The sequence below is a fragment of the Papaver somniferum genome, chromosome 1, assembly GCF_003573695.1.
Source record: "Papaver somniferum cultivar HN1 chromosome 1, ASM357369v1, whole genome shotgun sequence".
NCBI classification, from domain to species: Eukaryota; Viridiplantae; Streptophyta; class Magnoliopsida; order Ranunculales; family Papaveraceae; genus Papaver; species Papaver somniferum.
Genome location: NC_039358.1, coordinates 162,032,507 through 162,103,680, shown reverse-complemented (window position 1 = coordinate 162,103,680; position 71,174 = coordinate 162,032,507). Strand labels below are relative to the sequence as shown.

Here is a 71,174-nt window from a genome sequence, read left to right as displayed (position 1 = left end):
AATGGCTCTATAGGTTGACAGATTAGCGACGTATTTCTATTTATGTTATGTGATTTATCTCCTAATCCACATTAGGTTTTGTCGCTTTACAAAAGATAAATTCAAGTCACAAATGTCATCACGACAAATGTATATGGATTCTACTGCACGACGAATGGTCATCTTCATCTAGCATATAGTGTTGTTTTGCAATTGGGTTTATGATAATGCTTTCGACCTAATCGTCGTGTTTTGTCAACGTTATCATAATACGTGTAATCCTATCATTGGATTTATTAAAGACTTAATACTGATTGCTTGATACAAACGCTAGCATCTATATTTTCCTTTTCACACTATTAAAATTCAATCTAAACTGCATCCTACAATTGACGGGTTAATTAAGGACCAATGACAACCCTTTAATCCTATTTCTCTCACTAATCTCATGCAAGTATTGTGGCAATTTGGTTCTAAATTCAATCCTGTTTTCTCCTAACACGAATTTTAATTTTTTTCTGAAGATATTTCAGAGTATATGTCATTATCATGGGATGGATTGATAGGACCTAACATAGTATATTCCATGACCTAGAGATCACACAAGTAGACAACAAAGTTAACATCACGAACATTGTCATTTGTGACAATTGGGACCCAAAATATATCTCTCAGAAGGAATCCCATCTAAAGCTACATATACAAACTCATTACCACTAATAACTTTCCTTATCAGAGAAAGTGAACAGAAAGACTTTACATGAATCCATTAACAATATCAAGTACTAAACCTTTTGGAATATAGAGATAATATGGGTTATGAAAAGTACTATTATCTTCATCTTAGATTCAGAAAAACCCTTAAATTTTACCTAGAAACGTCAAGCCAAATATGTACACACAAATATGGGTCCATCCCATTTAACTTGTCTGTTTGAATACAAAAGTCTCTTGTCTTGTTAAACTAGCAATGTCAAAGTGTCTTAATTTTGCTTTCACTCATTTGATTCCTATCTTATCTTCTTGAATATTTTCGAGCAAGTTTAAAAAATTAGAGCTCGGGTCTAAATCCTTGTATATTTATTTTCAATTATAGGGTCACCAATATTGGACTAATAATGGACTTTCAGTTATATATATCAAGCTTCACCCAGGAGAAGCTGACAAAAATGTCCTGAACCCTTCGTTCTTTACGTGTTAATTATTTTGGGAAATTCATATTGTTTCATGATGTGTTTTACTTTCCTTGTCATTTTAGGAGTAAGTTTATGTACGACATAGTAGTACTACAAGTATGAGCAGTTCCATTTGTGAAATGAAAGTGTCCTCGATGATCATTAATGGCCATCTTTTGAGTATTCATACATAATAATTTCACTTTAATGTGATTCTAATGTTTTCCTAACTCTAATTAATACTTTCGCCTTGTCATTGTTCAGCGTTCTCTATAACTTTTTCTTTCTAGATCTTTGTTTGCCATTTTCACAACATTAACTTGAGACAAACATATCTACCGCTTAGAATCTTAACATATTTTGGTATAAAGTAAGGATGGGTTTGCGTTACATATATTTTACTAGAAAAAGGTTTAAATCAAAGAAAACTCTAAATTTACTCAGAGACATTTAAGCAAACAATTCAAGAGCAGTGTTATACTATGTTCCTAATCATAAAAGACAATGGCTTCTAACAAGTTAAGATACGGGTATAGTGGTATACATACCTTTTAATGCTTTAATCTGTCCAGGGAGCTTTCGAAGTAACAAGTGATTCGCTGTTAGTAAATTTGGTGAAAAAGCTGTATCTGTGAAAAAAAAACAATTTCTGTAACTGGATGAATTCGAAATGAAATTTCGGACCAAACTCCTCTTTCACTGCCCACGTAATCGTATACGAATGTAATGATTTAAGCTGAAACTACTCCGTGGCTGGAGCTTAATGGCCCCATAAAATTAGATGACCGCTACCACTGTAGGGACCTAGAGGGGCGACGAAGATATCAGTTTGATTACATCCTACACCCTGCAAGGCCACAACCACCAAATGAAACCACATGGTGAGAGCAAAGAACAAAAGGTGCAATCAAAGAACATCAAGTGTGTCGCTGAAAAAATAGTTTACCACTCCGGGCAAGAAGTAAGATAGACAGCTACGAAGCTAAATTGGCTGTCCCGCCCTGCTCATCCAGTTCCGTCTTATATTCCCAACAATAAATTCTAATTTTGGCCCTATCAATACGAATGATCATCTCCGGTGAGAGTCGATGATCAATACGAATGATCATCTCCCAACAATAAATTCTAATTTTTCGTCCTTATCGTGGATTGGGCCGGAACCGTAGACTAGCTTCCACTTATAGGCAGGTCCAAAAGCCAAGGGATTCTTCTTTTTCACTACCAATTGGGCTCAAAAATGTGTTTAAAGTTGAACGATTTGTTAGGGATCATGGTTTTTTTGAGGGGACCATGATTTTATTAGGCCACCTTCCTATAGTTATAAGGGGTGTCCTAAAACATCGAAATGACTAACCTACCCTTAACCTAATTTAATTTAAAACCAACCCATAACCACCTATATATATATAACCACCACCTCCTCCCACCATTGACGATTACCACCACCACCACCTCCGATTATCACCACCACCAACCACCGATTACCACCACCACCAACCAACATCGCCGATTACCACCACCACCACCTCCGATTACCACCACCACAACCACCGATTACCACCACCGCCAACCACCACCACCACTATATATATATATATAGCTTAATTTAAAACATTCACAAAGATATTCTCACAAACCCATTACTTGTCATTCGTTTTTGGTTGAATAAATGAGAAGTAATCATTAAAATGAGTTGAAAATGGAAGTTGCAGAGAGGTTTAGTGGAGGGGTTTCTTTTCAGAGAAAAGTTCGGTTATCACGAATTAATTTTTTCTTAACCGAACTCAGAGTTCGGTTGATTCGCAAAAAAATACATTTAACCGAACTCCTTGTATTAGAACAACACAAGTCCATAAGTTCGGTTCCTTCGCAAAATAAGGATATCACCGAACTTTAGTTTACGAAAATAATGAGAAGTCCACAAGTTCGGTTCGTTCACAAAAATATTAAGTTTTCTTTGTAACCGAACTCTACCTTTGAAACTTCGTAACCGAACTCTACCTAATTCGCCAAGAAATAAATTTCGTAGTAACCGAACGTTTGCCTAATTGCATATATGCATATATAAGCCCAGTTCGGTTGATTCGCAAAATGTGTTGAAGTTTGCGAACCAACCGAACTTCTAACACTAGGTTACTTTTAACCTGCAGTTCGGTTGGAAACTTGGTTGCGTTGAAGTTTGCGAACTAACCGAACACACAATATGTACCCAAATAAATTGTTAAGTTCAAAGTTCGGTTACCTACCATTTTATCCTAGGTAACCGAACATTACACTGTACGACCACAACCTCCATTAACGAGCGAGTTCGGTAACCTGCGTGTTTGGAAAACGTAACCGAACTACACTTTCAGGTGTGTCGGTTACATGTTCTTGACATATGGTAACCGAACTGGTCCAAATCTACATAAAAAATTTCATTTTTTTTTTGAATGTTTGGAGCAATTCAACCAACATTATCTAAGTTTGAAGCATACCTGGGTACCCAAATACCCTTCCTTCGGTTGTGGTTGGTAAAATCCATCGTTTTTCATGTTTTCCTTCTTCATCTTCTCTAACTTTACTCTCTCAATAATTCTACTTCTTTTAAAAAAAAATCCATCTGATTTTTTAATCTCACTAATTATATTTAACTTAATCATCTCACTAATCATTACACTAACTATTATTAACACTAACTAATCATCACCCAAAATTAATCAGGAGGGTAATTTAGGTATTAATATAAATATCTAGATAAGGGGTGACCTAGATTTACTTCTAATGTCTTTACCCAAAATAAAACCATTGTCCCCCAAAAAAACCATGGTCCCCAAAAAATCGTTCTTAAAGTTTAGTCATAAGCTCCGTGCAAAAAAAAACTAGTCAAGTCCATTTCATACAGTAATTTTGGTTGCGTCATTGATTATGGATTCTGACACTCAACTACGATGATATATTCCTAGTTTAAACTTTAAACTTACTGGTGTGTAACCCGTGCTACGCACCAGGGCATCGCCCCGCCCCGTAGCCCAGATGTCTTTGAAACATTTAAAAAATTTCTTGATTAATATATTATTTTTTAATTTACCCTTGGATATTCAATATATTGTGGAGATATTAAATTTATGTATGTAATATAATATAATAATAAAAATAAATGCTCTCATTATGATTACACTTGTGCGGTAAAAAATAGTAAACCTTCTCATTCATAGTAAACTATGAAAGAACAAAGCAAATCAAAAATGCTAATTTTACAGTAAAATTTGAGTTTTAAATCACGGGCACACAAAAATCATTGCGAATATGATTTTTAAAATTACGGTTTTCTAAAAATAAATTATATCTTGTTATGCAATTGAATATGATTTATAAAATTTTACGGTTTTCTGCATCATTTTTCCCACTAACTAATACTATGCAAAAGTACATTTGTGCAAGAAAATAACGAATAAATATTTATTGTCAGATGCCCAACCAAAACAATTAAAACATCATATAATCATTAGTTTGTTACGTATATTTAAAAAAAATGAATCCAACATCAAAGATATTTAACAAATAAGCAACCAACCAAAACCCGAATAACCTAAACATGATTTCAAATGATAAAATTAGCGGATGATTGATTTGGCCTTTTATTATTATTTTCTCGGGACTTAGCATTTTGTTCAACCTCTTTTTTAAGGGGCACGTGGAGCCATTTGTTCAGTATCTTTAATTGCACTTCTTTTACACTCCTTTTTGGATAGCCCCACTTTTAAGTTTCCCAGAAGCATTCCATAGACCTACAATAACTCGAAATTATCTGATTAATATGTTATGTTGCGTTCTAAAATCAATAGCTTAATTACGAATGTCTAGTTCACAAATTAAACACTTTCGTAGCTCTATCCGGGTCGTTCATATGTGGAGTAAATTATGTAATCAATGGACGTAAGTTCCACAACGCTAAAAAATGAAAAATCGTTAAATGGTGAATGATTTTCTTAAATATATGTTTAATTACAAATTATTCCTTGATTTCGTGCATTATGAGGTGAGAGTTGGGTACTCGTATATGATAAGTAAATACTTAAACTTCATTTCATTTAGTTAATTTATGGGCTCCATGAATTTTAAAATGAGATCGTGCATGTTATAGCCAGTCACATATCATATACCCGCATCATTATATTGGACAACATGTGCCACTTGAAAAATGTCTAAGAGTAAGAGGAAGATGTAATCTGTTATGTGCAAATCATCACGGAAACAAATTCTCCTTTCAAGGAATCGATGATTTATAGGGTATGGTTTTGTGAGACATTTTAACCAAGAACAATCCATAAAACATTAGCTTGACCCCTATTTATTTTTACGAACTTCGCAACGTATTATATGTCGGTTGAAAAATCATTGAATGTGAATTCTTCCAATATCAGCTGATTCGTTCCTTGGTTCTTGGCCACATGATCTACCTCAACACGTATAGAATATCTAACACTTATATGGCATGATATTTTCCTTTGGCTGATTACTAAGTTGGGTCTTGCACTCCTGTATAAAAAAAATTCTTCTATTCGTTATTTTTCATCCACCGATGCAGAAATTGCTCCAGTTTGCCATTCTAAAATCAAATCAGAAATTCCTTTTGTCTCATACTACTCTCTCGATACGGAATCTCATGTTATAAAAGAACAATGATCGTTATGAACATAAAGTCCCAAAGTATGGAACCCCAGAAAAAGGCTGACCCAACTTAAATGGGATTTGATAGCTTCTTTATGGTCTAACATTCTTGCCAATACATTATCTTCATTCTGCTCAGGATTGTAATCTCTAATGAAGAATATCGCTCCATGAGCAAACGCCCCTGTCATTATAAACCCTGCGATGTATTGGTGATGAGTATATAACGTAGCTTGATTGGGGCTTTGCCCGACGTATCCGTATCATTAGCATTGGGCTCCCCGTTCCTTGAAATGGCTCCGAGACGAAGGCAATGTTCTCCAACTTGTTAGGTTGTTGGTTCCGCTTTTTGGCTAGGCTAAAGCCGACCCAGACCCCTATCCAAATCCATCTGGTAGGACTGGTCCTACTGCCAGACCCAACCCCACCAAACTCCTCTATACAACTAATTTAAATACAAACCTTTACAGTGAGGGATTGAACCCCTGACTCCTCCTTACTTGAGTTGATGGAATACCACTGAGGTATTCCCTTGGACCCGAATCACGTATGTTTAAATATGTATCCATCGCAACTCCTTCATAGGCTCCTCCACAAAAAAATGCAGACCTCCCTCGTATTTGTGCATTTCCAAGGTTTGTTTTAGAAAGTGGTTATTATGCAGGGTATATTTCATGGATTGATCAATGGGTTTGGTGCTAATCTATATCAGAACATAGACCCCGCGTTCCAAAATTGGAATTGCAAGGGGCAGATTTTTGAAACATGCATTTCAACTTCCAAGGTATTTAACAGTAAATAAGATATTAATTGAATTTTCTAAAAAAATACAGTCTGAAGGCCATATTATTAATGTTGTACATTTTATTATTTTCTCTAATAATCCACGTGATATTACTTAAAATCCTTAAAAGACAACTATAAACATAGAGAATTGAAAAGAAAAGAGACAAATGTTTAAACATAAACTATAAATACAGTCATGTGCATACTTCAAAAATCCATTTACCTCCGCAACAAAGAAGAGATTATCAAAACAGGGAAATCGTTCCGTTGTACTTTATATATAAGATCCACAAATGAAATTTATTATATAGAAATCTCTTTATCAATCAATCAGTGTTTATGTTTTAATCCTTTCTTATGATGCTTTTTTAAAAAATAAAAATATATGAAAAGTATTCGAAGTTAATATGAAAAGTATTCGAAGTTAAAAATGTTAATACCTTAAAAATCGGTTTGCCAGTTTTAGGTGCAGCTAACTGCTAACGTGAGTTGAACAGGTAACCTTCTGACATGGAGTCAGATGCATGCGCTACCATTTGCGCCACAGATCCATGGTTTTAAAGACTTGTCTAAGTATTTTGTAGAAGCTGGATTTACTTTCATTACTAGTCTTTTCAATGGATATACTTTAGGTAGTCGCAGTTGTATTGCATTCTTGTGTTTCATTATAATCACCAATCTCTATGAATAAGAAAATCTACAAAGAAACCGTTTAACCACAAAAAGAACAGATAAACTAAAGAGATCACCTTAAACCAATTTGTTTCTCAGCAATAATGCGGAAATAGCCGTTCATGCACATTATCCAAGCACAAATAAAAGTAAAATATAGATTAAAATTACCACACAGCTGCATGTCAAAGGACCTTAATGGACCTTGATCTTGCCTAAATTCTTATTGTACAGACGTATATAAGATGGAGAATATTATAACTAGATGGTAAGCAGCATTTTGTAATAGGATTCTTATTGGGCCAAAGTTTATAAGATGGAGGTAAGTAGCATTTTAGGCATCTCATCATGACAAACATCTCCAGATACCCCTAAGCTCTTGTCAGCAAAACGAAAACTTAAATCACGAAAATCGTCTGCACTCCACTACTTCATTAGGCCTCCAATAGTACAAAATCATTTCCCTAATTAACACAAAGTAAATATAAACAATAATGAAATCATAAACTGTAATTTCAAATTGGCTTATATATATTAATACGATATATTGACGATAAATTTTTGTGGAAACTATGAAATTTATCTGACACATACTTTTCTTTAACCAAGAAGTTTGGTTGGATGTAATCTGCAATCTAATACGTCGTAACCTTGGTTTTCTACTTTAAACTTGCACCACCATTACTAAACAGAGCCTCTTGGGCCCTAGAATAAAATCACTAAATGATAAATTTCGTCTAAACTAATTTAAGAACTAAACAGAGCCTCTTGATCCCTAGAATAAAATCACTAAACGATAAATCCCGAGTGAACTAAACATAGTCTTTTGTAAAAGTTAAATCTCGGGTAGATCTCCAACAAATTCTCTATCCCCAGCAATAGAACATAGAAAGATAAGAAACAGTTTATTTAAGAAAACTGAGAAATTATGAGCCAAAACTGAGACTGAAAGTAAACAGGGATTACCCTTCTGAAGTTAGCATACGGGCAACTGAAAAGATGGCATATAAATAAGTTACAACTGGTTAAGGTTAATTTAATTTATATTTAGGAGTTTTCAACTCCATCAATTTAAACATGTAGATTTTTTCTTTTGAGATATGTCCCTGAGTTGGTAATACGAAATATCAAATTTTCCAATATATAATCAGCTGCCTGCATAGAAGAAATTCAATCATATAAACTTCCCCAGGATTTCCTTACTAAAATGCGTTCTTTATCAAATTAGAATATCGAAATTTCATTACCTTTAACAGCTTATTATATACCACCATTACTATGTACACTATATATGACGGAGTGGGTCAACTTACGAACACTTTATCATCATCCCATGTCTAACTTATCATTATGTTGACAACACTGTGACTACTAATCCAACTTTCCCCATAAACCATGCTGCCAAGAAGGAAAAAAACGAATCCTCCACTGGCTCGATTTGAATCACACATTTGAACTGTGAAACGCATAAACACATAACTTATATGAACATGGATAAAAAAACAGATAAATTACTTTCAAACAAACACCCTATCTGTCAACCCAAAATAAATGAAACACTAAGATTGTAAAGAAGGATCTCATTAATATCTTCCCGTACCGTCCAAATAGCAAAGAACACGACCAGCATACCCCTTTTAGCGTTATGTCGACAATGTACAAAACAAACAAACCCAAAAAAAATAATTAGAATACATATTAACAAAACTATAAAATTATTGTATAACTCTGTCGTGATAATCAATACGGGAAACTATTAACTATACCTCTGTAATTGAGTATATGCAACGACCACATTCATCACAAACCGTTTCTTCAGCAAAGTAAGGAAGAAGATTTTCCCTTTTCTCGTCACAATCCATATTTTATGTTCTAAAAACATATAACTTTGAACTAAGAGAAGGTTACCTATACTTGCATGCTCACCCAGATGCACTACTGTGAATTTTTCACAAAGGTTCTACTTGAAGTGAGCCAAATTACGCAATTAGTGATAAGAGTCATCTTGAAATTTACTTGAAGCTAGCGAAGCAGCAATGTAAACTTGGAGAGTAGTATTAGTTTTCCTTGCTTGAATTGGGTTAGCATAAATACATCTAACATGGTATGTTTTACAACATAGTGAATATTATCGATTTACAAATTCTAACCAAGTTCAGTTGGGAGCAACATTCTCTCTTTCTGTAGCATGGAGAGTAGGGCTGTCAACGGCACTTAACGTAACAAATAATGGCTCTGCCGCTACCGTTGTCATTAAAATTAGCGGTTAACCGATATCCGTTAAGTGCCGACGGAATTATGAAATTCAAAATCATTACCATTACGTTGGACTTATCGGATAACGGATAATTTTCCGATAATTTCCGTTAAAAAACCTAACAGCTACACCACCATCTTCACTGAGTACCAGTGCCGTCTCAGATCATCAACACTTCCATTTCACAGAACTACATCTGCAATCAACACAAACAATACCACATAATCATTCATCTCACATCACCAGACCCATTTGAATCATCCTTGCTATTAATTAACCACAACAGCAGAACCATCCTCTCTGTGAAATTGATCCATATTTGATTCCAACCCAAACTCATCCATCCAATTTATTGTCTTTTCTTGGCTCAATTTGTTGTTGTAAAATCAAATTGGATACAAACCCATCCCTGATTTCTACTCAACCTCGTCATATATTCATCAATCAAACCCATATGAACAGCAACAGTAGCAGCTTGTTCTTCTTGCTTTATTCAAAATCAATTTCAATAATTCAAAATCTGTATTCTCGTAAACAAAATCAAACCAAACTCTTCACTAAATCAAACTAAACTCTCCATCAAATTCTAATTTTATAAATCACTTCTGAAACCCTAAATTAAATTTTAAAATCAAAATTGAACTCAAAATATAATTTAAGAAAAACCTTAGAAAAGAGATGAAGAGATGATGTTGGTAACTAAGAGTCTCGGACGAACTAATGAGCAGAAGAATAAGATTCATAAGAGATGAGGAGAAGACATGAACGAGGACTGGATAGGTAAGGTGTTTTCTTAGTTTCTCTTCGATGTGAATGAAAATATGTATAGGCTAAAGGCTAAATGGATGAATGGGTATATATGTTAGCGGGTAACGGAAATAAGGCTAACGAAAACGCCTAAACCGGTGCCGTTACGTTAACACAAAAATATCCGTTAAGTTATCGGTTACGGCTAACGGATATAACGGAACTAAACCTAACGGAAACCGGATAATCGGATACGGCTAACGGATATCCATTGACAGGCCTAATGGAGAGTAGGGCACGAATGAATGCCAAATCTAATCTAGCGAATTTCCTCAACTTCACAAACTGCAAACATTTACGTACACGGACAGATCAATTTAAGAATTTAAAATATGTTAACCGATTGCTTAATTAGTGTAACGAATAGAAAATATTGGTCTTCGGGAAGACAGACGCAATGTGTATTGTCCTCCCTAGCGTTGCCATCACAACATATAGACTTGTAAACCCGTGTAGATAACCCGTCACTGTAACGCTAGGGACGAAGGCTTTAGAAAAAGCAAAAATTATGAAAATGTAAAGGAGGAAAAACTATATAATCAAATATAACAAAAAAAAGTCAATAGTACCAATACTGAAGATAAGAGTCCACAATTAGTGTGTTAGTCTGATTTTATGAAATTACAATAACTGAGCGAACTCCATAAACCAAGATGTGGAGACACCCACCACCACAATTCCAAATTAACAATACCCATGGACCTCGTACACGTAAACCATTGGAGAAGTTTGCCGTTGGCAATACCTCCCGGTGTGTATCAAGAAATCATCCACTGCTTGTGACCTTCATCACTATTCATGTTGAAAAATCAACTGAAATCACATAAGTTATCTTAACAATAACAAAAACTTGAAATCTAAAACATATCAAAATAACAGCATATTTAAATAAAAGCTTACAAATCAAAAAAGAAATTCTGATTTCCCTCCCCAGCCATTGAAAGTGCGAGTTTGATAGCTTGGTATCCTGTACCCAGCTGTAGCTTGGTATCCTATATGCGGAAGTACGTGACTGAATGAGCAGCCAAGAACCCCTGTACCATTTTATATACTATATAGCTCCATAACTTGGTTTCTAAGAAAATTATCTGATTTTTTCTTTAAATTTGGCATAAATTTGTCGGCGATCAACCTCTATATTTGGAGTAATAATCTAAATACAGATATGAACACATACTTTTTCCAGCAGTTCCTAGATTTGTTAACAAAGATCCTGGCACCTATTACAGGCAAAACAACTTCTCTTAAAAAGAATCGCATATATTCCTGTTTAAAAATTGACAAAAATAACAAAAGTAGACATATATTTCCATTTTAAAAAAAAATCGCATATATTCCCGTTTAAAAATCGCATATATTTCCATTTTCAAAATCGCATAAATAATAAAAAAATACGGAAATATGTATGCTGACGCACAACTTCCAGACCTTAATTTGAGAGAACGGTGAGACGGTGGTCATCAAGATTTGTCAAGAGATCTTTCGACCACTGGGACTTGGATTTGTAAGAAAACAATCCATAAGCATGACGGTACCTGAGTCATAGACTTTAAGGTGGCCCCTAACTACTCTCATCCTACTGGCATGATGTATCATAGCATCTCGATATTGCTCATACAGTACAGCACAACATCTCGATAATTCTCGTACAGTATATCACAGTAGAAAACACGCAATTATATAGTTTTAACAAACTTATTCAAATAAAAAACCGTAAAAAAAACACGGTGCTTGGAAACACCGTACCCTTCTATCCATCCGTAAGCAAAAGTGGAGAAGCTAATGTCCTTCTTGAAGATGCAAGCCAGTGTAAATGCAACTAACGAAAACAAATGTAAAAACATGGTGATTGAAACAAAATCCAAATCGGAAAAAGGAATTAGAAAGAAAGCGTGGAAACAGACCTTAGAGGAGCATAGAGGAGCACAATCAGTACAGTTTGGAGGTTTCTAAGACTTGGGTTTAAAAGCAGCAGTAGATAGAACATAATCTGATGAAAGTACATAATACCTTCAATTTAAAGGGTGCCGCCTTTGTTCAGAGAACCGGTAATCACCAAAGTGACCAAAGTGAGAATGTAGAACACCTAAAAAGACCAGAGAAACAAACAGCTAAAACATAGTTAATTACATGTGAGCTATCTGATAAACAAACAGATAACCGATAATCAGCAATGTAATTAGCTATCTTAACACTTAGTCATCATTAATCATAAAAGACCAAAATCAAAATTTAAACAACCCAAAGGCTCCATGAAAGAAACATCAAGGACAGCTACGCAAAGGCTCTCTAAAAAACAACGATGTTGTCACAATTTACAAAACCGCTTAATATATTAGATACATGTAATTAGCTATCTAAAAATGTTGACCTAAATTGCTTTTTCCTTGTCATCAGATGTCTGATAGTTCGAATACTTCTACCACCTGGTCCACAATTTAAAAGGTAGTATGAGAAAAAGAATTAGGCGCATTGCAGAGAAACGATTAACTAAAAATGGAGATAATAAAGATTTGCAAAGATTAGACTATTCAAGAAAGAATAACCTTTATGTCATCTATAATTGTCATCTATAATAGAGGTGTCAAGGAAACAATGTTAGATGTACATTTGAGAAACAAAAGCTAATACAAAAGCTAATTAACTATTTTTCGGAGGCACCTCACCATTCACCATGTACCCAATTTCTCCATCTAACCAATGTAGTTCAAATATTCTTTGGCACCTGAAAGATACAACGGCATAAAATGTTACATCCTAAATGACTTTTGTCTTTTTGAATGAAGCATCGGAGCACAATAGATTGCACACTTTGGACAGTGAGGCTTAACCAGACAGAGTATTCAGAAGGGAAAGAATCCTGGATCCTCAACTTATTTAATGCACACGCAACAATAATATACCGATGAAGAGCAATAAAAAGGGTAATTAGCTCCCATGACATCAAAATAATGCTGCTAAAAGTTCCATTGTTAAGAAACCCAAAAAGTAAAGTAATTAAGAAAACCAAAAAAAAAAAAAAAATCAAAAATCAAGACATGACTTTGGGAGTTTCACCTGGTTTACTTTGCTTTCTTAAGTGCCAACCTATAAACACAACAAAGGTAAATTATAAACCACGTCTGAGAATTAGTTCAAACATAATACAGTATAGTTAAGAAACAAAAAAAATACTCGCTTGTTGACAGTATTACCAGTCATTCATTTATCTCTTCTTATCTCTATGGAGGGAGCTGAGTTACCCATGACAGCTCCTTACTCATGCACCATCACAGGCTCACAGCAAGATCGTTGAAAATGTCATTTACCTCACCAACTGGTTCTGTATCTCTTGGATTCTCCTTGTTCTCTTTCTTCAATGATTGCATTACTGAAAAAATCTTAAAATCTCATTGTCCAGTAGCAATTCACTTCCTTTCCTGGTTTGCAGCTCTTAACAGAGATTTCTAGAGGATTAAACACATGAAAAAATTACCACTTTCCGTCGAGGAAAAAACTACAGGCACGACTGGACATAAGAATAAGATGGTTAGTGTTTGTAAGTTAAAAATAAAAGTTTGAGGAGAAGGATACTGTCCAAATTCTGTGTATTATTCAATTGAAAAACATTGAATTGTTACCGACAATTCCTACTTTTTGCAGGAAAATCTAAAAAAAGAAAACCAAAAAATCCATGGAGGAAAATTCATAGTTACTTCCTACCTAATAAGTTCTTAAGATAAGTGTCAATCATGTCTTCGAAGTTTACGAGGGAACAATTCTTAGGATGGTGTATACGGAACGTACAAATTAAAAATGAACACAACAATGGCTACCTTATAAATGACTGACCAAAATACAAATCAAGCAAATGGTGCAAGAAATTGACAAATAAGCTAAAAGTGATGCTCTGGATGATTTACTATATTTAACTATATCAAAATAGTAAATTACTAACCAAGTCGTAATGCTGTAATTTACGTGGACCTGTGATCCAAATTTTGGCTTTTAGCATCTCCATCCATTTAAATATTATTAAAACTGCACTGACAAATTATTATCAGATAAAAATTTGATTGTCATAACCAACATAAATAACATAAAATGATGAACCTTGAGATCAATAATTTGTTATTTCGGTTGTTAAAAAAAAAAAATTGTTATTTGGCAGGAATGTAAGATGTTAAGTAATTACCTTCGTACTTCAAAGCGATCCCTCCTATGCTCAGAACATCACAATAGATCCCCATTCCCCTACTTTTAGAAATAAAACTCCAAAATACTATTGCAGCATGCTATTCTGTACACTATACATGATAAATAAAAAAAAATCCATAAAGCAAAAGCAAACAAAGAAAAGGAGCAAAAAAAAACATGACTTAGGAGATGATTATGATACAAATCATATTAAAGAGTTTAGGGTTTTGTATTGCGACTCACCCAATGGTTTGTGTTCTGACTCCCCAACGACCACTCTGCAACTCTAACCTTTATAGCCTCATTAAGCTGTTTTACCTGCCCGCACAAAATTGCTATTGCATGTTAAAAACCCATTTCCTCTCAAACTGATCTTGCAATTTTCGGTGTTCTCATGATTTTGCAGAGATGATAATCTTCCTTTTGATTTGCTCCAGATTCTTGATCAACCTATTGTTATTGACATTGACAATATAAAAGGAAAAAGAAAAAGAAAAATCAAAGAGGTCAAAAGGATCCAGAGAAAAGAGAAGAAGAGAGGCGATTAGGTATTTATAGAGAAGGAAAAAAGAAAGGCGCAAAAAAAGTGTAAACATATACCGAAATTAAGGTGCTAACTATGTATAGGAGTACAAACATATACCGTAATTAAGGTGCTAAATATGTATAGGAGTATTTCTTTTTTTTAGCAATTCTTAGATTTGATATTTAAGTGTTTATTAAGAAAAAATTAGATGAAAAGGTTGAAGTTATACTTAAAGAAAAAAATATTCATAGAAATATTGTAAAATATACTATAATTTTGGCAATTCTTAGATTTGTTAGCAAAATTTTCATTTTTTTCTTAAAAAAATTTTCCGGTGTTAATTTTTTTGTTTTAGTCGTGTTATATTTTTAGCAATTCACTTGTTAAATCCGAGGGTTTAGATTTTATTAAAATAATGTAAACGTGGTGTAAGAAAATCTCAACACTACCGACCAATATAGAGCATCAGATCGTATCAATCCTATTAAAAATTAACGGTCACGAAATGTAGGGGGTATAAGTTATTTTTCGACCAATCCGGAGCGAGGATTTTGTTCACCGGCCAATGAAAAGGAAGGTTACCGCAGCTCTCGACGTGGAGTGAGAGATAGCGTGGGATTTTTGGGTTGTTGATTCTTGTCCCATGTTTAACATTCACGTGCCTATTTGAGTGTTCGTTTAAAGAGACACAATTTAGTTTAAGTGGTTCTCTATTAGACACATTATATATATCAAGTGATGATGTAAATGATGATACCATCTAAGATATGATTATATGGGATGTCCTAGTCGTGATGAAGTTACTAGGTTACACTTCAACTAAATTAAAAACCTAAACTAAAACTAATCAAAATCAGTTCAATATTTCTTCTTCTCATCTCCCGCAGCCGAACTCTTCCCTGCATAAACGTTAAAAATTCTTTTTGTCGCCGATTAACCATACAATCAAGCAAGTTCACAAAAAAGTGAAAAACTAATCCAATTGAGCGTCGTTGGAAGGCGAAATCCAAATCTTCGTTACTCTCCAATGTATATTAAAAGGTATTTCCTACAAACCCATCTTTTTTTCATTGTTTTTACTTTGTTTGATCGATAAAATATGATTTCTTAGATGAAATTAGTGTTTTCAAAAGGGGTTCGGCTGCAAAATTATAGCCGAACCTAGCTTTGTTCTTCTTTTTTTTATTTTTCAGAAGATCAGTGGCCGATCTGGGAATATCAATTTTGAGCCAAACATAAGTTATAGTTTAGGGAAACATTATGTTCGGCTGATTCATGTATGTTAAAAGGTATTTCCTACAAACCCATCTTGTTATTCATTGTTTTTACTTTGTTTGATCGATAAAATAGGATTTCTTAGATGAAATTAGTGTTTTCAGAAGGGGTTTGACTGCAAAAATAGAGTCGAACCTAGTTTTGTTGTTCTTTTTTTGTTTTTCAGAAAATCAGTTCGGCCGATCTGGGAATATCAATTTTGAGCCGAACATAAGTTATAGTTTAAGGAAACATTATGTTCGGTTGATTCGACTTTGCTAGGTTTTCAGCCGAACCTTTCTGAATTCATTGAAGCTCGGCTGATTCGACTTCGCTATGTGTTCCGCCGAACCTTCTGATAACTTTAGTTTTTTTGGAAGTTGCACTACAAGGTTTGGCTGAACATAAGTTAGCTGAACATTTCTCTGTAAGTCGCCAATTTCAATAAACCAGAAGGTTCGACTGAAATCTATAGTAGTACGAATCAGCTGAACCACCCATATATTTACAAAACCCTAAGGTTCAACTCTAAACTAGGAGTCGAACCGTTCTTCGCGCGCAAATTTCTGCTACCAAAATAACAGTCGAACCTAATGTTGTACTCCGAAAAAATTCAATTTGTTTGAAGAATAGAAGCTAAAAAAATAAATACTCCTTCATCATTTGGAATGACCCATTTTGAATGACAATAATTTCAAAAACCTAGTTTTTCATTTTGAAAAAGCGGGGGTCTAACAACCACACCCAATATTTCGTTTTGCAATCTGAATAGACAAACTACAATATACTTTCAAGAGAATCAACTAGACAGTCCGACTCAATCTAGAGAAAAGTATATCAAAGTGTTTTATATCTCTATCTCTCAATTCAATCTGCAATCAGCAAATAGGAATTTGCGAGCCCGGTTGAATATAAGAGAAGTAACTTGAACGACACCAAAGACCAATGTTCAAGGATCAATCAATTTCAATTAACAACCAAAGGTTGGATTTCCAATTGATCGATTCAACGCACAACCTCTGATATTTCAATTATATAACAAAATATAATGCCGAAAAGAAATAACACAGACACCAGAATTTTGTTAACGAGGAAAACCGCAAATGCAGAAAAACCCCGGGACCTAATCCAGCTTTGAACACCATACTGTATTAAGCCGCTACAGACACTAGCCTACTACCAATGAACTTCATACTGGAATGTAGTTTAACCCTAATCAATCTCACACTGATTCAAGGTACAGTTGCGCTCCTTACGTCGCTGATCCCAGCAGGATACTACGCACTTGGTCCCCTTAGATGATCTCACCCACAACCAAGAGTTGCTACGACCCAAAGTCGAAGACTTGATAAACAAATATGTCTCCCACATAAATACTTACGAGTTTTGTTCCGTCTTTTGATAAATCAAGGTGCACAGGAACCAATTGATAAACCAGACTTATATTCCCGAAGAACAGCCTGGTATTATCAATCACCTCACAATAATCTTAATCGTATGGTAGCGAAACAAGATATTGTGGAATCACAAACGATGAGACGAAGATGTTTGTGACTACTTTTAATCTTACCTACCGGAGATAAATCTCAATCAAATCTTAGCAAAGATAATACTCAATCACGATAATAAAAGTAAGATCAGAACACGCAACTACAGAGAAAATAGTTGGGCCTGGCTTCACAATCCTAATGAAGTCTTCAAGTCGTTAACCTACAGGGTCTCGTGAAAAACCTAAGGTTAAAGGAGAATCGACTTTAGCTTATACAACTAGTATCACACATGAGGTGTGGGGATTAGGTTTCCCAGTTACTAGATTTCTCCTTTATATAGTTTTCAAATCAGGGTTTGCAATCAATTTTACCTTGGTAACAAAGCATTCAATATTCACCGTTAGATGAAAACCTGATTAGATTCAATCTAATATCTTTCAACCGTTAGATCAAACTTATCTTGTTATACACAAATGAAATGTACCCTCATTTAGGTTTATGTAAATGTACCTAAACGTGTACACCATGTTGGCTCAACAGTAGTTAACCGAGGTTATCTATATGAACACTCTCATATCAACCTTATTCATCTTAACCATAACTAGTTCAAATGACTCAGATGAAACTAGTTAAAGAGTTGTTCAATTGCTATATTCTAATAGAAGTATACAAGAACACAATTGAAGCAAAATCAGTTTGATTCACAAGAATCAATTCATGGATATTATAGCCACGGTTCGCAAAGAATGCATTCCTCAATATATAAATGCATTAGTTCATGAACAAACCGATTTTAGAACTTTAGTCACTCAAGTATGCGAACGGGTACGCATACCTTAGTACACTTCCAAAACCCAGCAGAAATTCCTGGACCTATACCTTACACAAGTATGCGTACCGGTATGTGTACTTGGTACACGGAATATCACAACTACAAGTAAGCATACGGGTATGCATACTATAGTTCCGGTCATGGATCACATACATGGAAGAATGCAAACTATGTTCATAATCCAATAGTTTAAACTCTATATCAATCATTGAAACTTTCTTAGAGGATGACAATAGTCGTTTTCACACACTATTATCATCAAAGAAATTTTCAAGTTATTGAAATAATCATAACGAAACATTCAAAGTCTACACCAAATGATTGTATCACACAAACCATGTAAGGTGTTACTCGGCGATTTTTACATGATCATCTTGTTAGAGCACTGCTCGGTCGAACTCGCATACGTTGCTATCTCAAGCATGTTTGTCAATGTTAGTGATCAAAACTATAAGTCTTGATTTCTAGTCTACTTATAGATGTCTCGGACTAGGACATATATTGTGAAGTTGAGCCTTAGACTTCACGTTTTTCATCATTTGAAGATGAAGAACTACTAAGGAGAGCTTGTGGAACTTCATCAACAAAAGGTATATGGAGACCGAAACTCATCTATCACTTGGAAAGTCTATTTCTACTTTATCTCCTATATTGAGACATAAGTCGTATTACGATATAGTTTTCTATTATACACATTTGAGATTTCGAGCTGAGTTTAACTCGCTTACATATTTCTTGAAATATGTGTTGGAAAAGATTTCGCTTCGACCAAGTTCATCTTACAATCTTGACGCAAATCAAAAGATGATCGTGTGAAAATTGCCGAGTAACATCTTACATGGTTTGTGTGATACAATCATTTGGTGTAGAATTGGAATGTTTCGTTATGATTATTTCAATAACTTGAAAATTGCTTTGATGTTAATAGTGTGTGAAAATGGCTATTGTCATCCTCTAACAAAGTCTCAATGATTTAAATAAGAGTTTAGAACACTTAACCAGTATTGGGTATGTCATGTTGTGTACTCTGGCACATATGTAATCCATGTCCGTGAACCATAGTATGTGTACCCGTACACGTACCTGTTGGCTTAAGAAATCCGGGAACCCAAGTATGCGCACCCATTCGCGTACTGGCGTAAGGTTCATGTCCGAATATTTTTGCTGGGATTGGAAGTACGCGTACCCGTTTGCGTACTTGCGAAACCCAATCTTGGTTCGGGTATTTCAAGTATGCGTACTTGTTTGCATACTTGAAGGTTAAAGTTCTAAAATCGGTTATGTTCATGAACATAAACATTTATAAAATAAGGAATGCAATCTTTGCAAACCGTAGCTATAATGTTCATGATTGATTCGAGTGAATCAAACCAATTTTGCTTCAATTGTGTTCTTGTATAATTCTATGGGAATATAGCAATTGAACAACTCTTTAACTACTTTCATTTGAACTATGTTTGGTTAAGATGTACAAGGTTGATATGAGAGTAATCATATGGCTAATCTCGGTTAACTATTATTGAACCAACATGGTAGTGTTAGAGCACTGCTCGGTCGAACTCGCATGCTTTGCTATCTCAAGCATGTTTGTCAATGTTAGTGATCAAAACTATAAGTCTTGATTTCTAGTCTACTATAGCTAAGTCTCGGACTAGGATAGTAAGTTTAGTTGAGCTCAAGAACTCCGTGGCAATCATCATACAAGACGAAGAACTACTTAAGGAACTGGTGGAACTTCATCGACTAAAAGGTATGCGGAGACTTTAACTTATGTATCACTCAAAAGTATATCTACTCTATCTCCTATCTTGAGACAAAAGTCGTTTTGCTATATAGACTTTGATTATACACATTTGTTATTTCGAGCCGAGTTTATCTCGCTTATTTATTTCTCGAAATACGTTTTGGTAAGCTTTCGCTTTGGCCAAGTTCATCTTTACCTAGTGACGAAAGTCATGTTATGTTTTAATCACTTTGAAAATTTCTTTGACGAAAAATGGTTGTGAATAACAACTATATAACGTCCTCTAAGAATGTTTCAATGATTGAAATGAGAGTTTATATTATATAACCATTGTTGGATATAAGCATTGTGTGGCAATACATATATGTATAAGTCTTTATTCCTTGAACCAAGTATGCGTACTTTGTTGATCAGGAAAACCGGAACAAGAGCTGTGAACTCAGTCTGCGAACTGGCGGAGGTTCTCATCCCAAGAAAATTTGATGGAGTTTGAGAACTCCTTCCGGGAACTTAAGTTCGTGTACTTGAGTTGGTTATATCTAAATACAATTATCGATTCGAGTGAATCAAATCGTTTTTGCTTCAATTGTGTCTTGTATACTTCTATAAGATTTATACAATTGAACAACTCTCTAACTAGTTCATTTGAGTCATTTGAACTAGTTATGGTGAAGAAGAATATGGTTGATATGAAAGTGCTCATATGGATAACCACTTGGTTAACTATTGTCGAACCAACAAATGTACATGTTTGGGTACGGTTACACAAACCTAAAATCGTGCATTTCATTTGTGTGTACACAAGCTAAGTTTTCGATCCAACGGTTGAAAGATATTAGCTTGAATCTAATCAGGTTTTCATCTAACGGTGAATATTGAATGCTTTGTTACTAAGATATTGATTGTAAACCCTGATTTGAAATACTATATAAGGGAGAACTCTAGCAACTGGGAAACCTAATCCCCACACCTCATGTGTGATACTAGTTGTATAAGCTAGAGTCGATTCTACTTTAACCTTAGGTTTCTTATCGAGACCCTGTAGGTGAACGACTTGAAGACTTCATTGGGATTGTAAATCCAGATCGATACTACTTTCTTGTAGTTGTGTGATCTGATCTTGCTGATTCTATCGTGTTGAGTACAATAGTAACGATTGGCTTGAGATTAATATCTCCGATAGGCAAGATATAAAAGTAGTCACAAACATCTTCGTCTCATCGTTTGTGATTCCACGAAATATTTTGTTGCCGCGTCGATTAAGATTATTGTGAGGTGATTGATAATACTAGGTTGTTCTTCGGGAATATAAGTCTGTCTTATCAATTGGTTCATGTTCACCTTGATTTATCAAAAGACGGAACAAAACTCGTAGGTATTTCTGTGGGAGACATATTTGTCTATTATCGTAGACTTTTCTGTATGATACAGATTTGTTTATTAAAGTCTTCGACTTTGGGTCGTAGCAACTTTTAGTTGTGGGTGAGATCAGCTAAGGGAATCAAGTGCGTAGTATCCTGCTGGGATCAGAGACGTAAGGAGCGCAACTGTACCTTGGATCAGTGTGAGGTTGATTGGGGTTCAACTACAGTCCAAGCCGAAGTTAGTTTGTAGTAGGCTAGTGTCTGTAGCGGCTTAATACAGTGTGTGTTCAACCTGGACTAGGTCCCGGGGTTTTTCTGCATTTGCGGTTTCTTCGTTAACAAAATTCTGGTGTCTGTGTTATTTCTTTTCCGCATTATATTTTGTTATATAATTGAAATATCACAGGTTGTGCGTTAAGATCAGTCAATTAGAATATCCAACCTTTGGTTGTTGATTTACATTGATTGACACTTGAACATTGGTCTTTGGTATTGTTTAAGTTATTTCATATAATAATCAGACTCACGGATTTCTATCTGTTCGATTTTCTGATTACATTGTGAAATAGAGATATTAGAACTCCTTGATTACTTTATTAAGATTGAATCTAGTTGATTCTCTTGAAAATATATTGGAGTTTGTCCATACAGATTGTTAATCGAAATATTAGGTGAGGTTGTTGTACCCCCGCTTTTTCATTTAGGTACGGTTACATAAACCTAAATGAGGGTACATTTCATTTGTGTGTAACAAGATAAGTTCGATCTAACGGTTGAAAGATATTAGTTTGGTTGAATCAGGTTTTTCATCTAACGGTGAATATTGAATGCTTTGTTACCAAGGTAACTTGGATTGCAAACCCTGATTTGAAAACTATATAAAGGAGAACTCTAGCAACTGGGAAACCTAATCCACACACTTCTGTGTGTTACTAGTTGCATAAACTAGAGTCGATTCTCCTTTAACCTTAAGTTTCTCTCGAGATCATGTAGGTTAACAACTTGAAGACTTCATTTGGATTGTGAAGCCAGACCCAATTATTTTCTCTGTAGTTGTGTGATCTGATTTTGCTGTTTCTATCGTGTTGAGTACAATTGAAATAATTGGCTCGAGATTAATATCTCTAATAGGCAAGATAAAAAGTAATCACAAACATCTTCGTCTCATCGTTTGTGATTCCACAATATCTTGTTTCGCTAGTTGATTAAGATTATTGTGAGGTGATTGATAATACTAGGCTGTTCATCGGGAATATAAGACCGGTTTATCAATTGGTTCCTGTTCACCTTGATTTATCAAAAAACGGAACAAAAACTCTTGGTTATTTCTGTGGGAGACAGATTTATTCATTCTATAGACTTTTCTGTGTGAGACAGATTTGTTTATCAAGTTTTCGACTTTGGGTCATAGCAACTCTTGGTTGTGGGTGGGATCAGCTAAGGGAATCAAGTGTGTAGTATCCTGCTGGGATCAGACACGTAAGGAATGCAACTGTACCTTGAATCAGTGTGAGATTGATTAGGATTCAACTACAGTCCAGTCCGAAGTTCATTGGTAGTAGGCTCGTGTCTGTAGCGGCTTAATACAGTGTGGTGTTCAAATCTGGAGTAGGTCCCGGGGGTTTTCTGTATTTGCGGTTTTCCTCGTTAACAGAATTATGGTGTCTATGTTATTTCTTTTCCGCATTATATTTTTTTATATAATTGAAATATCACAGGTTGTGCGTTGTATCGATCAATTAGGAAATCCAACCTTTGGTTGTTGACTGAAATTGATTGATCCTTGAATATTGGTCTTTGGTACCGTTCAAGTTTGAGACGTACAAGTATTACTTTAAATACCTGAAGAATGTGAAGAAGTAACCACTGCAACGAAGACATCATACTTCTACTTGAGGTTAGTAATACTTACTTGACTTATTATCATTCCTAACGTATTTTCAAGCAGTATTATATTGAAAACATAACATGCGAAGTTATATTTATGACACTCTAGTGATTAGACTTGGTCATATCATTATGATCAAAGTATCAAGGAATTATATTACGAATTATAACGGTTATCTTCTGAACTTCGTAAATACACATCAACATAATCTATGTATTTAGTAACTTGATTATGTGTAGGATATAGGTGTGATTTCATCCTAGAAAACTATGGACTATTACATTGGTTTAAGGAAGTAGATGTACGAACTTGTTTTATAATCGAAAGGGAAATCAAGAGTGTGTTGGTCCGGTTCTTTATTGAATATCATTTGGATGACCAATACAAGATGACAAGGTAGAACCTATCTTGACTTATGTTGAGAATCAAGGTATAACAGGTCATATCCTATAGCGTGTAGCAAGTTGTAACCAGTCACAAGCTAATATTGTAAGCAAGGTGTAACCGTCACAAGCTACATTGGGCAGTTAGTTGTAATCTTTCACAAGCTACATTGGGAAGCAAGGTGTAATCGGTCACAGGCTACTTTGGTGTAACTGATCACAAGCTACATTGGGAAGCATGGTGTAACCGCTCACATCCTATCTTGGGAAGCGTGGTATAACCGATCACAACTTATATTGTGAGTCATAGTATAACCGGTCACAAGAGCAAAACCGAGTTTCCAAAGTTCACACATTTCTTCATGTTGTGTGTAAATTAAGAATTAGGGTTTGCTAAGATGAGAAACTTCTAGATGTCGACATTATTTGAACATGTGTACAACTTTTATCGTTTATTGTTCAAAGATATTCATTGATGCTCAAGGTGATCCCAAACTGAAATATTGAAAAACATTTAATTATGATTTTCAAATATATATGTTTTAATTACCAGCAATTAAAGTATATCCTATTGAAAAGGTTTATTAGTTAATGTGCTAAACAATGAGCTTCTTCAATGGAATGTATGTGAAGGTAAATGTCTAAATCCGCATAAGATAAGACACTCATTTTTTTCCAAAATTCTTCTCCAACCCCAACTTCTTAAATAAATGTGAAGATGACATGGCTTAGTTTTTGTTAGACATTGTCAAGGTAAATGTCTAGTTTTAGAGATTCACCTTGAGGATGTCAAGCTATCCAAATAAGCTTTTACTTAACTAAAATTAATTCCAATATAATAAATAACCATTTTTAGCTCTAATAAAATCTTAAAATTACTAAAAATAAAATTTACATTTAATAAAAAATGATCACAAACAACACCATTAGAGATGAATAACTTTTTTCACCTAGACTTAAGGAAAAATTGGAATGAGGATGTCTTATTTGTGTTGCCACCTAGGAAATACACACGTCATCCATTGGAGAAACTCTAATAATAGAAATTTTATAAGAGAGATTTCGAAAACAGGAAAACCGAATTTAGGTACTTTAATGAATATCTTGAGAATATTTTCGGTTTTGGAATTTCCTTTTTGTCCAAACAACCTTGGTCTATAAATACTTGAGTTTGCATTTTTTGTAAACTATCCTAAGAGTCGGGCAAACTTCATTCGTGTTGTTTCTGGTGGAGACGTCTATCCGGAGAGGAAAGTACCCTAATTAGGCAAAATCTCTTACGACCACTCGTTTAAAGACTTATGTGGGATCAAGAAGCTCTACAAGTACCTTTGGTGGGAAACTAGATAATCGCATTGTTATTTTAGTTTTCGATTATTGATTTGATTGACTAACGGTTGTCGAAACTTTGATTGCACCTAGTTTGATTATTCTTGAGAGCCTTCTCTTCTGACATAAGGGTCACTCAAACTAGATCAAAGTATCGACGGGATATTTAGAACTATTGTTGGATCTAAAGACATCTTGTGATAATCCATTGTTAACAGACTTCGTTTTGTGTGTGATTGATCACAAGAGGATTCAAGTTTATGCTGTGCAGGTTATTGAGAAGGTAAATGAAGATTTGAAGACGAATAAGATTTTCTTATTAGTTTTTTTATATTGTGAATTTGTGCACACATCTTGATCGGATGGGATCTGTCTAAGATTAGATTTATCTTTGATAGATTTGGTCATATAGTCGTATTGATCGGCAACTATCATTTGGTGGCTTTCTATGATTCAATAATTATGAATATATATTTGAAGTTTCGGATTTGGATTAATCATACCTGACAAAGGAGTTTATTAGATTAAACGAAAGATCCTTTGTTGGCTACTCAACATATCTTTTATAGGTAAAGATAATTGAAGTGGTTATCAAACAGTTTATTCTTTTACTGTTTGGATTACTATCTAAAGGAGTTGAGTACATAAAGACTTTACTGGGTAAAGCAACTTGAGATAGTGATTTCTGTGTTGAGATGCACGTGCGTGACCAAAAGGTCGAAGATGCAGGGATAATAAGGAAACTAAGTAGTTAGGGGTAGTCTACTTGGTTTGAACTATACGAAGTTGGCATTATATTTTTTATAACGACTTAATTATAAGAGTATTCAAAACTGGACTAGGTCCCGTTTTTTTTTTTTTTTTTGCATTTGTGGTTTCCTCGTTAACAAAATCTTGTGTTGTGTTATTTACTTTACTCTGCATTATAATTGTTTTATATTATAATAAAGTAAATACACTTGTGCATTAATCCTAATCACTTTATATTGATCCTATAGTAAAAATTGGTTTCAGATTGTAACTATTATCAAATGAATATAAGTTGTTGTATTGTCTCGACTTTGTCCATAGACGATCACACTTGGTACCAGACTTATAAGTTGATATTTAAAAGATTGTGGTGTATTTGGGTACCCTCATCTTTTCACTAAACATTACATAATCTAATGTTAACGCCAGTTACGAATAAAATGATATTTTAATCCGTATGACTCAACATAGGAGTTGATATTGCGGTAATTACACAAAAGTGCGACCACGAGTAGATCAATACCGCGAAAAAATCACACAAAGCTTGTTAAACTTTCATTTTATGAAACTAAATATATTTAACTTTTGAGCATATATGAGATTTCAGTTCAATTTACAAAAATTAAAAGACACATATATCTCATAAGACTTTGCAATATATTAAACTAATTGTTAGAGCACTGCTTGGTCGAACTCGCAAGCGTTGCTATCTCAAGCTTGTTTGTCAAGTTTAGTTGCCAAAACTATAAGTCTTGATTTCTAGTCCACTAAAAGCTAAGTCTCGGACTAGGATAGTAAGTGTAGTTGAGCTCTAGACTCCACGGCGTTCATCATGCAAAGACTAAGAACTACTCAAGGAACTTGTGGAACTTCATCGACAAAAAGGTATGTGGAGACTTGAACTTATATATCACTCAAAAGTCTATCTATTCTATCTCCTATCTTGAGACAAAAGTCGTATTGCTATATAGACTTCGATTATATACATTTATTATTTTGAGCCGAGTTTATCCCGCTTATCTATTTCTCGAAATATGTGTTGGTAAGCTTTCGCTTTGGCCAAGTTCATCTTTACTCGTGACGAAAGTCATGTTGATTATTTCAATAACTTGACAATCGCTTTGATGAAAAATAGTTTGTGAATAACAACTATACAACATCCTCTAAGAAAGTTTCAATGATTGAAATGAGAGTTTATAAAATGTAACCATCTTTGGATATAAACATAGTGTGTTCTCACATTTGTGTAAAAGTCCAGAACCGGGAACCCAAAGTATGCGTACCCGTACTAGTGGTTGTTGAAAATCCGGGTAAGTATGCGTACCCGTACGCATACTGGCGGAAAGTTCACGTCCGTGAATTTCTGCTGGAGTTTGAGAGTGAAAATAAACTCAATCCAGTTACTTAAGTACGCGTACCCGTTTGCATACTTAAGTAGGTTACTTTCTAAAATCAGTTTATTCATGAACTAAAACATTTATATAATAAGGAATGCAATCTTTGCGAACCGTGGCTATAATGTTCATGAATCGATTCGAGTGAATCAAACCGAATTTGCTTCAATTGTGTCTTGTATACTTCTATGAGATCTAAGCAATTGAACAACTCTCTAACTAGTTCATTTGAGTCATTTGAACTAGTTATGGTGAAGATGAATAAGGTTGATATGAAAGTGCTCATATGGCTAACCACTGGTTAACTATTGTTGACCAACTAAGTGTACACGTTTAGGTACGGTTACCCAAACCTAAATGAAGTTACATTTCATTTGTGTATAACAATCTAAGTTCGATCTAACGGTTGAAAGATATTAGCTTGAATCTAATCATGTTTTCAACTAACGATGAATATTGAATGCTTTGTTACCAAGGTAACTTAGATTGCAAACCCTGATTTGGAGACTATATAAAGGAGAAATCTAGCAACTGGGAAACCTAATCCCCACACCTCATGTGTGATACTAGTTGCATAAATTAGAGTCGATTATCCTTTAACCTTAGGTTTTTCATGAAACCCTGTAGGTTAACGACTTGAAGCTTCATTGAATTGTGAAGCCAGACCCAACTATTTTCTCTACAGTGGTGTGATATGATCTTGATGTTTCCATTTTGATTGAGTGCAGTCGTAATATTTGATAGATATTTATATCTCCGATAGGAAAGATAGGAAAGTAGTCACAAACACCTTCGTCTCATCGTTTGTGATTCCACGTTATCTTGTTTCGCTAGTCGATTAAGATTATTGTGAGATGATTGATATTTATAGGTTGTTCTTCGGGAATATAAGTCTGGTATATCAGTTGGTTCATGTTCACCTTGATTTATCAAAAGACGGAACAAAACTCGTAGGTATTTCTGTGAGAGACAGATTTATCTATTCCTATAGACTTTTATGTGTGAGACAGATTTGTTTATCAAGTCTTCGACTTTAGGTCGTAGCAACTCTTAGTTGTGGGTGATATCAGCTAAGGGAATCAAGTGCGTAGTGTCCTGCTGGGATCAGAGACGTAATGAACGCAATTGTACCTTGAATCAGTATGAGATTGATTAGGGTTCAACTACAGTCCAGACCGAAGTTAGTTTGTAGTAGGCTAGTGTCTGTAGCGGCTTAATACAATGTGGTGTTCAAATCTGAACTAGATCCCGAGGTTTTTCTGCATTTGCGGTTTCCTCGTTAACAAAACTTCTGGTATCTGTGTTATTTCTTTTCCGTATTATATTTTGTTATATAATTGAAATATCACAGGTTGTGCGTTGAATCGATCAATTAGTAAATCCAACCTTTGGTTGTGGATTGAAATTGATTGATCCTTGAAAATTGGTCCTTGGTACCGTTCAAGTTATCTCTCTTATATTCAATCGGGCTCGCAAATTATTATTTCTTTGATTGCGGATTGAATTGAGAGACTGAGATATAACTCCTTGATATACTTTTCTTAAGATTGAGTCTGACTGTCTAGTTGATTCTCTTGAAGTATATTGGAGTTAGTCCATACAGATTGCTAAGCGAAATATTGGGTGAGGTTGTTAGAACCCCACTTTTTTCAATTGGTATCAGAGCAGGCAAACACGTTTAAGACCTCATAAGTATGTGCTTGTAGCAATCTGATTATTATGGACGGTTCTATCTCTAATAACGTACCAGGTCAGAAATTACCATATGATTTTCAAAGATTGAATTCACCTGAGAGAACTGTCACATCTAAGTCAATATCTAAACATTCTCTGAATATATAAATTGTTGATTGGGAAACACGCCTAGAAGAAAATTTGGATGAACTTTCTGATGAAGGTGATTCAGATATTGATAGAGATGTCGATGAGGAAGTCTCAAAATATGTTAAGTTTTTGGATTCATTAAAAATGAAGAAGATTACAACTTCTCATGTCACACCTCTTCTGACTCCTCTCTGTCGAGAAAACAAGAAATTGAAAAGGATTTACGAAGGTCTTTTTGGTTGGAATCGCTCTTGCGAATTGATCCTCAAAGATACCGAGGAAAATCTGAGTAGAAAGTCACTTGAATGTGATCGTGCTTATTAAAAATACTTCTTGTTAGAAGAGAAACTTGCAGAAAGTGAAGCAAGGATTAATTCCCAGCAAGCAAGTTTTGATGACAGAGAAGGCACGTATATCGCTCGAAAAATCGCCTTGAAGCTGATTTAGCTGCTGCTCTTGATAAAATCAAGATGTGGGAAGATGACTTCAAAAAGTTCAATACTAGTTCAACAAATTAACCACTATGCTAGGAGCAAGTAAAAATCATCGTAATACACGAGGATTGGGCTATAAGGGAATATATGCTCCAAGTACTAGCAAAGAGGTAAAATTTGTCAAGGATAGTAATTCTTCTCAACAAAAGGTTTCCACTGATGGCAAAAGTGAAATACCTTCACCGTCAGTTAAGCTTCAAAAGAGAAAAGTATATCAACCTCCAAAGTCAGTGAAAAAGCGGGGGTCTAACAACCACACCCAATATTTCGATTAACAATCTGTATGGACTAACTCCAATATACTTTTAAGAGAATCAACTAGACAATCAGACTCAATCTTAATAAAAGTATATCAAAGAGTTATATCTCTCTTTCTCGATTCAATACTTACTCAAGCAAATAGAAATCTGCGAGTCTAATTGAATACAAGAGAAATCACTTGAAGAGTACCAAAGACCAATGTTCAAGGATCAATCAATTTCAATCAACAACTAAAGGTTGGATTTCCCAATTGATCGATTCAACGCATGATATTTCAATTATATAACAAAATATAATGCGGAAAATAAATAACACAAACACCAGAAGTTTTGTTAATGAGGAAACCCCAAATGTAGAAAAACCCCGGGACCTAGTCCAGATTGAACACACACTGTATTAAGCCGCTACAGACACTAGCCTACTACAAACTAACTTCCGTATGGACTGTAGTTGAACCCCAATCAATCTCACACTGATCCAAGGTACAATTGCGATCCTTATGCCTTTGATCCCAGAGCATACTACACACTTGATTCCCTTAGCTGATCTCACCCATAACTAAGAGTTGATACGACCCAAAGTCGAAGACTTTAATAAACAAATCTGTATCACACAGAAAAGTCTACGGTATTAGATAAATCTGTCTCCCACGGAAATATCTACGAGTTTTTGTTCCGTCTTTTGATAAATCAATGTGAACATGATCCAATTTATAAACCGGACTTATATTCCCGAAGAACAAGCTAGTATTATCAATCACCTCACAATAATCTTAATCGACTAGCGAAAGAAGATATTGCGGAATCACAAACGATAAGACGAAAATGTTTGTGACTTCTTTTATATCTTGCCTATCGGTGAAATCAATCTCAAGCCAATCTTAAGATTGTACTTAGTAGGATAGAAACAGCAAGATCAGATCACACAACTACAAGAAAAGTAGTATTGGTCTGGCTTCACAATCCCAATGAAGTCTTCAAGTCGTTAACCTACAGGGTCTCGGTAGAAACGTAAGGTTAAAGGAGAATTGACTCTATCTAATACAACTAGTATCACATAGGAGGTGTGGGGATTATGTTTCCCAGTTCCTAGAGTTCTCCTTATATAGTCTTTCAAATCAGGGTTTGCAATCAATGTTAGCTTAGTAACAAAGAATTCAATATTCACTGTTAGATGAAAACCTTATTAGATTCAAGCTAATATCTTTCAACCGTTAGATCGAAACTTAGCTTATTACACACAAATGAAATGCACGTTTATCTAGGTTTGTGTAAGCGTACCCAAACATGTACATCTAGTTGGTTCAACAGTAGTTAACCAAATGGTTAGCCATACGAGCACTTTCATATCAACCATATTCTTCTTTACCATAACTAGTTCAAATGGCTCAAATGAACTAGTTAGAGAGTTGTTCAATTGCTTATATCTTTATAATAGACACAATTGAAACAAAAACGATTTGATTCACTCGAATCGATTCATGAACTTTATAGCCACGGTTTGCAAACTTGCATTCCTTAGTTTATATAAGTTTAAGTTCACGAATAATCGTTTTTAGAAAATAACCAACTTAAGTACGCGGACTGGTACGCGGACTTAAGTACCCGGAATAAGTTTGTTTTCAATTCACAAACTCCAGCAGAAATTCTCGGGATGAGAACCTCCGACAGTACGCGGACTTGGTATGCGGACTCTAGTTCCGGTTTTCCTAAGCAACAAAGCACGCATACTTTGGTTCAAGGAATAAGGACTTATACATGTATGAGTTACCACACAATGCTTATATCCCACAATGGTTATATAATCTAAACTCTCATTTCAGTCATTGAAACATTCTTAGAGGACGTTATATAGTTGTTGTTCACAAACCATTTCCGTCAAAGCCATTTTCAAGTGATTGAAACTTAACATGACTTTCGTCACTAGTAAAGATGAACTTGGCCAAAGCGAAAGCTTAGCAACACATATTTAGAGAAATAGATAAGCGAGATAAACTCGTCTCGAAATAGCAAATGTGTATAATCAAAGACTATACTCAAGATAGGAGATAGAGTAGATAGACTTTTGAGTGATAGATAAGTTCAAGTCTCCACATAACTTTTAGTCGATGAAGTTCCACCAGTTCCTTGAGTAGTTCTTCGTCTTTTTTTGATGATTTCCATGGAGTCTTGAGCTCAACTACACTTTCTATCCTAGTCCGATACTTAGCTAATAGTAGACTAGAAATCAAGACTTATAGTTTTGATCACTAACATTGACAAACATGCTGGAGATAACAACGCATGCGAGTTAGACCGAGTAGTGCTCTAACAATCTCCCCTTTTGTCAATTTTAGTGACAAAACTATCAATACATATGGAATACCAAAATAGATAAATAAACTTTTGTAGCTTCTCTTCCACATGCATGATCTTCTTGGTTCTTCAACATTACTCGAAATCTTCGTCACTTCCAAGTACTCCAATGATCCCAAAGGTTGTAAGTTTAGTATCACCGTTGTTGAAAATCCGTAGTCATAATAATGAGAAAACAAGAATTCTCAATCATTGTTATACAGTGTCATAGTATTATCATACAACATCAAAGTTCAATTGTATCACAACTTCGACAACAATACTATGGTGATATGTATCGCTCCCCCTTAGTCAATACTCCATCTCACATGGAAACGACTCCCCCTTACATAATGATCCGAAAACCATATGTATTTGCAGTGTGAACTACACATTAATTCTCCCCCTTTTTGTCAATAAAATTGGCAAAGCTACGAAAACTAGTGGGATCCTAATGAAATTTCCATAGAGACATTTCATCACCAAAAGAAAGCAAATATCAACTTTTTAGATGCCATCATATAGCCGAAGCTAAATGCATTCATCAAGGAGTTTATAAAGATACAAGATAACCCCTATAATATTCCACAGTCGCACTCCCCACAAAGATTTGGCAATTAAGCACAAGTTCAATTAAGAACTCTCCCCCATAAAATGTCATTCCTGAAAGAACAACAAGAGAGACCTTAATTTCATAAGAAAATAAGGATTTATTTGGACATAACAAATCACATACAAATATGAATTTGAATCAAAAAATACTCAATTAAATTAACCACAATAAAACCCATGAATAATTCAATCGGAATACACAACTAAATTACCACAAGTGTGTGATCAATTCAATTGGTTATGCTCGACATAAGAGAACTTACGGAGCCGCACAATATATACATAAAATATGGATCAAGGAAGATCAATATTGCGGAATAAACAAGGATTCATTCTATTTTCCATCACTATTTGCACAATGACATATAATATACATAATCCTCGTAAGCAAAAGTTCATCCTATCTTCCATCAATACTTGCGTAATGACATAATAGGCTTAAAACTTTTGTAATGTCAAAAGTTCATTCATTCTTTTATCAATACATGCATATCGACATACGAAAGACTTAACTTTTGACAAAGTATGGGACAATCATAGTTCACGGACGCAAACACACATATCCCATAACAAATTTTCAATATACGAAACCATAAAGATTAATACTGCAAAAATGATCTTCCAAACAATTTTAGAATTTAACCAAATAAACCTAAAAAAAATGAAAATGTTGGACATAGCTATGTGTAAACTGTAATCACAATAATGGTTATTCCAAACTCTAGTTATTCTTCCTAAAAACACAAGCATAAAATTCTCATAAAAAGATTTACTAGATGTTAAGACCTTTGAAGAATTCTTTATCGTCCCTGAACTCCTTGTCGTCAACAACCATTGGGACATAAGGTTCATGAATATAGGAGTTAATATCAATAAACTTTCTTGACTGATGTCGAACAAGGGCCTTATGAATCTCATGAGTCTTAAGCACAAAAGCCTTTATTTGTTGAATCTCCTTTCGTGTCTCCTTCAACACTTCAAGAACATCAGAGAACTTCTGAGAATTTGTAGGAACATCTCTTGGCTTCCTCACATTCCTTCTTTTCCTTTTCAAAGTTGGAGGCGACGAAGATTTCTCTTTTTCCTTCATGATTGATGGCTTGACAATCATATTAACATCTTTTCCATCAGAAGACATAATACTTGGAGCATCCATAAGCGTATGGGTTTGTGAGAGGAAATCACAATTCAACTCAACACGTAGTCTTCAGATAAAAGAAGTTTTTTAGGGAAGGAAAAAGGAATATAGGGTTAATCTTTAAAAGGTTCGTGCACACACAATTCTGAACCCTAGAGAGAGTAGAATTGTCGAGAGTAACCCTCCTTTATTGATAAACATGGAATTCCCATTTTGTATCAAAAACAAAACTAAGAAAAGATGAAATAAAAATTTCCCTAAAGCCTGAGAGGTGCACAACCTCGTCTCTTTTAATCAGGCACATGAGACAAGATCACCAAATCAACACAATCAAGTTGTGTTGCGGTGAATAACAATTTGTCCACCATGTTCCTCTTGAGAGGAATCCATAGACCTTTGTCTATCAAAATGATTGGACAATGCTTTCTTTTTTAATGGTCTTGTTTTATCCTTGGAAACTAACTTCTTAGACGAAGATAAAATCTTACATACCTCAGCGGTCTTTTGAACAAGTTTGAGCTTGTTTGCTAATCGATTTGCTCTTCGTTGAAGTTTGTTGACATGTCTCAATTTGTGTTTATACTTGTAACACTTTGATGGTTCATGATCTTTGAGTGAACTAATACGAGCATGTCATCTTGGATATAACCCAGGCATCTGAGAAGTGCAAGCTGCTAGACACATAGTGGTACCTGAAACGTCATACACAGAGTTTCCAATGGAAAGGTCAATTTTTTCTTCCAGATTGGTTGAGTTTTCTTCTGAAAGAATATCAAGATTGATGTATGTATTGCTATAATTATCAAAATCAATAATTTCACAAAGAAGTGCAACACTTGATTTTTCGTCTTCATTAGAATCATAGCTTTCAGACATTTCATCAAGAGTTGCAGCAAGACCGTTGTTCCCAGTGTATTTCTTTCGATTTGGACACTCATTTGCAAAATGACCAAAACCTTTACACTTCAAGCACTGAGGCATATCCTCGTCATCAGTTTCATCATTATCCCTATTTTTAGGAGGAACACGATTATGTGGTTTATCTGATGACTTGGATTTATCTCTGGAGAACCGTTTACTTCTCTTCAAAAGAAGATCCCTAAACTATCTTGTGATCAACGAGACTGACTTGTCAAGATCTTCATCTGATGAATCAGCCTCAGAAAGATCATCTTCAGAGATGTAACACTTTTACTTTTGTCAAGTAATTTAGTGTTCTTTAGTGCTTTGAAAGCAACATCCTTACTGGACTTGGACGTGTGCTCATGATCAAAGATCTTTAGCTTCCCAACCAGAGTATTTCTGGACAGTGTTACGAGATTATTTCCTTCAACGATGGCATGCTTCTTAGAATCGTATCTAGATGGCAACGATCTGAGAATATTCATCACAATATCCCTTTCAGGAATGGTCTTACCCAATGTGAAAGATGCATTAACAATTTCAGACACTTTGTGATTAAACTCATCAAATGTTTTTTCATCTGCCATACGAAGGTTTTCCCAATCAGAATTTAGGTTTTGAAGCCTAGCTTCTTTCTCACTGGTATTTCCTTGAAATACGGTTTCTAAGATATCCCAGGCTTCTTTAGACTTAGTGCACGTAGTCACATGGTGTTGAAGATCTGGGTAATGACATGTATGATAGCATTTAAGACGTCAGAATTTTGCTTTGCAACAAGGATTTCTTCTGGACTATATCTACCAATATCCTTAGGTATAGATACATCGCCTTCTGTATTAACCGGAGGATCATAGACATTAACAAAACATACCCATGTTTGAAAATCACGAGCTTGAAGAAAAGCACGCATAGCAATTTTCCACCATAGGTAGTTTGAGCCATCAAAAACTGGTGGGACGTCTATGTAATTAGAATTCATGTCCATAGAGTCAGATCGCTACAAACACAGACTTGTAAGGTCTTTAAACATGTTTGCCCGCTCTGATACCAATTGAAAAAGCGGGGGTCTAACAACCACACCCAATATTTTGATTAGAAATCTGTATGGACTAACTCCAATATACTTTTAAGAGAATCAACTAGACAGTCAGACTCAATCTTAATAAAAGTATATCAAAGATTTATAACTCTCTTTCTCGATTCAATACTTACTCAAGCAAATAGAAATCTGGGAGTCTAATTGAATACAAGAGAAATCACTTGAACGGTACCAAAGACCAATGTTCAAGGATCAATCAGCAACCAAAGGTTGGATTTCCCAATTGATTGATTCAACGCACAACCTGTGATATTTCAATTATATAACAAAATATAATGCGGAAAATAAATAACACAGACACCAGAAGTTTTGTTAACTAGGAAACCGAAAATGCAGAAAAACCCCGGGACTTAGTCCAGATTGAACACACATTGTATTAAGCCGCTACAAACACTAGCATACTACAAACTAACTTCGGTCTGGACTGTAGTTGAACCCCAATCAATCTCACACTGATCCAAGGTATAGTTGCGCTCCTTACGTCTCTGATCCCAACAGGATACTACGTACTTGATTCCCTTAGATGATCTCACCCACAATTAAGATTTTCTATGACCCAAAGTCGGAGACTTTAATAAACAAATTTGTACCACACAGAAAAGTCTACGGTAATAGATAAATCTATCTCCCACAGAAATACCTCCGAGTTTTTGTTCTGTATTTTGATAAATCAAGGTGAACATGAACTAATTGATAAACCAGACTTATATTCCTGAAGAATAGCCTAGTATTATCAATCACCTCCCAATAATCTTAATCGACTAGCGAAAGAAGATATTGCGGAATCACAAACGATGAGACGAAGATGTTTGTCACTTATTTTATATCTTTCCTATCGGTGAAGTCAATCTCAATCCAATCTTACGATTGTACTTAGTACGATAAAAACAGCAAGATCGGATAACACAACTACAAGAAAAGTAGTATCGGTCTGGATTCATAATCCCAATGAAGTCTTGAAGTCATTAACCTACAGGGTCTCGGTAGAAACCTAAGGTTAAAGGAGAATAAACTCTAGCTAATACAACCTTAGGTTTCCTAGTTGTTAGAGTTCTCCCTTATATAGTCTTTCAAATCAGGGTTTGCAATCAATGTTATCTTACTAACAAAGCATTCAATATTCACCGTTAGATGAAAACCTGATTAGATTCAAGCTAATGTCTTTCAAACGTTAGATCGAAACTTAGCTTGTTACACACAAATGAAATGCACGTTTATCTAGGTTTGTGTAACCGTACCCAAACATGTACATCTAGTTGGTTCAACAGTAGTTAACTAAATGGTTAGCCATATGAACACTTTCATATCAACCATATTCTTCTTTACCATAACTAGTTCAAATGACTCAAATGAACTAGTTAGAGAGTTTTTCAATTGCTTAGATCTTTATAATAGACACAATTGAAACAAAAACGGTTTGATTCACTAGAATCGATTCATGAACTTTATAGCCACGGTTTGCAAACTTGCATTCCTTAGTTTATATAAGTTTAAGTTCACGAATAATCGTTTTTAGAAAATAACCAACTTAAGTACGCGGACTGGTACGCGGACTTAAGTACCCGGAATAAGTTTGTTTTCAATTCACAAACTCCAAAAAAAAATCTCGGGATGAGAACCTCCGACAGTACGCGGACTGGTATGCGGACTCTAGTTCCGGTTTTCCTGAGCAGCAAAGCACGCATACTTTGGTTCAAGGAATAAGGACTTATACATGTATGAGTTACCACACAATGCTTATCTCCCACAATGGTTATATAATATAGACTCTCATTCCAATCATTGAAACATTCTTAGAGGACATTATATAGTTGTTGTTCACAAACCATTTTTTGTCAAAGCCATTTTCAAGTGATTGAAACTTAACATGAATTTCGTCACTAGTAAAGATGAACTTGGCCAAAGCGAAAGCTTAGCAACACATATTTAGAGAAATAGATAAGCGAGATAAACTCGGCTCGAAATAGCAAATGTGTATAATCAAAGTCTATATAGCAAAACGACTTTTGTCTCAAGATAGGAGATAGAGTAGATAGACTTTTGAGTGATAGATAAGTTCAAGTCTCCACATACCTTTTAGTCGATGAAGTTCCACCAGTTCCTTGAGTAGTTCTTCGACTTTGTATGATGATCTCCATGGAGTCTGGAGCTCAACTACACTTTCTATCCTAATCCGATACTTAACTAATAGTAGAATAGAAATCAAGACTTATAGTTTTGATCACTAGCATTGACAAACATGCTTGAGATAGCAACGCATGCGTGTTCGACCGAGCAGTGCTCTAACAGTCAGCACACACGAAACGAGGTAAGAACATTCCTTATATTTACCACTATTGCGAAAATAAAGGTCACCCGGAAAGGATATTTCATTTCCATATAAAGAATGAGAAACTTCATGATGTTCTTGTTTGGGTATCACAAGAAATTGTGAAACTAAGATCATATGTTAAGACTAATCCCCTTAACGTTACAGGTTGTAACTGTCCAACCTTTAGGCAAAGGAATCAGTGTTGTGATAAACCTAGATTTGCCTTTAAACGTCATACGAATCCTTTTCACAATCGTAATGGTTATCAAAAGTATAACTTCGTAAAGACGAAGTCAAGATCCGATGCTCCCAATTGGAGAAAGACTAACTTGCAAAAGAATAATCAATCCAATTCTTTTCCGAGAATTCTAGAAGAGAGTAATGGGAAGAAGGTTTCGATTGTTCCTAAACGCACTCAGAAGTGGATACCAAAGAAAGTCAATGATGTTTTGAGTGTGAAAAGGAATGATCTCCAAGAAAATTGCATGACTATGGAAAAGGCAGTATCCATGATGTTGGAACTTAAAAAAGTTTTTTGGAAAGATGGACTTGGATGTGAAAGGTTCTAAAAGCGATCTCTTTCATGATAATCCAAAAGTCACTTGTGGTGAGAAATACATTGCTCACCTCAACACAACTTGAGTGTGTTTTTAGTGCATCCTCACCAAGGAATGCCCTGCTTTGTATACGGTCAGGGAAGCACGAGAATTGGGGTGCATAGATTATGTTCGGTAAGGCTGTAGAATTCGATTGGATTCTTCTAAAAAAGGTATGTCTATAAACTTGAGCAAGATTTGTGTTTTTAGTTTGCTTAGAGTACTTATAATGATTCATGTACCTTGCTTATAGTTCATTTCTACCTAACTTGATCTGTGTTTAAGGTTCTTAAATGTTTAGGTTTGAAAATAGTAGTTCGGGATGTTTGGACTTCATGGTACACATACCAGGTATGCATACCATCATTTAAAATAAAAATCCATGGGTTTTAGTACGCATACCCGTTTGCATACTGCTCCAGGACACGAAAATTCGTTTGCAAACCCGTATGCATACTGGCCTGTATATGTCGTTTTTCGGCAAACTGGTTTTGGTCGTAACGTCTTCGTCCGAACTCGGAATAACCTCATTCTTTTTGCATTCTCTTCCTCTTTGAATTCTCTTCAAAATGGTGATGAGAAATCCTAAATTTGGATGAGTTGAGGTTAGTATTTGTCCCGTATCTTGTTTTTGAGTGTTTTGCTCCGTTTCGTCGCACTTGTTCTACTTCTGTTGGACTTGGGCACTTGGATTCTTGGAGTAATTCTCTTCTAAGATCATTTGTAGATTTTACAAGAATGATGTTGGTGAATCAAAAATAAGGAAATTCAAGAATGGACAGTAGTACGCATTGCTATGAGATTCTTGAATGTTCACAATCATCTTATATGATCTATGATGCATGGTCTTTAATGACTATGTATGTTCTTCTTTGTTAAGAAAATATTTATATATGACTTTGGTAACCACTCTTGGTGTAAATCCGTGCAAAAAAGATTGATTCTACCTTCTAAGGTCAAAATTGTTTTTGCAGTATTAATTTGTATGGTTTTATATATTGCAACTTGTTATGGGATATTTGCGTTTGCGTCCGTGAACTATGATTGTCCCATACATGGTAAAAAGTTAATTTTTTCATATGTCTTTATGCAAATATTGATAAAAGATTGAATGAACTTTTGACAAACAAAATCTAAGCCTATTATGTCATTATGCAAATATTGATGGAAGATAGGATGAACTTTTGTTCACAAAGATGAAGTCTATTATATGTCATTGTGCAAATAGTGATGAAGAATAGAATGAATCTTTGTTTATTCCGCAGTATTGATCTTCCCTGATCCATATTTTTATGTAAATATTGTGCGGCTCCGTAAGTTCTCTTATGTGAGCATTTCCGATTAAATTAGTCATCGATTCTCTTATGGTTAATTTAATTGAGATTTTTGGATACAAACTCATACTCTTATGTGATTTGTTAATGTCCAAAGAAATCCTTATTTTCTTGTGAAAGTAAGGTCGCTCTTGTTATTCTTTCGGGAATAACATTTTATGGGGGAGAGTTCTTAATTGCCAAATCTTTGTGGGGAGTGCGGCTGTGGAATATTATAGGGGTTATCTTGTATCTTTATAAACTCCCTGATGAATGCATTTAGTTTCAGCTATATGATTGCATCTAAAAAGTTGATATGTGCTTTTCTTTTGGTCATGAAGTATCTCTATGGAAATTTCATTAGGATCCCACTAATTTTCGTACCTTTGCCAATTTTATTGACAAAAAATGGGAGAATTAATGTGTAGTTCACACTAAAAATACATATGGTTTTCGGATCATTATGTAAGGGGGAGTGGTTTTCATGTGAGATGAAGTATTGACTAAGGGGGAGTGATAGATATCACCATAGTATTGTTGTCGAAGTTATGATACAATGGAACTTTGATGTTGTGTAATAGTACTATGACACTGTATAACAATGATTGAGAGCTTTTGTTTTCTCATTGTTATGGCTAGGGATCTTTAACAACAATGATGCTGAATTGAATACCTTTGGAATCATTAGAGTACTTGGAAGTGACGAAGATTTCGAGTAATGTTGAAGAACCAAGAAGATCAAGCATTTGGAATTTATTTATTTTGTATTCCATATGTACTGATAGTTTTTTCAATAAAATTGACAAAGGGGGAGATTGTTAGAGCACTGCTCGGTCGAACTCGCAAGCGTTTTTATCTCAAGCTTGTTTGTCAAGTTTAGTTTCCAAAACTATAAGTCTTGATTTCTAGTCTACTAATAGCTAAGTCTTGGACTAGGATAGTAAGTGTATTTGATCTCTAGACTCCACGACATTCATCATTCAAAGACGAATAACTACTCAAGGAACTTGTGGAAATTCATCAACAAAAAGGTATGTGGAGACTTGAACTTATCTATCACTCAAAAGTCTATCTATTCTATCTCCTATCTTGAGACAAAAGTCGTATTCCTATATATACTTTGATATGAAAGTGCTCATATTGTTAACCATTGGTTAATAATTGTTGAACCAACAAAGTGTACACGTTTAGGTACGGTTACCCAAACCTAAATGAAGTTACATTTCATTTGTGTATAACAAGCTAAGTTCGATTTAACGGTTGAAAGATATTTTCTTAAATCTAATCAGGTTTTCATCTAACGGTGAATATTTAATACTTTGTTACCAAGGTAACTTAGATTGCAATTTAAACCCTGATTTGGAGACTATATAAAGGAGAACTCTAGCAACTTGGAAACCTAATCCCCACACCTCCCGTGTGATACTAGTTGCATAAACTATAGTCGATTCTCTTTTAACCTTAGGTTTTTCACGGAACCCTGTAGGTTAACGACTTGAAGACTTCATTGGGATTGTGAAGCCAGACCCAACTATTTTCTCTGCAGTTGCGTGATCTAATCTTATTGTTTCTATCGTAATTGAGTGCAATCGTAAGATTGGCTTGAGATTTATATCTCCGATAGGCAAGATAGAAAAGTAGTCACAAACACCTTCGTCTCATCGTTTTTGATTCCACAATATCTTGTTCCGCTAGTCGATTAAGATTATTGTGAGGTGATTGATACTTCTAGGCTGTTCTTCGGGAATATAAGTCTGGTATATCAATTGGTTCCTGTTCACCTTGATTTATCAAAGGACGGAACAAAACTCTTAGGTATTTCTTTGGGAGACAGATTTATCTATTCGTATAGACTTTTCTGTGTGAGACAGATTTGTTTATCAAGTCTTCGACTTTGGGTCGTAGCAACTCTTAGTTGTGGGTGAGATCAACTAAGGGAGTCAAGTGCGTAGTATTCTGTTGGGATCAGAGACGTAAGGAACGCAACTGTACCTTGAATCAGTGTGAGATTGATTAGGGTTTAACTACAGTCCAGATCGAAGTTAGTTTGTAGTAGGCTAGTGTATGTACGTAGCAGCTTAATACAGTGTGGTGTTCAAATCTAGACTAGGTCCCGGGGTTTTTCTGCATTTGCGGTTTCTTTGTTAACAAAACTTCTGGTGTCTGTGTTATTTCTTTTCCATATTTATTTGTTATATAATTGAAATATCACAGGTTGTACGTTGAATCGATCAATTGGTAAATCCAACCTTTGGTTGTTAATTGAAATTGATTGATCCTTGAACATTGGTCATTGGTACCGTTCAAGTTATCTCTCTTATATTCAATCGGGCTCGTAAATTATTATTTGTTTGATTGCAGATTGAATTGATAGATTGAGATATAACTCCTTGATATACTTTTCTTAAGATTGAGTCTGACTGTCTAGTTGATTCTCTTTAAAGTATATTGGAGTTAGTCCATACAGATTGCTAAGCGAAATATTGGGTGAGGTTGTTAGACCCCCACTTTTTCACTAATAATAATTACATACTGCAAGTTCATCTTCCAATAACTCTAGAATTTAAATAAATAAATCTAAAAACATGTAAGATGAAAATCGTCCGAAATAGCTTGTATAATCACAATATTTGCTATACCAAACCCCAATTATTATTCTTGAACACAAGAATAAATTCTCATAAGAAGTTTCCTAGTTTAATACAAATAATCTTAGGAAAATTTGGAAATAATCCTACCAGTGTTTTAGTTGAACTTCTTATGGATTTGACACATTTAGCAATTTAATTGAAAGATAAAATCTTTCAAAGCTAAAATATCATCAAAGTCATTACAACCATTAAGGATTTAATAGTTCCAACGTAGTTCAATGGAAGCAACTTAAGACAGACATAACATATGAAAACTAAAGAAACTATTTATGCCTGATTGCGTTGGAAGTCCTCAACAATCTTAAATATTGGTTCAGGAAGGTCTGGATGAGTTGCCAAGGAATAAGACAATTCCTCATGCATGCAGTCAATTCTTTGTTGAAGAAGAGCAACTTCAGGATTGGTAGGTTTCTTCATCCTGTTGATATCAGTCTGAATTAAGAGAGAAGGACGACCAACACAAGTTCCAAAGGGAGGAATCCCAAAGTGACTGCAAATTCTGCTGATAAGACATGAAAATCCAAGATTTTTCTTCTGTGACACCATGTTAGAGCATTTCTCGGTCGAACTCACAAGTGTTGCTATCTCAAGCTTGTTGTCAAGTTTAGTTGTCAAAACTGTATCTTGATTTCTAGTCTACAATTAGTTAAGTCTCGGACTAGGATAAAAATGTAGTTGAGAAACAGTGGATCACGACAATCATCATTACGTTCTACCGTTTGAAGACGAAGATCAACCGAAGTTTTTGGATAACTTCATCAACAAAAGGTAAGTAAAGACTGAACCACCTATTTTTCAAGTTATATTCACTTTTCTATCATTGAGACGATGTCGCATAACTAATTAGACTATTATGCATATACAAGAATTGCGAGTCAAGTTTATCTTGATAATTAGTTCTCGAAATATAATGACTAACCTTAATGAACATTTGTTCATACTTGATGAATTTCGGTTAAGGACAATTTATTGTTCGGAATCAAAATCATGATTCAAGTTCTATCATTTGAAAATAGCCTGGAACAGTGATATGTGTCATTGATGTTATTCGGGAATTTTCGAATCAATTTAGAGAGAAATATAGAACTACTAAATATTTGGATACAAGACAGTGTTATCAGTCTTACAAACTGGAAAACTGTTAGGAGTCTGAACCCGTATTACATGTATTCGTACACGTAGCGGAGTAGCTATATATCGACTTGCAGATTTGTAGTATGCATATTCTTATGCACATCATGTGAAAATTTGTTTAACGTTAACCGGATCGGTACGTGTACTTGTATGCAAACCGTCAAGGAACTGTGGTCACAGAACCGAGTGAGTATCCAAACTGGTACAAGTACCAAAATAGTTATGTGTTCCTAAACTCGGTTGTGTATCCAAACTGGTAGACGTACCAAAATAGTTTTTTGGACTCCGGAACCGGTCATAGTCTTAAGGTATCTATACCGGTACGCATACCTAAATAGTTCTATTAACTCCGGAACTTGGTTTAGCTTGTTAGCTTACAAACCGTATGCGTACTATGACTGACCTGACTCACGAACGGCTATGGTATTTGTACTTTGTGCATTTAAACCATGTTGATTATTTTTAAGTGTGATTAAATTATTTCTAAGATATAATTAGCATTTGATCGATTCTCTAAAAATACTAGACTTATTTGATCACATGATTATGACTCAAGGTTAATGTCTTAAGTGAGATTTTAAGTTTAAATCGCCTAGTTTTGGCTAACTACCTTGAACATAGTCTTTATACACGGTTCCGTTACGGTTTCACCTAATCAGAGTGTATATCTTATTTATGTAAATCAGATTCAAAGATTCATCTAACAGTGGATATTGATTGCTTGGTTCCAAAGCTATCTTAGCTTAAACCTAAAGCTACCCATGCTTTGAATGTCTATAAAAGGGGAACTTCAAGCAACTGGGATCTTTGAATCCCGACACTACTTTTTGGTGTGTTCTAGTTGTAACTAGAGTCAACCTCTTCCTAACCCTTTTAGGGTTTAGAGACTACAAAGACTTCATGGGGATTCGTGAACCCAGGTCCAGTTCTCTTTCCTTGATAGCTCGAGTATACTTATCTTGATCGATTGTTGAGCTGCTCACTCGATCAAGATAGATAGAAATCATCAAAGTTCTCTTCTTCTTAAACTTTGTTGATTCCACAAGTGTTATACTTGTGAGGTGAATAATAATCTAGGTTGCACTTCGGGTTTCATAAGTCCGAATTTTGAGGTTAGCTAGACTTTGTCTATTGCTATCGATTTCCAAACCACCTTGATCGAAACCCTTTTGATCGTAAAGGAAATCACATACATATATATATATATGATTAATCTTTGGGAGGCAGATTGGTTCAAAGTCTCCAATTGAGTTGAAGCAACTATTAGTTGGTGTGACGTTAGCTAAGGGAATCAATTGCACGAAGCCCTGCTGGAATTCAACAGACGTGAAAAGACGAGGGTACCCAAATACACCACAATTTTTTATTTTTCAACCTATAAGTCCTTTACCAAGTGTGATCGTCTATATGAAGAGTCGAGACAATACAACAACTTCGGTACACACTTCGTGTGATCGTCTATGGATACGAGGTCGAGACAATACAACAACAAGATCACTTGTGTGATTGACTATGGATTCAAGATCTAGAAGATACGACAACTAAGTGTTCACTTGATAGTATTAAGCCGAAACTCTATAGGATCAATATCAAGTGTTATGGAATAAACGTACGTGTGTAATTTACTCAATTATAATAACAATCATAATGAGGAAAACAAAGTAAATGACACAGCAAGATTCTGTTAACGGGCAAACCGCAAATGCAGAAAAACCTTGGGACCTAGTCCAATTTTGAATACTCTCAGAATTAAGCCGCTACACAAAATATAATACCAACTTCGCATAGTTGAGACCAAGTAGACTACCCCGAGCTACTTATGTAGTTGCAGGAAATCCTACACTACACCCCTCGTAAGATTTCATTAACATTCAACTCATTTTAGATTAACAATCTTAATTTTATTGATAAATCTTTGAACAATCTTACAAGAAAAGATAAAGGAATCAAGAATAACCACTGCTCTAGATTTTCTCTCTCCTATTTACTTGTTTCTCACTAAGAAAAGATCTCTCCCCTTTCCTTTACAATTGAACGGCTATTTATAGGGAATTACATAGTGGATGACAACTAATTTGTCCTTTATTTTCGGATATGGCTTGTGACATTCTCACAGCCTTACAAATGTTAATCTCGCAAACTCCTTAATTTTCGCAGGACCATCACATTTTTCTCATGTTTTAGCTGACGTCGTTTATTATTTCGTTTCTGAAGTTGTTGTACGACACTGCTGTGTTGTGTTGTTCATAATTTCGCTGAGACATTATTGATGCGAGATTCTAATCCTACATCTTGCCTCTTCTCATATCTTCTCTGCGAAGTAGAGAATGATGTGAGAAATGCCGCAGCTGTCCATCTCTTCATATTCTACATTTATCACACGTATCCTTTCTTCCATCTATTTCTTGACACGTCTTCTGTAACCGCTGCTTTTCAACCGCTCACGTATTTTCGCATTAATGGTGTTTATTTCTTCGAGTAAAATAAAAAAAAAAATCTTCTTTATATATTCTTCTTTCCATTTTCTTTTTACTTTCCCTTCTCTTTTTACTCTCTCATCTTTGCAACTCTATTGTTCTTCCGTAAGTTCTGCTACTGTAATTCTTCCTTCTTCAATCTTCTTACTTTTCATCCATTCCCATACTCTATATTCAGATATGCCTCCAAGCGGTCAAAAGCATGAGAAAACTTTTAAGGAAACTCAAAAAGATCTTGCCGAGAAAGGTTTCACACTTTCTACCATTCCTGGTGAAAGTGCCAAATCAATTCTTTCTACCAAACTTTTCTTTGATCAACATTGTGATGATCAATCAATCATAGTTTCGCTGGTTCAAATTCTCGCAGGTCTCCCCATTCCTCTTTATGACCCAGATATTCCTTTGTTCTATGAAATTCTCGCTCACTCGTGATTTTCGCGAGCTATCTTCCAATTGAGTGGGGATTGCATCCGTCTGATGTTGGAGTTCGCTAACTGTGGTGCTGGTAAAGGATCTCTTTACTCTAAAGAACTTAGGGATCCTAAATTCGCAGACTTGGAGATAATTGCTGAAAAATACACAGTAGCGAGTTTCTTTGAAAATTATGAATTGATCTCCATGAAGAAAGATAATACTCGCTGGGGTATTCGCTTGAAAAGGAAAGATAATATTGATGAAGCTACAATACTCATGCAAGACATTGATTGGCACTCTGGTAAGAACACAACTCCTTGCCAATCCAAAGATGATAAATGGTGTGTTTTTCCCTTGATGCTGAAAGGACCTTACATTGCTGGGTCAAATGTTCTTCCTGAGAATCTTGCTTCTTATCAACCTTGGGTATTCTCTTGGCCCGAGAAGGAGAAAGAGGTATGTTTCTTCCAGTTTCACCCATTTTACATTTCTTTATTTGTCTTTATTCTTTTAATCGCTGATTCTTGCGACATTCTACAGATCCAGAAGTTGAAAGATAGCTACCATAGGACTGGGAAAGCTAGTACCTTGTTAGCTCTTCGCTCATACACATATGAGGTAAGAAATATTCTCTTATGATTTTAAACAATATATTGTTGCCTCTATTTATATTTCTATCTGTGTGTGAAGATTATTGCTGAAATAGAAGTGCCTGCCAATGTTGCGAAGACTGGTGATAAAGGTAAAGGTGTTCTTCGCAGAGAAAAACCAATTGCACCTCCTTCAAAGAAGAGAAAAATCCGTTCTTCCTCTCCTTCAAATATTCCTTCTCATGAAAACTCCGAGAGTGATGAGGATGATGAGGATAATGATGACCTTGCTGCAAATGAAGATTCTCCATCTGGATCTTCCATGGCTAAGTTCTCTGGCCTCTTTTCTGATTCTTTGCAAGGAATGGGAGATAGTCAATTCGCTAATACCTGCAAAGCTCTCGCTACGATTTGCGATGTTCCTTTATTGGATGGTGATAATTCTCTTCGTGGAGTTTCTAGATCAGTGACTCCCAACTTCCTGCATTCTCTTAATAGTCTGGTATACTTCCGTACTTTTACTTCTTCATTATTGTAACTCAAAATCTCGTTCTATTTTAATACTTTTTACATTTTCTCGCAGGATGGAAAAGCTTCTTTTGTTGTTGCCTCAGATCTGGAGAGGAGACGCGAAATTCTTGAAAAGAAGAATCTTCAACTTCGTACAAAGAATGAGGAACTAGAAGCTGAAGTCAAATGTCTTCGCGAGAAAAACAAACAACTAGAAATTGATTCTTCTTCGTACAAGAATAAAATCTCTAGTCTTCATCAAGCTAATAATCAACTCTATAGTATGTTATTTTTCTCTTTTCCCTTCATTCACTCATCTTTTTGTTTTATCTTATTTGATTGATCCTTTTTGCAGACATTTATGGTCTTTCTGATGAAGCTACCATTCTTCGTTCATTTCCTAATGCCTTGGATAATGATACCTTTCTTGAGCGTCTTAATAAATCTTTAAATAGTTTCTCAAATGATAAAATTTCATCTCTTTCTCTGAATGAACTGAGATCCAAATTTCGCCTCTTAGAGATTGACCATAGATCTAGTTTAGGTTTAGCCAACCGATTTAAGCGTGTCTTTCTTGATTCTAAAGAGAAAATCAATGAGATAAGAACCAACATTAGCGGTCTCATAGATGATAAGGATCGCATCTCTGATCAAGGTGCTAAGGCTTTTGCGAAATTCCAAGAGACCCTTCTTGAAGTTCAACTTGAACGAGATGAAGCTAACCGCAAGAATACCGAGCTCTGCGAAAGAGAAAACCAAATTATTTCTCGTCTTCTTATAAATAATGAGGATGAATTCGCTTGGGCTGCGAAAATCTTAGACGATGCCAGAAAAGATTTAGGTGTAAATGTTAGTCTCCAAGTTGAGCATACAACCTTGATTAGAGATATGATTTCTGACAGAGAAGGTTATTAACTATTCTTCTTCACTAATCTTTTGTTTCTTATGAATTTTCATCAAGTTATTAATTGATTGTCTTTTGCTCACAGATTCTGAAAGTAGATATCGCGAAAGAATTGAGGAACTTGAAGCTGAAAAAGAATAACTCGCAAAGAATCTTTCTTCTCGCAACGATAAGTATTCTAGATTAAAGAACCAAATCAAGATCACTGTTGCGAACTTTAAGAACGATGCTCTGCATTTTCGCAATCAAACTATTCAAATGGTTTGTGATGACCATAGTATTCCTCACTCTGATTATCATTGTCTCTTGGAGGAGATCCCAAAGAACATTCCTAGTCTGACCATCTCTGATAGTGAATCTGATGATGAAGAATCTGATGGTGATGAAGGTTCTGATGGAGATAAAAGTTCTGATGCAGACGAAGAAGGGAACAAGTCTGATGAAGATGATGAAGGATCAACTAAGAAGTAGTCTTTGTTTCTTTCTTTGATCTTATGTAATACTTGTACATTTATTCCTCTTTCTGTATATTTGCGATTCTTTTGGTTCTCCATATTCCTTAATATATGAGTTTCTTTCATTTTGACCTGCATTCATTAAAACAATTCTTCCTTACAATATGGCTAATCAACATAATCATTAATTTTTTAATTTTTGCGTAAATCTATCATGTGGAGACAAATAACATTTTCTAATTTCATTCATTCCCATACTTGCCTCTGTTATTTGTATCCAATGAGAGATTTTGCAGATTTTTCTTATTTTGTGCCTCAACTTCGCAGTTGTTTATGTATATTTTCGCAAACATATGCGAAGTGAATTTTGATTCTTTTCAAAATCCCATCCATGTGTGGTCTTATTTTGCCTTCCTAGTTAAAGGTCTTATTATGCCACCTCTTGTCATTGCGACAAAATCGCAGGACATCCTTGCACTTTCATGCAAAAACCCATTGATCTTGCCTTAACTTTTTCTTTTATATTATGGCCTCTTCAGGAATGTTGCGACAATATGACAGGCCTAAATATTCTTGCGAAAATAAATCCCCATTACATTGCCGTCTTGTGACGAAATCGCAGGACGTCTTCGCACTTTCATGCGAAAACCCATTGATCTCGTCTTATCTTTTTCTTTTGTATTATTGCCTCTTCAGGATTGTTGCACAAATATGACAAGCCTTAATACCCTTGCGAGTAAAAAGCCTCATGACATTTGCGTCTTAAGACACTTATCAGCTCCCTAATGGAGGGTGCCGCCCTTATGTTCCCCCTGGCTGCCCCTTCAAGGAGGAGTACTTCTACCATACAAGGATAGATCCTCCCATCCAGTCTTAACAACAACCAGTTGTTTTCACAGCCTCTTATCCCTTTTACCTATAGGGTTTATGGTTACGAGACTGCACCCTAAGTGGGGTTTTCTTCCGGCCGAGTGCAGTATAAGCCAAGACTTTTCAAGAATGGAAAGGTACGCTCCAGACGCCCCTGGTACTCTTGACTCAACCGTGTACCTCGGCGCCTTGATCAGATTCTGCACTCCTTGGGAGAGTCCTTATTACCTTAGTCGCCCAACCTAAGTCATATGCTTAAGCTGAGAATCCAAGGTGCCTCTCCCGGATGAGCTTTATTGACCCTAAATCTCCATGACTCAGGTTCCGGTGGCGTGTAGCCTTTCCCTGAGCCATGCAATAGGTACCCCCTTATATGACGTACTTTAGCTCTTACATTTGCCTCTTGCGAAATTGTATTCACGAACTAGGGTGTACGCCATAAAGTTTCTCCCCTTTCTCTTTTGTCATTGTTCTCTGATTGTCTTTTGTAGAATTCATTATCTCTGCGAGATTCTCGCACATCATCATATCGTATTTGCATTTCGCAATATCAATTTTGTCATTCAATAAAATGTATTTTTGAGAATTTTATTTATTGCGAGAGTGTCGCAACAAATCAATCATTCATACATTTCTTATTTTTATTACCATTGCCATCCTCTGCTTCTTTGTTATTTTCTGCTACTGCTTCCTTGGTAGTGGTATGTTCATCATTTTTTATTCAGAGCTAGCATTAGTTTCGCAACATCTCTTTTTCTTTTTTTTCGATTGCATCCACCATCAACCTCTCACTTCTTTGTATCTCTTTGATTTTGTGTCGCCAATTTTCCTTCTTGTTTGCTCTTCCTTCGCAGGATTCTACCTCAGTTTCGTAACACCTCTTTCCTTCAACCCAATCTCCCTTTATGATTCCTACACCGCCGGGGTGAGGGAATTTGATGCACTGGTGGAAAGTTGAAGCTACACCTAGAATCCCATGTAGCCAAGGTCGACCAATTAATGCATTGTAGGGTGATTCTACGTCAACGACACAAAACAGGATTTCAGAAGATATTCCCTTCAATGGAGTTCGCATAGTAACCTCCCCTTTAGGCTTGTTGGAAGTACCATTAAAGCCATATATCTTATATGTTGATGGTATAAGATCATCATCTCTTCCTCCCATAGTTTTTTAAGTGTGATAAAATAAGATGTTCACAGAGCTTCCAGTATCGATTAGAATCCTATTAATTGCCCATGAATCTTCAGATTCATCATCCTCATCTTCTTTCGGTTTTGGATTAATTTCTAATTTTACCACCAATGGATTATCATGTACCTCTTCACCTTCGGGGATTTCTTCTGCGGTAAAAGAAATAATCTGTTTCTGCCATTCCTCTAGTGGCGAGATTATTGCAATATCCATAATTTCTCTTCCATCATTATCTCTTGCGAACACTCTACTCAAAACATTGTCATGAAAATCTTCAATTGTCTTGTAAGAATGTACGATAGAGTGACAGAATAGATTCTTTTCTTTTGCACCAACTTCTATGAAGAATTTTTCCTTCTTTTTCATCGCGTTTACTTTGTGATGCTCTGGTGGTGGTGGAAATGGTTGAGATTGTGGGTGCCTACCAAAAAGTGGTTTAGTTTTCCTTGATATATCATTCTCAGAATAATTCTTTTTACATTTCTGCAATCATTTGTAGTATGTCCATGGAAATGATGATAAGAACAGAACTCATGACTTCTGCGGCTTGGAGGTGGTTCCGTTCCCATGTTCCATGGTGTTGGTATATTCTCCATCAAAATTATAGCCTCCCATATTTTCTCCACACTTGCATTCAGAGGTGGCATCTTGATTTCTTCCCATACTACCTTGTGACCTCCTTGTCCTCTATTATAATTTTGTCTTTTTCCTCCATAAGTTTCTTGTGGCTGATCAAGTCTTTGAATCTTATTATTTCCACCATGATTGTATAAATTTCTTTCTCTTTCATACCCCTCTTGATCTCGACCTCCCATAGCCACCAGTTTCTGTTGATTGTTGCCCGTCACCTTCTCTTGTTGTACTTGCGAAGTGCTCGCCACTGTGTTTATTAGTTTGGGTAATAAGCTTGCATTCGCCGTTTGTGAACTGGTGGTCACAACTAGGTATGATTCCATTTCATTTTTCCTTTCCTCTAGAGCAATATATTCTTCCTGAAGTTCTCGCAATTCAGTCAACGTGATCGTAATCTTGACTGGTGTGGAATGGAAAACACACAAAAACTCTTGCAAGTATACAAGGTCAAGTTTTATAATATAGGGATAAGAAAGGGATCAGTCCACAGGGAGTAGGAGTGCTTAAAAGTTTAACCTAAGCTGTCAATGAAGGAAGCAAACAATATGGCAGTGAGCAGTGATGGATGAAGGCAGATACAAAGAACTAAAACAGTTAACACAAGATGGCAGCACAACAAGGATTAGATGGCAGATGATATAAAATAACAACAGCAAGGAACCAAGGCTGTAAGCCAAGGGCAGGGGTGAGATTGTGCACTGATTTCAGTGCACAATAGGCTTCAAAATGCAAGAACTAAGCAAAACAGTAAAGGAAAGTAACTAAGCAGTGAATAAAAGCAGAGCTGGAATTGCAAGTGACTGAAGAAAGGAATTGTGGCTAAGCTAAGGGCTTAGAATCCACCTTGGTGTCCTAGCCAAACAATGTAGTTCTAGGTTGAAATTAAGACCCTAAGCATACAAATGGAATGGAAAAAAAATTAGCTTGCTCAACTAATGTGCTCCTAGCATTGACTGTCTTTTGACAGTACAATCAATCACAAGCACACAGATGAGCACTAATCTCTCCCATTGCACAAGAAAAACAAGCATTAAGGCTCTAACCTAGCAATTCATCATCCAACAATGCACTAAGGCTTCATCTGAGCCTTAGCTGCAGTAATTTAGTTCATGAAGAACATGTTAACAGCATCAACATTCATCCCATATGCTAATTGAAACAACATTCTCAACATTGAAGATAAAAATCAAAACATCATATAACATTCACTATCAACTGTCATGCAATAACTGAAATTGAAATTGTGAAATAAAACAGAACAAAATGTTTTTCTGGCTAGTCCAGAGATCATCCCCCTCTACCCCTCTACATCACCCCCTATTTATATCACCAAATACCCAATTATTCCGAAACCCTAGAATTGAAATTAGGGTTTTCAATTTCCGAAATTTACTCACCAAAACTTTGAATTGACGTCGCCCCATGTCTTCTCTGCCTCTCTCGGTTCTTCTCCTGCTCCCAATCGCTACAATTGCTCCCTAATTTGAGGTGTTTTATCAACCCTCACCTAGGTCAGTTGGTGAGAGAGGTTAAAGCGCTTCGAATTAGGGGGATGGGTCGTGTCGGGTAATGATGGAGATGGTGGAGTTGGTGGTAGTTGGTGTAGGTGGTGGTACGGCAGGGTATGGTGGTTCTGTTGCAGAGAGGGGGGGAAAGAAGAAAGAAAGAGGAGAAGAATGGGTCGACAGTTTAGGGTATAGGGTATCCGTTTTTAGGGTGTTGAGCGGGAGCATCAAAGTTAGATGTTGGCGAAGCTGAGCCACTGGAATCGAAGCTGGTAGGTGAATCGGACGGCTCCGCCTGAAGAGGCTGGTAGCGACCGTCGGATGTCTTGATACAACGAAGTTAACGGCTCTAGATGGGGTTAGGTGTTGAAGTGTTAAGCGAAAGTATCGAGATTTGATGCGCAGGCAAAGAAGCGACCGTTGGATGATGAGATGGATCCAATCTAACGGCTGAGAATGGAGGCGGGTATGAATATAAAAAATGGGTTTGGGTAAGGGTTTTGGGCCTTGGGTATGCCAAGCCCATATCTTCTTTAAGAACAATTCTTCCTTCTTGAGCCCATTCCTAGCTTTTTGGTCTTGTGCGCACCATTCTTTGCGGCTTCCTTGCGTAATTTCTTCCGGCTTTTCACCACTCTTCAGCTCTTTTCCGCTCCGCAAGTTATCCAGACTTTATTTATTACCTAAAAATGCAAAATTAAGTAAGAAAAATATTTATTCTTGAAAACAATGAAAATACAGAATATGGGATAAAATGTAGAATTACTGCACAAAAGATGAGTTAAATGCCAACAAAAAGGGATAAATATATACATTATTTGGCACTTATCAAATACTCCCAAACCTGAATTTTACTTGTCCTCAAGTAAAACAACACTAAGGAAATCCTACCTATACCACTGTCGCTGGTCTCTCGAATGCATTTAGCATATGCACTAAGCCTTTTAAACCACTAAGTGTCCCTAGTGGACGAGTTAAGTCTCGTGAAGGTTTGCTTAGAACGTACCTACAAAGTTCTAGGTCAAAATATAAGCTCAGATTCCATCAAATGTGACATGTGCAAGTCAGTTTAAGCTCACAGCAAAATGGAGATGTCAATCTAGCTATCAAAGGCACAATCCTAGCACTGATAACAAATAAAGACATGTGATAAGAGTGTAAAGTGTATCTACACATGTGTAAAGAAAGATCGGATGTTATGACTACTAATCACCAAGAGATAGTTTCTCAGGCTAAGAACCAAGGTCGAAATCTAGCTAGCTGTCCGGACTTTACGAGAATTGTGAATGAGTTGGAGGTATTTCACAATTACTCGCGTTGTACATCAATGGCATACACCCTCCTTGCTTATTACAATGAAACAACAAAATGACTCTTTACATGACTCTTATTTACATTGACTACTCTCTTTTATTTTTGGAACAAGAGAGGATGAAATTGATAAATACTTGATTTTTTTTGTATTTTTCTGATATTTTTTTTCTGAATATATACATCGTTTTTTTTTTTTTTTTTTTTTTTTTTTTTTTACAAGGAAACACTTTTGAGACATATACAAAAGGAAACAAAAGATTACATGACACTTTGCAAGAGGTAGCCCTTTTTGATGCACCCAGTTAAATTCGATGGTTGTTTTTCTTAATGTAACCTCCACCTTCTATCCCAACCAACCAAAGAACAAGCTAGTCAAGTTTCGTTCAGTATTCTAAAGTGATTGGAAACTAAAACTTCCGATAGAACACCTTGAAGATCGAGGCTATACATGTATTGGTAGATCGTGCGCGTGCAAGTTTCTTATCACTATGTGAATTGTGCTAGAATCGGGGTGCCTAAATATCTAGACTAAGACTCCTAATAATTACATATTTGCACAAGAGTCAACATTTCAAGGTAAATGAGCTCCATTTTTATGTTTTTATCATTTTTCTAATTTTTTTTTGGAATTTTTCAATTTTTTCAAAAAGATGGAGTTTTGTTTTCAATTATGGCATATTATCGTGGTATCTACTCTATACCCCCAAACCTAAACTAAACATTGTCCTCAATGTTTAAAAATACGGAAAGAATTAAAATACAACATATGGAAAGGGACAAGCTGAGTAGAGTAAAAGGAGAGAGAATACCCGATTTCGGCGAAAGCAGAATTAAAACTCCGTTATCCAAGGCAAAACTCCAACATATTCGGAGTCACAATGGATGAGCACAAAATATATACAAAAGGAAATAAAATATTCGACTAACATATTATCTACAAGAAAATTTGGTTTTTAAAGGGATTGCACTTTTTGGGAAAAATTTGGTTTTGTCGGGAATGAAAACTTTTTGGTTATTTAGGGAAAGAATGGACCAGTTTAGTCCACATAGACCGGGTCCTCCAGGTTGGTTGTTTCAATGTCGGGTGGAAATGGCTCAAGGAATGGCTTTAATCTCTGCCCGTTGACTTTGAAAACGTTCTTGTTGGAAACATCCTCCAGCTCTACAGCTCCATGAGGAAAAACTGTGCGTACTAGGTACGGACCCTTCCATCTGGAACGCAGTTTTCCTGGAAAAAGATGTAATCGGGAGTCATACAGCAAGACTTTCTGACCAGGAGTGAAGGACTTTCTTAGGATACGCTTGTCATGAAACAGCTTCATCTTCTGCTTGTACAGCTTGGCACTGTCATAAGCCTCATTCCTTAATTCTTCTAACTCATTGAGTTGAAGTTTCCGTTGTGCACCCGCCTTGTCGAGAGAAAAGTTAAGTTTCTTGATAGCCCAGTAAGCTCGATGCTCTAATTCCACAGGAAGGTGACATGGCTTTCCATACACCGGACGATAAGGGGACATGCCAATTGGTGTCTTATAAGCTGTTCTATAGGCCCACAAAGCATCATTCAATCTCAATGACCAATCTTTCCTGGACGGGTTAACCGTCTTTTCTAGAATGTGCTTAATCTCCCTATTAGAAACTTCCACTTGTCCACTAGTCTGAGGGTGGTACGGAGTAGCAACCTTGTGAGTTATGCCATACTTGCGTACTAAAGACTCAAAGTACTTATTACGAAAATGTGAACCGCCGTCACTGATGATAGCTCTAGGGGTACCAAAACGTGAAAATATGTTCTCCTTTAGAAATGAAAGTACCACCTTGTGGTCATTTGTTCTGGTTGCTATGGCTTCTACCCACTTAGAAACGTAATCAACTGCGACTAGGATGTACAATCTACCGTCAGAAATAGGGAATGGACCCATGAAGTCGATCCCCCAAACATCAAAAATCTCCACAATCAAAATGGGGTTCAATGGCATCATGTTTCTCCTCGAAATGCTTCCTAGCTTTTGACAGCGTTCACAAGCAACACAATAATCATGGCAATCCTTGAACAATGATGGCCAATAGAATCCACACTGCAAGATCTTTGCAGCGGTTTTCTTGGCACTGAAATGGCCTCCACATGCTTGGTCATGACAGAAAGATATCACATCTTTCTGTTCAGTATTGGGGACACATCTCCTAATGATTTGGTCCGGGCAGTACTTAAACAAATATGGGTCATCCCAAAAGAAATGTTTAACTTCAGCCAAGAACTTATAGCGGTCTTGTCTCGACCAACGTGAGGGCATCCTACCTGCAGCGAGGTAGTTAACAATATCAGCAAACCAAGGAAGGTCTGAGATAGACATCAGCTGTTCATCTGGGAATGATTCTCTAATCAGCTCAAATTCATCAATAGACTCTAAAGTTAATCTAGACAAATGATCAGCAACCACATTCTCACAACCTTTCTTATCACGGATTTCGAGATCGAATTCCTGTAATAATAGTATCCATCGAATAAGGCGAGCTTTAGCATCCTTCTTGGAAAGAAGATACTTCAAAGCCGCATGGTCTGTGTATATGATGATCTTAGACCCTATCAGATAAGATCTAAACTTGTCTAATGCGAAAACGACGGCAAGCAATTCCTTCTCGGTAGTTGAGTAATTGAGTTGGGCATCATTAAGGGTTTTTCTAGCATAGTATATCACATATGGTAGTCTATCAACTCGCTGTCCTAAAACAGCACCAACAGCATAATCAGAGGCATCACACATAAGTTCGAACGGAAGCTTCCAATCGGGTGGTCGGACTATAGGAGCGGTGGTGAGAAGGGTTTTTAATTCCTCCCATGCCTTCACACAAGTAGCATCGAAATTGAAGGCAACATCTTTGGAGAGAAGACTGCACAGAGGTCTGGAGATTTTGCTGAAATCTTTGATGAATCGCCGGTAAAAACCAGCATGACCTAGAAATGATCTGATCTCCTTCACAGAGCGAGGTTGTGGTAGATGTTGAATGAGGTCAACTTTAGCTTTATCCACTTCAATTCCTTTTTCTGAGATGATGTGTCCTAGAACTATTCCTGAATTCACCATAAAATGGCATTTTTCCCAATTTAGAACAAGGTTCTTTTCTTTACATCTGTATATCACGAGGGCAAGATGCTTCAAACATTCGTCAAACGAGGAACCAAAAACAGAGAAATCATCCATAAAGATCTCGAGAAAACTATCTATCATGTCAGAAAAAATGCTCATCATGCAACGCTGAAAAGTAGCAGGTGCATTACACAACCCGAAGGGCATACGTCTATAAGCAAACGTCCCAAATGGACACGTGAATGTAGTTTTTTCCTGATCTTCCGGAGCAATGTGAATTTGGTTATAACCGGAAAAGCCATCTAGAAAACAGTAGTGACTGTGTCCAGACACACGTTCTAGCATTTGGTCAATGAAAGGGAGCGGGAAGTGATCCTTCCTTGTTACTGTGTTCAACTTCCTGTAGTCGATGCATACTCGCCATCCTGTGGTTGTACGAGTAGGGACTAATTCATTCTTGTCGTTCTGAACTACAGTAATGCCTGACTTCTTAGGCACAACTTGAATGGGACTGACCCATTTGCTATCAGGTATTGGGTATATGATACCCGCATCAAGTAGTTTCAGGATTTCTCCTTTGACTACATGTCTCATGTTAGGATTAAGTCTCCTTTGCATTTCCCTAGATGGTTTGGCATTCTCTTCGAGATTAATGTGGTGCATGCAAATGGTGGGGCTAATTCCTTTGAGGTCTGAGATGGTCCATCCTAAGGCCTCTTTGTGTTCCTTAAGTACTTCTAAGAGCTTAATTTCCTGTTCCGTGTCTAAACATGATGAAATAATGACAGGTAAAGTATCAGAAGAACCTAGGAATGCGTACTTCAACGTACTAGGCAATGTTTTCAATTCAAGCTTGGGTGGCTCAACAATGGATGGAATGAGCTTGGAATCAGAGAGTAAGGGTGGTTCCACTTCATATTTCCTTTCAGTGACGTCCATTTGAGGTACAGATTCGAGCAGAGATAGGACGTCACTACAGTATGCATCATCATAGGAATCTGAGTTAAAGTTCTCCATACATGCTTGAAAGGGGTCGACGGATAGAATGTTAGTCAACGAATCTTGCATCAATCCTTCAATCATATTAACTTCATGCACATCATCATCATCAAGATTCACAGGTTGTTGACTAATATCGAACACATTCAATTCTACCATCATGTTGCCAAAAGACAGTTTCAACACTCCATTACGACAATTAATGATTGCGTTGGACGTAGCCAAGAAAGGACGTCCTAAGATGACAGGAATGTGACAGTCTGGGTTTTGTACAGGTTGAGTGTCTAAGACAATGAAGTCTACGGGAAAATAGAATTTGTCAACCTTGATCAAAACGTCTTCGACCACTCCACGAGGAATCTTGACAGATCGGTCTGCCAGTTGTAGAGTGATAGATGTTGGTTTCAACTCCCCAAGACCTAACTGCTCATAAACAGAATATGGCAGTAGGTTAAAACTTGCACCTAGGTCTACTAACGCTTTATTGACCGTGTGTTCTCCTATAGTGCAAGAAATTGTTGGACATCCTGGATCCCTAAACTTGGGTGGAGTTTTGTTCAGAATGATGGAACTCACCTGCTCAGCTAAGAAAGCACATTTTTGCACATTGAGCTTGCGCTTTTGAGTACACAAGTCTTTGAGGAATTTGGCATAAGCAGGGATTTGCTTGATTGCTTCAAGAAAAGGAATGTTGATGTTGACTCTCTTGAACAGATCTAACATCTCATTATAATGGGTACTTTTCTGTTGATAGATCAATCTTTGAGGAAATGGGGCAACAGGAGAATGAGTTGGCAAAGGGACATTCACAGCAGTAGAATTGTCAGATTTTCCAACTTGCTCAGATTCTTTGGTTTTCTGGGGTTGTGGAGACAGCGTGGAATTTGTATCAGATTCATTAGGTTCGCCCACGTTGTTCTCGATGACTTTACCACTTCGGAGGGTGGTAATGGCATGGACTTGATCGGGTGAGGTTTCAGTGCAGGATGTTGTGCCTGTTTGAAATATCCTCTTTGGATTTTGTTGGGGTTGGCTCGGAAGTTTACCCTTTTCTCTCTCACTCATTTGATCCATCTTTTGATCTAGATTTTTCTGACTTTGCATCAAACTCTGGAACATTTCCTCTAGGGTGGATAATCTCTTGTCGGTATTGTGTTGAGGATATGATTGTTGTTGAGAGTTTGATTGTTGTTGAGGGTTTCTCGGGTGTTGATAACCTTGATTGTTCTGATATCCCTGATTGTTTTGATAGCTCTGATTGGGTTGAGATGGTCCTCCCTGAGTGGGGCCTTTGGACCATGAAAAGTTAGGGTGGTTTCTCCATCCTGGATTGTAGGTCTGTGAATAAGGGTTATGCTCTGGTTTTTGAAACATGGCATGTGCCTGTTCAAGCCTAGATTCCTGGACTGCAAGCAAATCGGGACAATTTTGGAATTGATGGTTGGGATCGTTACATGCGGCACATACAGCCGAAGCGACATGTTCTCGGAGAGTAGTGGTGGAAGGTTTTGAATTTTTATGTAGTTCTAACTCTTCTAATCTCCTAACTATTGATGCCATGTTTGCTCTTCCCTCGAAATCTGCTTCAATCCTAAAAGCCTTCGCTTCGGATGTAGTCTTTCTGGGTTCACAGATGGATTCCCACTGTTGCGTCTTTTCAGCTACTTCAATCAAGAATTCCCAAGACGCATCAGCAGTTTTGTCTACGAATAGACCATTACACATCGACTCAACCGTTGTTCGGGTGGACACATCTAGACCTTCATACAAAATTTGCACAAGTCTCCATTTTTCAAAACCATGATGGGGACATTGGAGCAATAATTCATTGAATCTATCCAAGTATCTAGCTAAGGTCTCACCTTCTAATTGCACAAAGCTATTCAGACTTTGACGAATTGTCGCAGTCTTGTGATTCGGGAAAAACTTTTTGAAAAATTCCTTTATGAGGTCATCCCATGTCATGATGGATTGAGGCTGTAAAGCATAAAGCCAGGCCTTTGCTTTATCTTTCAGGGAGAAAGGAAAGAGCCTTAACTTTAGGGTTTCGTCGGACATTTGAGTGAAACGCAGAGTTCCACAAATTTCCTCGAATTCTCTCACGTGGTGGTACGGGTTTTCATTCTCAACACCTCTAAAAATAGGAAGCATCTGTATTGTGCTTGATTTCAGCTCATAATGGCCATTAGCCTCGGGTAGCACAATACAAGAAGGTTGACTGTCTCTAGTTGGGTACATATAATCCTTGAGGGTACGGGGTTCTCCCATTGTTTCGGTTTGATCTGGGATGTCTACCTCAGAACTCAGAATTTCGATAGGTTCTTCTTGATTAATTCTAACAAGTCTGTTTGTTTGGTCTCTATAGGTCACAGTCATGTCCTTGTAGGTACCTCAACTAACATGTTGGTCAGACAGAGCAATCGGAAACAATTTGGCCCACAAGGGTTACGAAGATTTGGTTTTTGAGTGGGTTTTGGTTTTAATAAGGGATTTTGTTTTTGGTTTAAAATTGGGTTTTGGAAAAGTTTTTGAACTAAACCTAGCATAAATTAGCACAACCCATAAAAAGAAAATAAAAACAATAATAATAATTACAAGCCCATAAAAGAAAAATAAAAGAAAATAAAAGAAAAATAAAAATAAAAATAATTATTACAAGCCCAAATTAAAAATAAATTAATTATTACATACCCAAATTGAATATTTAATGGGGCCCAAGTGGGTTAATCATGGTTTAGGCTTACTTGGTTAAGGAGGGAAGCCCAGTTAGGCTTTTGTTCCCTTTAGTTGCACAGCCCAGTTGGGCTTTAGGATCGTCCTAAGCAGCTCACGCTCAAGCCCAGCAACAGCAGTTGGGTTTAGCAGCCCAGCAGAAGCAACAGCAACGAAGCCCACCTCAGTTGGACGAGCCCAGTAACACTTGGCAAGCCCAGTTCAGTTGAAGTTGGTGAAGCCCAGTTCAGAGAAGTACAAGCCCACCAGTAGAAGGCAGAGCCCAGCAACTTGTTGAGATGCAGCAGCCCAGTTGCTTTGGCTTGGCAGCAGCAGGCTTGGCTTGGTGTTGCTCGAGCCCAGCAACAGCAACAGCAGCAGCTCAGGTTTCAGCAGCAGCAGCAGCTCAGGTTTCAGCAGCAGCAGCAGCTCAGGTGGCCTAGCAACACAGCTCTGCAGCAACTCAGCAACACAGCTCTGCAGCAACTTAGACAACTCTGCAATGATCTTGACAGAGATGCAATGGTAGATGAAAGACAGCAAGGAAAAGAAATTCAACACACAACACCACTCCCCGGCAGCGGCGCCAAAAACTTGATTGGCAATCGTAACTTCCCCGGCAGCGGCGCCAAAAACTTGGTGTGGAATGGAAAACACACAAAAACTCTTGCAAGTATACAAGGTCAAGTTTTATAATATAGGGATAAGAAAGGGATCAGTCCACAGGGAGTAGGAGTGCTTAAAAGTTTAACCTAAGCTGTCAATGAAGGAAGCAAACAATATGGCAGTGAGCAGTGATGGATGAAGGCAGATACAAAGAACTAAAACAGTTAACACAAGATGGCAGCACAGCAAGGATTAGATGGCAGATGATATAAAATAACAACAGCAAGGAACCAAGGCTGTAAGCCAAGGGCAGGGGTGAGATTGTGCACTGATTTCAGTGCACAATAGGCTTCAAAATGCAAGAACTAAGCAAAACAGTAAAGGAAAGTAACTAAGCAGTGAATAAAAGCAGAGCTGGAATTGCAAGTGACTGAAGAAAGGAATTGTGGCTAAGCTAAGGGCTTAGAATCCACCTTGGTGTCCTAGCCAAACAATGTAGTTCTAGGTTGAAATTAAGACCCTAAGCATACAAATGGAATGAAAAGAAAATTAGCTTGCTCAACTAATGTGCTCCTAGCATTGACTGTCTTTTGACAGTACAATCAATTACAAGCACACAGATGAGCACTAATCTCTCCCATTGCACAAGAAAAACAAGCATTAAGGCTCTAACCTAGCAATTCATCATCCAACAATGCACTAAGGCTTCATCTGAGCCTTAGCTGCAGTAATTTAGTTCATGAAGAACATGTTAACAGCATCAACATTCATCCCATATGCTAATTGAAACAACATTCTCAACATTGAAGATAAAAATCAAAACATCATATAACATTCACTATCAACTGTCATGCAATAACTGAAATTGAAATTGTGAAATAAAACAGAACAAAATGTTTTTCTGGCTAGTCCAGAGATCATCCCCCTCTACCCCTCTACATCACCCCCTATTTATATCACCAAATACCCAATTTTTCCGAAACCCTAGAATTGAAATTAGGGTTTTCAATTTCCGAAATTTACTCACCAAAACTTTGAATTGACGTCGCCCCATGTCTTCTCTGCCTCTCTCGGTTCTTCTCCTGCTCCCAATCGCTACAATTGCTCCCTAATTTGAGGTGTTTTATCAACCCTCACCTAGGTCAGTTGGTGAGAGAGGTTAAAGCGCTTCGAATTAGGGGGATGGGTCGTGTCGGGTAATGATGGAGATGGTGGAGTTGGTGGTAGTTGGTGTAGGTGGTGGTACGGCAGGGTATGGTGGTTCTGTGCAGAGAGGGGGGGAAAGAAGAAAGAAAGAGGAGAAGAATGGGTCGACAGTTTAGGGTATAGGGTATCCGTTTTTAGGGTGTTGAGCGGGAGCATCAAAGTTAGATGTTGGCGAAGCTGAGCCACTGGAATCGAAGCTGGTAGGTGAATCGGACGGCTCCGCCTGAAGAGGCTGGTAGCGACCGTCGGATGTCTTGATACAACGAAGTTAATGGCTCTAGATGGGGTTAGGTGTTGAAGTGTTAAGCGAAAGTATCGAGATTTGATGCGCAGGCAAAGAAGCGACCGTTGGATGATGAGATGGATCCAATCTAACGGCTGAGAATGGAGGCGGGTATGGATATAAAAAATGGGTTTGGGTAAGGGTTTTGGGCCTTGGGTATGCCAAGCCCATATCTTCTTTAAGAACAATTCTTCCTTCTTGAGCCCATTCCTAGCTTTTTGGTCTTGTGCGCACCATTCTTTGCGGCTTCCTTGCGTAATTTCTTCCGGCTTTTCACCACTCTTCAGCTCTTTTCCGCTCCGCAAGTTATCCAGACTTTATTTATTACCTAAAAATGCAAAATTAAGTAAGAAAAATATTTATTCTTGAAAACAATGAAAATACAGAATATGGGATAAAATGTAGAATTACTGCACAAAAGATGAGTTAAATGCCAACAAAAAGGGATAAATATATACATTATTTGGCACTTATCATTGACTCTGAAAATTTGGATATACAATAGGTTGGTTGCAAACATAGCATTGATAAATGATAAGATAAGATATCTCTCATCCACACGGCCAGCCATTTCGTTACACATAGTCCTCCATCTTTTAGTTAGGTGCTTCAAACTTTCGCCAATCCTTTGTTTTAATCCAAACACGTCTTCAATACCAGGTCGCGAAGAATTATTACTTATTTATGCCCCCAGGAATGTAGTCTGCAAATGATTGAAGGATGTTATTGTATTCTTTGGTACCTTCAAACCATTTTAACGCCTCCCCTGTTAAGCTGGATGCAAAATACTTGCATAATACGGCATCATGATTTTCCCATTGCAACATGCACCTCACGTAGGCTTTAATGTGTTGAATTGCACAAGTTGTTCCATCAAAAATGCTGGTTAATGTGGGAAAATTGCATTTCAGAGGTATTCCTCCTAGTTGTACTTCCCTTGTAAATGGAGTTTTCGCAGCTTCTTCTATAGCTTCATCTAATTGTCTTCTGCCTACTTCTCCTCTATTATTTAGCATTCCTCTCATTTTTTCTAATTATTTTAAGATTTATTTATTTACACTTGAGTTTCGATCCATTGGTCTTTTTGATTTCGCCTCCCTTCTTCTGCGTTCATGTCTTTCTTCTCTCGCGAAATTTTGTATTTCTTCTTCATCATCCTCATCTCGTCTTCTTCTGCGATTCTCTTCCTCATCTCTATCTTGAATTCACATATAATGATGTCTCTCATTTTCCCCTCCATGATTTTGTTCATTTCTTATCAATTCCATTCCTGTCTTTCAGACATCCTCTGTACTCTATCATACTCTTCATTGATATTACCGTTATTCCGGTTTTGTGTATGCTTTCTTTCTCGATTGTCGTGATTGTTTTGGCGAATTGTCTCCTGAATCTCTTGTTCTTCCATTTCCGCTCTCAATCTTTCACGCTCGCAAATTAAATGTGCTTGTTCAACATAATGTCTTTCAGTTTCTTCTTCAATCGTTTGTTAATTTCTTTGAGCTTCTCTCTCATGTAAAATTCTCCTTCCTTCCTCTTGATTCCCTTCGCCATCTTGATTATTTCGTCCCTGATGTTGTCCATTCTCTTGATTTCTATCATTTTGCCTATCATCAAAAGTTTCATTTTGTGGAACATAACGATCATCAGTCATTTCTCTATCTTCGCGATGTTCTTCATTAGGATTTGATATTTCTTCTCGAATATTATTTCCAGCATTAATTGTGGGTGAGTTTCGCCTCATCTCTCTTCTAGTCGATCTTGAATATGATTTTGTAATACTTCTTGATCTTCTACTATGTAGTCTCATATTTTCCATCCTCAATTCGTGATTTTTCCTTGTTAGATTTGCACGTTCTTCTGCCTCAGCTCTTCTTTCTTCATGTATTATTCGTCTCAACATTTTTAACGCTCTAATTTCCTCATCTCCATGAATTATTCCTTCATCTGCTTCTTGATTTATCTCTATCTGTCTATTGTTTCTGGTTTGCTGCTCTTCATCCACTTCTTCTGCTGAATTTGATTGCTAAGTGTGTATACTCACCCTATCATAATCTGTATTCCTTCCTTGTACTAGTGTTTGTTGAATTGGTGGTTGAATTTGATTTTCTCCATTATTTCTCATTCTAGTAGATTCTCCCATTCACTTATTTCCCTTCCAGCAAGTCTCCTGCTTCTTCTAACAGTAGTTGGTTGTTCTGATGTATTTTTTCTTCTAGCCATTTCTTCAATATTAATGAATTGCAAGAGATTATGTAAAATTCTTAGCCATTCACTCCAAATCTTCACAAATCTCAATATTAATCTTCAATTTTTTCTAGAGTAATCTTCAATCTTCAATCGGTCCCTGTTTCTAGCGCCATTATGTAGTTGCAGGAAATCCTACACTACATCCCTCATAGGATTTCATTAACATTCAACTCATTTTAGATTAACAATCTTAATTTTATTGATAAATATTTGAACAATCTTACAAGAAAAGATAAAGGAATCAAGAATAACCACTGCTCTAGATTTTCTCTCTCCTATTTACTTGTTTCTCACTCAGAAAAGATCTCTCCCCTTTCCTTTACAATTGAACGGCTATTTATAGGGAATTACATAGTGGATGACATCTAATTTGTCCTTTATTTTAGGATATGGCTTGCGACATTCTCACAGCCTTACAAATGTTAATCTCGCAAACTCCCTAATTTTCGCAGGACCATCACATTTTCCTCATGTTTTAGCTGACGTCGTTTATTGTTTCGTTTCTGAAGTTGTTCTGCGACACTGCTGTATTGTGTTGTTCATAATTTTGCTGAGACATTATTGATGCGAGATTCTGATCCTACAACTTAGTTTCCTCAGTACCCCTGCGCCTTCAACTTCAAGAGTCACGCACGTGAATAACAAGTCCTTTTGATTGTATTCCAAACAATAAAGGAAGAATCTGTTTGGTATCCACTCTAATCAATCTTTGCTAAAAAATATGTGAGTTGTTGAAAAAGGTTCTTCCGTTTAAACTAATAAACTCCTTTGTCTGGTTAGATCAATCTAAACTTTGATTACCGAAATAATCAAATTCTAGATCCGCATACAATCAATATAGATCTCAAAGAGAAACTATAAGGTGATGCCGATCTCATGCATCTAGTAAATCAAGTCTATCAAAGATAAACATGATTCTAGTTGGATCCTAGCCGATTAAGGTTTGTGCACTAAATCCACAAGATACGAAAACTAATAAGAATTCTTCTCCGTCTTCAAATCTTTTATTTCCTTCAATAACCTGCACAACACAACTTGAATCCTCTTGTGATCAACCATGCACAAAACAGAGTATGTTAAAAATAGATTATCACAAGATGTCTTTATTTCCGAAAATGGTTCTAAAGATCACGTCGATACTTTGATCTAGTTTGAGTGAGCCTTATATCAGAAGAGAAGGTTCTTAAGAATAAACAAACTAGGTGCAATCAAAGTATCAACAACCGTTAGTCAATCAAATCAATAATCGAAAACTAAAATAACAATGCAATTATCTAGTTTCCCACCAACGGTACTCGTAAAGCCTCTTGATCCCACAGAAGTCTGTAAACGAGAGGTCGTAAGATATTTCGCCTCATAAGGGTACTTTCCTCTCCGAATAGACGGCTCCACCAGAAACTACACGAATGAAGTTTGCCTGGATCTTAGGATAGTTTGCAAGAAATGCAAACTCAAATATTTATAGACCAAGGTTGTTTGGAAAACAAGGAAATTCTCAAATAGAAAATATTCTCAAGATATTAACATTAAATTATTCGGTTTTCCTATTTCCAATTAATCACCCAACCATATTTCCTAAAACTCCCTTAGAAAACTTTTATTATTAGTCCAGCACATTAACTAATAATATTTTTCAGAGGATATGCTTTAATTGCTGGTAATTAAAATATATATTATGAAAATCATAATTAAATGCTTTTCAGTTTTTCGGTATGGGATCACCTTGAGTATCAAGGAATATCTTTGAACAATTAATGGTAAGAGTTATGTACATGTTCAAATAATATCGACATCTAGAAGCTTCTCATCTTGGAAAACCCTAAACCCTAATTAACACACATCATGAAGAAATATATATGTAAACCATAAAAACTTGGTTTTGCTCATGGAACCGATTATACCATCCCTCAAAAATATGTTGTGACCGATTATAACATGATTCCCGAAATAGGTTGCAATCGGTTACACCTTGCTCCACGAAGTAGCTTGTGACCGGTTACACCTTGCTTCCCAAAGTAGCTTGTGACCGGTTACACCTTGCTTCCCGAAGTAGCTTGTGACCGGTTACACCTTGCTTCCTTATTTATCCCGTGACCGGTTATACCTTGAATTCCAAAGTAACTTGTGAACAGTTAGAACTTGCGTTCCAATATAGCTTGTGATCGGTTACACCTTGATTTCTAAAGTAACTTGTGACCGATTACAACTAGCTACATATCATAAGTCTATGACCGGTTATACCTTAACTCTCAACCAAAGTTAAGATTGGTTCTACCTAGTCATCTTGTATTGATCAATCAAAATATCTAATGAAGAACCAGATCAACACATAATGATTTCCCTTTAAATTATGAAACAAGTTCATACATCTACTTCCTTAAAATGATGTAATAATACATAATTTTTCTAGGACGAAATCACACTTATATAATGCACACATAATCAAGTAACTAAATACAATAGATTATGTCGATGTCATATTTATGAAGTTCAAAAGATAAAACTTATATTTCGTAATATAATTCCTTAATACTTTGATCATACTATTATGACCAAGTCTAACACTAGAGTTTCATATGTATATATCTTCGCATGTTGTCTTTTCAATCTAAAACAACTTGAAAGATACGTTAGGAATGGAAACAAGATCAAGTCAATATTACTAACCTCAAGAGGAAGGATGATGTCGTCGTTGCAGTCGTTACTTCTTCACTTTCTTCAGGTCTTCGGAGTAATACTTATACGTCTCAACATTCCTAGACTTTCTAGTCTAACCTAAACGAAGTTGACTCTAGTATTTAATCAAGCGAATCTAGATGAGTTTTGATACTAAAATATGACAACCAACCTTGACATACCAATGCTTGGTGGGTTCAACCGATCTATGCTCTAACAAGGCGTAAGGAGCGCGACTGTACATTAATCAGTGGGACTCGATTAGGGATCAACTGCATTCTACTCCGAAGTTAATTGGTAGCAGGCTAGTGTCTGTAGCGGCTTAACACAGTTTGCTGTTCAATCTGGATTAGGTTCCGGGGTTTTTATGCATTTGCGGTTTCCTCGTTAACAAAACTTATGGTGTCTGTGTTATTTCTTTTTCCGCATTATATTGTTTATCTTTATAATTGAAATATCATAGGTCGTGCATTAATCAATCATAGTAGATACATCTGACCTAGTTTGTTGGATACGACTTGGTTTATTCTTGGAAATTGGTCTTTGGTACCGTCCAAGTAATCTATTTGTAATTAGGTTCACGGGTTCGATTCTGTAAACATTCTAATTGCAAGAGAGAGGGAGATATAACTCTAGATATTATTCCTTGATTGAGTTTAACTCTCGGAGTTGTATTGATTTTGTCCATACATATTGCCTAAGAAAAAATTGGTGGTGTATTTTTGTACCTCCACGTTTTCACACTGTACGTATCATTTGGCGAATGATCAGCCCACAGAAATCAATTTCTTCCCAAGAAACTAAGAAGTAAATCAATTCATCCAGTGTTCTGCTCCAAAGATTCTTTTCAAGTGTGATGGCAATTACGTCGGCCACTGCCAGCTTACTGAAGATATTCAAATGAAGACTTATATTATCCACGGGAAGTTTGCTACCTGACCAGGGCACATTCATTCCTAAAATCATATCAGACAGTTGACAATGAGTTCGTCTTTGATTTTCAGGTTGAGGAATAACAAACAAGTGCTGAAGAGGTAAGTTTAACAACTCAGTAATTACGCTTCGCTTGACCTCAAAGGTAGCTCCTCTGACCATAGTCTTAAAACAACAGTTTGTCTTGCTAAATGCATACAAGTTTGCATAAAATTCACATGTAATCTCGGGATAGGAATAACCGCATTCAAATTGTCTCATGAACATGTGAAAGTCTGGTTCCTGAACAGTACGGTCATACACCCTTTCCATAATAAAATGTCCATCAAGGAATTGAACGTATTTGTTGCGAGCAATCAAACTAATAAAGCCTATTTGACGACTTGCATATCAAAATATGGTTGATGAACGTTTAAATGTGCCTCGTCATCATGCTCATACTCATCATCACAATCAATTACTCTTCTACTTGAGCCTTCACCACTATTATACCTTCTCCTAGACATGCTAATTGAGAAAGAGACAATAAATAACATGATTCGGTCAGGAACTTACTTGGGTGAGTGAACTGTCGGTAATGGTGAAGTTTCGATGTGTGATCAAATTGTAAACCGTTTCTAGCTCGTAGTATAAAAGCTTGTCCTGATTTAAATGATACAAATAAAAATCAAAATGGTTAAGGTACGAGAGCAGAGGATATGGTGGTAGTCGAACCCTTGGTTTTCCTTATCAACATTTCTCAAACTGTTATGAAGGATATGGAGATAAAAACAAGAGGGGACTCTCACTTTATGTGTGAAATTGGAACGATACATGAACCAGACAGACTAGTTCAGAAATTAGATTCACACGCGTTGCGGTTCTGGTTCAGTGTACGTGAACCACACATGTGCAACCAAGAGTTTTATTTAGTTTTTCATCATCCTGTTAAGAAGAATTTTTATCTCAATAAATTAATCCAGTGAAAATTTATAGCACAAAATATTGACTCCTTCATTGGAAGACTCATCAATTTATGCTTGTGAAGGATAATGTAGACAATATTTTATGGAGCAGTGCTCAGATAATTGTCTAAAAAAGTTGTTAGCGCATGGTCTAAGAACATAAGTAGCTTAATTAGACACCATATGAACTTGCACTGCATGACACCAAGAGAGAACTTCCTTCCAACTGCTTTTACACCTAGTTGAGTTGAGAGTCCACCATGAGTCTGATTTTACAAGAGCTTTATAAGACTTTAGAGAATCACTTAAAGCAGATTTTTTATGTCATTGATGTCTTGTTTTGAAACTTTATAATAACAACGTCTGAAGATAATTTTTAGCGCTACGTAAGGAAACTCTTTTGGTGCAAAGAGACATCTTACCGTTTCCACTAAAGAAAATAATAGAGTAATCTTGAAAAGTTATATCAGGGTTTGACCAATGAATCGAG

General features: G+C 36.2%; 1 long non-coding RNA gene across 7 annotated transcripts; it reads right to left on the bottom strand.

The window, feature by feature from the left end:
- Positions 1 to 10,846: 10,846 nt before the first annotated feature.
- LOC113306074 lies at positions 10,847 to 15,012 on the bottom strand. Of its 7 annotated transcripts, none has more exons than XR_003338572.1 (7): positions 14,749 to 15,012; positions 14,504 to 14,615; positions 14,267 to 14,349; positions 13,524 to 13,837; positions 13,387 to 13,416; positions 11,230 to 13,054; positions 10,847 to 11,121 (listed from the first exon to the last, which is right to left on the bottom strand). It is a non-coding gene; the product is annotated as an uncharacterized LOC113306074 (long non-coding RNA). The 7 variants fall into 7 exon arrangements; XR_003338576.1 differs by having other exon boundaries at positions 10,847 to 11,363; positions 11,507 to 13,054; XR_003338575.1 differs by having other exon boundaries at positions 10,847 to 11,549; positions 11,758 to 13,054.
- Between the last annotated feature and the right edge of the window lie 56,162 nt (positions 15,013 to 71,174).